Source organism: Zingiber officinale, chromosome 2B (assembly GCF_018446385.1).
Source record: "Zingiber officinale cultivar Zhangliang chromosome 2B, Zo_v1.1, whole genome shotgun sequence".
NCBI classification, from domain to species: Eukaryota; Viridiplantae; Streptophyta; class Magnoliopsida; order Zingiberales; family Zingiberaceae; genus Zingiber; species Zingiber officinale.
Window position 1 is genome coordinate 124,676,562 of NC_055989.1, and position 72,089 is coordinate 124,748,650.

General features: G+C 38.5%; 1 protein-coding gene across 2 annotated transcripts; it reads right to left on the reverse strand.

The window, feature by feature from the left end:
- Nucleotides 1-26,152: 26,152 nt before the first annotated feature.
- On the reverse strand, nucleotides 26,153-53,532 carry LOC122047024 (transmembrane protein 205-like). 2 transcript variants are annotated; one of them, XM_042608039.1, is made up of 3 exons: nucleotides 53,196-53,532; nucleotides 52,755-52,974; nucleotides 26,153-26,442 (listed from the first exon to the last, which is right to left on the reverse strand). In XM_042608039.1, the coding sequence occupies exons 1-3, from the start codon at nucleotides 53,528-53,530 to the stop codon at nucleotides 26,368-26,370; spliced, it is 630 nt and encodes a 209-aa protein (XP_042463973.1). In that variant the 5' UTR covers nucleotides 53,531-53,532; the 3' UTR covers nucleotides 26,153-26,367. The 2 variants fall into 2 exon arrangements, with proteins under 2 accessions (XP_042463973.1, XP_042463972.1); XM_042608038.1 differs by lacking the exon at nucleotides 26,153-26,442 and adding an exon at nucleotides 50,431-50,766.
- Between the last annotated feature and the right edge of the window lie 18,557 nt (nucleotides 53,533-72,089).

Genomic DNA, 72,089 nt, shown 5'->3' on the forward strand with positions numbered 1-72,089 from the left:
TAGGTTCTGTGGTGTTTTAACCATGTGTCTAAGTGTACAGGAGCTTAGGAGCACAAGAAGTCAAGCAAAAGGTGCAGCTAGCGAGAAGGACGGCACGGGGGAGAACCGACGGGCTCGGTGTGTCCGAGGGATGAGGTGCTGTGAAAGAGTACGCGGGCGGACGAGAAGGAAGCGCGTGGCGTTTCTGAGGGACAAGAAGTTGGAGTGGAAGGTTGCTCGAGAAGGCTGAAATTGGATTCGGGTGAGTCTTATTTCGGTTGGCTAAAATCACCCAAGCGAGCGGAGCCGGAGCGGAAGACCGGGACCGAGCCGAGCAACACCGGAGTAGAGGGCCTAGACCAAAAGTCAATTAAGTTGACTTTAGTGGTTCGGGCGCCCGGACCCATTCTAGGTGCCTGGACCAGTCCGAGCGCCTGGAATGATTCCGAGCGCCCGAAACCTGATTTTGACCGGATCGCTTTTGACCACGATCTATTACGAAGGGAATAAAACTTTATCCTCTTCCAGGCGTCTGGAACCCTCCAGACACCCCGACTAAGGCTATAAATATAGCCTTGGTCCAAAAGCTAGAACAAAACAAGCAATTGCATATCACTTGTGCTCTTCTCTTGTCTAGTTTAGCTTCTCATTTTTTATACGTCATTGCTATAAGAGGTTTCTCCGCCTGAAGGAGATCTTTAGTGTGTGATTCATTTCTTGGATTAACAACCTCCCCGGTTGAAACCAAGTCAAATCCGTAAGCCTCTTCATTCTAGTTTATTGCTTTTAATTATTTATGCAAGTGTTATTTTAAAAGTCTGAGAAGGGTTTTGTTTTTATATTTGGGCAGGGCTATTCAACCCCTCCGACAGCCAGCCACCAACGGTCTCCAACAGCCAGCCACCAACGGTCTCCAACAGATACATTAGTAAACATCACAATGAAAACGAACTCCTAGAGCATCTTCCCAAACCAAGACCTTCCACTTTCTCTCTTACTCTTTCTTTTCTCTTTCAAGTCTAGTTCTTCTTTCTTAGCACTCAACTTGCAACGATTGATTGTTTAGCTAATTCAACGTGAGAGATCGCTATTGCTTGTAACCAGTCTCTGTGGGTTCGATATCTTTTATATTACTGATGACGTAACCGTACACTTGCAGGACGTAACACTCCCAAAAAATTAGATTTGTTAAAAATAATCCTCAAAATAATTTTAAATTTTAAATAACATTTTTTATAAAAAAAATCATAAACACAGATAATTATTGAAAAATCTCAAAAAGTTTTATTTTATTAGAGAACATGATTTATTATTATAGAAAAATTAAGGTTTTCAAAAAATAATTTTTGAAACATTTTTAATGGTTAAAATTCATTTTTCAAAAGAAGAATGTCAAAAAATAATATAATAAACAAAAAATTTTAAAAATATTTATGTGAATAGATAAAATCTTTATTTTGTAAAAAAATAATTTCAATACAAAATCTGAATAGTAGACATACAAAATAATTATTTTGATAATGTTAATAATTAAAGTAAATTTGAAGTATGCATAATAGGAAAATTAGGTGGTATTTGGTTTAAGGGTTTCAGAATGAGGGAATAGATTCATTCCCAAACCTTGTGTTTATTTGATGGGAATGAAATCAAGATTTTGGAATTAAACCCAAAAACTTGGATATTGATGAAACCCACCTCTTCCCCTGGGTTTTGATAGGAATAGGAATGAAAATTAAGTTTTGTACAAAAATACCCTTAATATATTTGTTCAATTTTCCTTTCATTTCACTTTCTCTATCCTTATTCTCTCTCCTCATTCTCTCATCATACTTTCTCTTAATATACTTTCTCACTCATCACACATTTTATACCATTTTTTCCCTGTATTCTCTCCCATCACACTCTCCTTCCTCATTTTTCTCTCTCCATTCTCTTCCATCACACTTTCTATTTCATCACACTTTCTCTCCCATTACACAATCTCTCCTTATTTTTTTCATTACACTTTCTCTCTCATCAATCTCTCCTACGATAATCTCTCTTCTTATTTTCTCTCATCACACTTTCCTTCTCTTCATTTTTCTCAACACACTTTCTCTCTTAACACACTTTCTCTCTCATCATCCTTTCTCTCTCCTCAATCTTTCCTCATTTTCTCTCATCACACTTTTCTTCTCTTTATTTTTTCCCATCACACTTTCCTTCTCTCTCATTATACTTTTCTCTCCTCAATCTCTCCTATCATGTTCTCTCTTCTTATTTTCTCTCATAACACTTTCCTTCTCTTCATTTTTTTCCATAATACTTTCTCTCTCATCATTCTCTCTCATCATATTTTCCTCTTACATTCGACTTTCTCTCACATATATTTTTTTTCTTATTTTCCCCTAAGAGTAAAAAAGAAAATTTAGGTTCATTCCGATTGAAAATATTCAACTAACCAAACATTATTTTTAATAATGATACTCAAGTTCATACCTATTCTCATTCCATAATACTATGATACTCATTCTCATTCCGATTCCTATGAGTGAACCAAACGTCACCTTAATCTAATCAGATTAAACATGATTTCAGAACCCAAAATAAATCTTTACCTACTGGATTTACTAAAAAATTTTATGAAATAAATTTTCTATCTACTTTTTTAATTCGGCCCCTATGTTTATAATATAATAATTAAGCCCTTTATAATTTCTTAAATTTGGAATAGAAGAATTTTTAAAAATTCCTATTTATTCTTTCAAATCCATATTATCTCTTTTCAATTTAATATTCTTAGATCTAAGTTTATATAAAAATTTAGACATGAGTTTAATACCTTCGTATAATTGGTGAGGATGTAAAAGATATACCTCACTTACCATGTATGATCTAAGGTTGGATTCTCCTTCTTCATTGTTGATATCTTCTGACAAAGCTCCCCCTTCATCGATGCTTTCTTCCGAAGCGGCTTCGTCGTCATCTTCCTGATAGCTAGCCATTAGTGTTAGTCAAACATACTCTTAAAGCTCGAACCCTTTCGATGACGTCTCATCCAACGTCGCTTTTAGATTCTTGTGTTTGGATTTGGTAACTCCTTTGTCTTTTGCCATGCTCTTCAATTTTAGGTAGTTCTCTTTGATGTACCATTCTTCTTGACAGTTGTAGCATCGAACCTTCCTTTTTCTTAAAAGTAGTTTCGTTATCTGTATCTTATCAAAGTATTAGTCTTAAAGAATTTACTAAACTTCCTTACCATAAAGAATGTTTCATCTTCGTCAAGTGATGTGTCAGAATCTGATTCCAGTTCATTCTTCTTGACATTTATGATAAGTTCTGACTCGGCTCTTTTTCTTTTCTTATACCCACACATCTAGACTCATGTAATTCTAATATAGAAAATAAATCTTCTAAAGTGCTTACTGTTGGTGCGGTTAGCACTAACGGTCGAACCCAGGTTTTGATGAATGACAAAATAGGTTAAGTCAGTTTTGTTGTTGATCTAACACTCTAGCCGAGTGTGAAGGAGAAGTCCAGACAGGTCGACGAGTTGACCGGATGTCTGGCACGAAGTTCAACGAGGTCAACGGGTCGACCGGATAGCTGCACGAAGTCCAGACAGGTCGACAGGCTGACCGGATGTCTGGCACGAAGTCCAGCTAGGTCAACGGGTCGACCGGATAGTTGGCACGAAGTCCAAACAGGTCGACGGGCTGACCGGACATTTGGCATGAAGTCCAGCTAGGTCGACGGGTTGACCGGATAGCTGGCGCGAAGTCCAAACAGGTCGAAGGGCTGACCGGACGTCTGGCAGGTAAGTGAAGGTAAGTCACTGGAGGGGAGTGACTGTGAGAACGCGTTCCCGGGAAGGGAACTTAGGCGCCGATCCGACTTAGAACCATTTCGGAACTCTAAGTCGAGATCTTGACTAGATTCCGGTCTCAGAGAGACGAAATCTAATTAATACTTTTTCTGTTTATTATAACTATGCTAATAATCTGTTTTGCAGGAGATATAAGTGTCTCGGACTAACGTTTTTCTTACAGGAAGGAAGCTGTTGGAAATCAAGGTCTGGGTGCCCGGGAGGTACCCAGGCGCCAGGAGGTCCGAGCGCCCAGGAGGTACCCGGGCGCCCTAAGGCGAAACTTTATCCCCAGCGTCGCTGTGCCACATGGAGTTCACTAGTTGGCTCAGCCACGTCATGGTCGAGGCACCCTGAAGGTTCCAGGCGCCCCAAACCTCCTATATAAGGAGGGTCAAGGCTGAAGCTCCAACAACAACTCAGAATTCGCTCTCCTGTGCTCCTGCGACGTTGCGAAGCTCGGACAAACGCGCTACTCTTTTAGTTTCTTACTTTATCGGTATTGCTTTAATTTTTCATTGACATTCCTGTACTTAGTTTGTAATAATTTCCGAATTGCTAGTGAATTGCCCATCGAAAGCACCCTTGTGTGCGGGCCTTGGAGTAGGAGTCGTCAAAGGCTCCGAACCAAGTAAAAAGAACTTGTGTTAGCCTTGCTATTCTTTTCCTTATTCTTTTTCCACTGCTTAACTCTTTACGAAAGTTTTTTGCTATCGATATTCAATCCCCCCTCTATCGAACGATCACGATCCAACAAGTGGTATCAGAGCAAGCACCGCTCTGATTTGGTGCAACCGCCAATCAGGCAAAGGGGGTGTTTTTTAAGAAAAATTTAGATATCGTTGATCTTTAATCAGGCAAAGGGGGTGTTCAACAAGTGGTATTCCAACAAGTTCTCTTTACGCCTTTCATTTTTTTCCCTCCAAAACTATTTTTGAAAAATACATCATCATCTTTTCACCATTGTTCAGTATTGACAAAATATTATATTTTCAAAATTTTGAAATAATATTTTTTTAATATTTTAATAATATTTTATTATTTTTTTCAAAAATAGTGAAATACTATATTTTTTTCTCCCACACTGCTAATCCAAGACCAAGTCTTGGGACTTTTTCTCTGTTTCCTTGTGTGCAAGACCAATGTCTCTTCAAGAAGGACGAAACCCCCACGAATCACCACCATACGATCAAGATTTCAACTACTAGACGCGATTAATAGAATGTTTCTTAGGAAACTTAGATTTCGATAATGTGCTAATATTGAGAAAACCTTCTCAGGACTCGGAACTGAACAAAAATGTAAGTAAAATTATTTGTGATGTTTTACCTAACAATGTTTTATGCAGACTAGAAAAGTACAAGAATGCATATGAGCTTTGGACCCAGTTGATCAAACTTCACGATGAGCCATTGGAGTTAGACGATCAAGTCGAAATCGAATCCAAACTTGAGTCAGATCCAACAGAAAAGTCTACTGAATTAGGGGTTGCGCTCGAGGTTAGTTAATTTTGATATTTCTGAAAATATCTGTGCAAATAGTGTAGCTGACAATACTTGCAAAAATACCCCTAGGATATTTTCTGATAAAACAAATCTAATTAATTTAGAAAATTTAAAAAATCTGAAAATAATTAATAACCCTAAAAATTCAAATTTAAACCTAAGCAAATCTGAAAATTCAAATAATAATGATGATAAGGTCAATATTGATCTGGATAAAATTAATAAATTGTTTAATAATCTAGACAATATCAATTTGAAAAATCCTATCCAAACCCAAGATAATTTAATTAACAAAAAATTAAGTTTTAAAAATAAGATTTATCTAATAAATTCAACTAATCATATCAACTTAAAAGGAAAAGAAAATATAAGGATAAAATCAAACATTTTGATAAAATCAAAGCTAAATTTAACAGACTTAAAACAAAATGTTAAAGATAACATATTAAACGAAGATAATCTAGAAAATTCAAAATTAACAATTAATGAAAGGATAAAAGATAAACCTTTAAGGAAATATAATTCAAATAATTTAATTAATTCAAATTTAAAAATTAATAAAAACTTAAACATTAACAATAATCTATTAAAGAAAGATAATTCAATTAACTTAATAAAATTAAAATTGAAAGAAAATTTAAATATTAAATATACTCGTTTAAAGAAAGATAATTTGACCAATTTAATTAATTCAAAATTAAAACCTTAAATTTAAATTACAAATTAAACATTAAATCTTAACAAAAACTAACTTGAATCATACAAAAATCTTAAAATTAAAGACAATAATTCAGGGGAGGCTCCAGAATAGTTGGCACCTCCAAAACTAACCTACCCGACAGGGTAATCCAAACAAACCTACCCGGCAGGGTAATTAGGACTAGTTAAAAAGGATACCGAGTTTAACTTGACCCACGGTATTGGTGAAGTTTTGGATGATAGTACGTTAGGGAAGCTTAGTCTATGCAAGTCTAGGAAGATATGACTTCGACCTGGTACATTTGGCTAAGTGGAACTAGCCGAAGCTACCCCTTACGAATCCTAACTAGTTAGACCAAGGTTTTGTATTAAGTTCAGTGGATAGGACTATTTGGAAAAACCTCGAAGGCATGGTTACTTTAATGATGTCCAAATGACTCACCATAGCCCAGAACTTTATCCAAAGAATGCCTATTTATTGAGTCCAAAGCTAAACCTGAATCTAACACAAAATTAAACCAAACCCTAAAATTGAACCTAATTCATCTTACAAAATTATAGAATTCCCAGATTGAAAACCAAGATCGGGTGAGATGACTAAGGACTTCAAATAGAATCGAACCAAATCAAATCGAATCGAATCAAACCAAATTAAATTAAGTCTAATTAAAATTAAATTAGATCTAATTAAAATTAAGCTAAACCATATCAAATTAAATGCAATTGAAAATTTAAATTCAAATTATTTTAAATTTGTTTTAAAATCTTTTAAAAATTATTTAAAAAAAAATCTTTAAAAAAAATTATTTTAAAAAAAAAATCCTTTTAAAAATTACTTTAACTATCTTAAAAATTCTAGGAAAATTTTTTTAAAAAATTATTTAAAAAAAACTATTTTAAAAATTCTTTAAAAATTACTTTAAAATCATTTTAAAATTAATTAAAAATTCTTTTAAAAATTATTTTTAAAAAATCTTTTAAAAATCATTTTAAAAACACTATTAAAAATTCTTTTAAAAAATTTTAAAAATCATTTTAAAAATCCTTCGAAAAATTCTTTTAAATATCATTTATAAATAATTTTAAAAATGCTTTTAAAAATTCTTTTAAAAAATTATTTAAAATCATTTTAAAAAATCCTTTTAAAAATAATTTTAAAAATCCTTCTAAAAATTTTTTAAAAATCATTTTAGAAACATTAAAAATTATTTTTAAAACTCTTTAAAAATTATTTTAAAAAATTCTTTTAAAAATCATTTTAAAAAACATTAAAAAATTATTTTTCAAATCATTTTAAAAACTTTATAAATCATTTTAAAAAACTTTAAAAATCATTTTAAAAACTTTAAAAGTCATTTTAAAAATTCTTTTAAAAATTTTAAAAATTCTTTTAAAAAAAACTTTACAAAATCATTTTAAAAATTCCTTTAAAAAAAATTCAAAATCATTTTCAAATTATTTTTAAAAGTTTTAAACTCATTTTAAAAAATATTTTTAAAATTATTTTAAAACTTTTAAAAATCATTATCAAAATTCTTTTAAAAATTATTTTAAAAACTTTTAAAAATTATTTTAAAACTTTTAAAAATCATTTTATTCTTTCAAAAATTAATTTAAAATTTTTTAAAAATTAATTTAAAAAAATCTTTTAAAAATAATTTTAAAAGTTTAAAAACTACTTTAAAATTTATTCTTTTAAAAATCATTTATAAAAAAAACTATGCATTTTAAGTAAAAAAACTTTAAAACTTAACATTAAAATTTTAAAGTTAATTTAAGTTTATCACTTAAAATTTAAACTTAATTTAAAATTTACAATTAAAATTAAACTTAAATCCTCTTCAAAAATTATATTAAAAATCCTTTTTAGCTTAAAAAAATTATTTTTACTTAAATGATTTTTTTAAAAAAAATTAATTTAAAAAACATTTCAAGTAAACATAAAGTTTAATAAAATAAAATTAAATAATTTAATTAAATTACATTAGAATATGTTAAACTAAACCTTAATGATGTTATTAACAAATAATTAAAATTTGATTAACTTAAGATTATAAACTTAATTAAATACTTAATAAGTGAAAAATTGAAGTAAGAACTTCAAAAATTAACTTTAACCTACACTAAACAGTTAATTAATTCTTAACCTTAATTTAACTCAATAAATCTTAATTTTAACGTTAATCAAAATATGATTAAATCATAATTTATCATTATTGACGATTGATTCAAATTGAACCTTAGCTATGTTTAATACCTTTAATAAATTCAACTTCAAATTAATGCTAACTTTAAACTAAGTTAATCCTACTTAAATGGAAATAATGAATAGCTAAAATTATAACTAGCACTTTCATTAAATCAACTCAATCAATTAATTCGAAATTTAAATTGTTTTAATAAGTATTAAATTATTGAATCAAGTAAAATTTAATCGATAAATTATTGATAATGATTAATTATTATTGAATTAATAACAAGTTATCTTATTTAACCTTAAACTATAGTTTAAGGACCTGAATCTAAAATTAATTAATTTTAGAATAATTGATTAATTAAACTTAAATAATCAATTATACCAAGTATATAGAGATACTTATGTAAATAAAAAGATGATAAGGCTTTGAACATTAATATACCCAAACCTTAGTGTTAACTTAAGGGGGAAAAATAAATTAAGGAGAGTAATAAAGTCAAGGGAAGTATCAAATTCAGGGGGAGGAATTAATTAAATATCTATTTTTACTTTATTAAAAATAACTTAATTTGTTGAAGAAGTGCTTCAAGTTCAAACCTAGTTTGAAATTTAAATACAAATTAATTTTGAAATTTGACTTGAAAATTTTACGTTTGCCTTTATAAAACTTATAATGTTTTAAACTTGCAAAAAAACTTCTTTCTGGAAATTTGATCAATTCTACAAAGCTTATCTTTAATTTTTTTTTCAAAACTACTTTTCAAAATTATCTTACTAAAGTTGGATTTACTTAAAAAATTATGTCAAGTTCAGGGGTAGAATTAACTGATTTCATACTTATTTTTCCTTTATTCTGAAATTAGTTTTGTGAAAATATTTTCAATGTGTTTGAAAAATCTAACTTATTTTTGCAAATATAATTTGGTAAACCTATATTTGAAAACTAACTCTTATAAAAACTAAGTTATTTTTAAAAGACTTAGATCTTAAAAAGTTATTGAAAATTTTACAAAATTAGTTTTGAAAATTACATCTAACTTAGTGTTGAAAATTAGATCTAAATTAGTTTTAAAAATTGACTTTGAAAATTAGATCTTACTTAGTTTTGAAAAGTTAATTTGAAAGTTGAACTCTACCAACTCAATTTTTAAAGAGTTATCTCTGAAAAACTATCTTTCATAAAACTAAGTTTTTACAAGATTTGGATCTTAAAAACTTTTTACATGGCTTTAAAAGTTAAACTTAAACAATGGGTCTAACTTAGAGTTAAAAATTGATCATTAGATTCAAAACTTAATTTGATAATTAGATTTTTACTTAAACTTTGAAAAGTTAAAAGCTAAATTTTCTAAAATCAGTTTTGAAAATTGGATTCAGCTTAAAGTTTTACTTAACTTTACTATCAATCTGGATTTTTGCAAAATGAGTTTTATAAAATTATCTTTATAACACTTATGTTTGAGAAGTATGTTTCAAAACTTAGCTATTTTACAAAATTAACTAGTTTTTCATAACTCAGCTATTTTGAAAAGGTTCAGAGATATTTTTAAAGCAAAATCTTTAATTATTTAAACTCCCCCAAGTTAATCTGACTTATGCTTGTATTTTTTTTTATTTATGATTACTTGATCCATGCTTGTATTTGATGAATGCCAAAGGGGGAGGGTTAGGTGATTAAGTTAGCTAAAACAAATTAAAAATAAAAACTAACTTAAAAACCTGTTAATGCTTATTTTACTTGCATTTTACACTAACTTAACCAAGTTGTCAATCCATAAAAAAGGGGGAGAATGTTGGTGCGGTTAGCACTAACAGTCGAACCCAGGTTTTGATGAATGACAAAATAAGTTAAGTTAGTTTTGTTGTTGATCTAACACTCTGACCGAGTGTGCAGGAGAAGTCCAGACAGGTCGACGGACTGACCGGATGTCTGGCACGAAGTTCAGCTAGGTCAACGGGTCGATCGAATAGCTGGCACGAAGTCCAGACAGGTCGACGGGCTGACCGGATGTCTGGCAGGAAGTCCAGCTAGGTCAACGGGTCGACCGGATAGCTTGCATTAAGTCCAAACGGGTCGACAGACTGACTGGACGTTTGGCACGAAGTCCAGCTAGGTTAACGGGCTGACCGGATAGCTGGCGCGAATACCCCACCCTCCTCACTACTAGTCTGTGAGGGTGGAGCGCTACTGGTCTACTAACTTATCTTTGTTGGAACCCCAAGGTGTTTTGATGTGATCAAACAAGCTAAGTTAGGTCCTGCGTTTGTTTAACCCTTGTGTCTAAGTGTGCAGGAGCTTAGGAACACAGGAAGTCGAGCGGAAGACGCGGCTAGCGAGAAGGACGGCACGGGAGAGAGCTGACGGGCTCGGTACGTCCGAGGGACGAGGTGACCGCGGAAGAGTACACCGGTGGACGAGAAGAACGTGTGCGGCGTTCGAGGGACGAGATACCGGGAAGGAAGGCTGCTCGAGGAGAAGGCCGGAACATGGGTTCGGGTGAGCCCTATTCCGGATGGCCGAGATCACCCAAGCTAGTAGAGCCGGAACAGAAGACCCGGACCGAGATGAGCTGAACCGAAGCGGAGCGACCGGACAGAAAAAGTCAACCAGAGTTGACTTTTGGGGTCCGGGGTGCCCGGAACCATCCGGGGTGCCCGGAACCATCCGGGGCGCCCGGAACCCTCCGGGGTGCTCGGAACGAGGTTTTTGACCAGATCGAGTCAATCTCGATCTGAACGTTGGGGGATAAAGTTTTATCCCCCAGGGCGCCCGGAACCCCTTCGGGGCGCCCCGACCAGTGCTATAAATATAGCACTGGTTTGCACAGATCAGTAGAACTCACCTGTAATCAATTCCTTCTGTGCTTTCAATTCTGTTCTTTTCATTTGTGCTGTCAACGTTGTAAAGAGGTTACTCCGCCCAGAGGAGAATCAGATAGTGCACTTACATTCCTTGGATTAGCAATCCCCTGATTGCAAACCAAGTAAAACTCTGGTGTCTGCTTTTCTTTACTTAGTCTCTTTTATTTATTTATTACAAGTGTTCATTATATAGCTGAAATCCGAGAAAGGTTCGAGTTTTATTTTGTAGGGAAATTCACCCCTCCCCTCTTGCCGGCCTTCAAAGGGACCAACAAATGGTATCAGAGCAAGGTTCGCTTCAGGAGGACTAACCGTCGATCGAAGCAACAAGATGGCCGGACCAAGCATCGTCCCACCAAAATTCGAGGGGAACTTCGCAGACTGGAAGCGTCGTATGGAGGTATTCCTAAAAACAGATTTTGAAATTCGGTTTATTATGAAATATGGTTTTTTAGCTCCAATAGATAAAGATGGAAAAGAAAAAGAAGAGAGCGATTGGACAAAGAAGGAGCAGAATGAGTCGATAGCAAACAGCCGTGTGGAACATCACCTGCTGAGCGTGTTACCGCCTCAAGAGGTCAACCGCATCAGAAACTATTTATCTGCTAAAGAACTTTGGGAGAAGTTCTTGGAACTCCACGAAGGCACGTCCGAAGCAAAGCTCGCTAGAAGGGACATCCTCCGCAACAAACTGATGAATATCCGTCTGGAGAAAGGTGAGAAAGTAGCCGGTCTACATGCAAAGGTAAAAGAACTAGCTACTGGTCTCAAAAACCTTAGTGAAACGGTAACAAACCGAGACACTATACGCTACGCGCTCAACGCGTTTCCAAGAACTCCGGAGTGGACATCAATCGTCGATGCTTACTACATCTCAAAAGACCTGGAGGTAAGTACTTTAGAAGAGTTATTTTCTACCCTTGAATTACACGAAACTAAATATGCAGAGATATCAAAGGACACAACCCAGACTATGGCGCTGAACGCAACCAATACGGATGAACCCGAGTCAGACTCCGAAGATGATCAAGAAGCGTACATGGTAAGAAACTTTAAAAAGTTTTTAGATCTAATAAATTTAAAATGCAGAATAAAAAGAATCAAAAAGGTAGAAGAAAGGTACGGTGCAACCAGTGTCAGAAGGAGGGACACCTAAGAGAAGACTGCCCAGAACTCAAGAAGGTCAAAATGAAGACACCCAAGAAACACAACCTAATAGCAACTTGGGATGACACTTCTTCATCTGAATCAGAAGCTCAAGAATATGCGGGGATTGCACTGATGGCAAGCCACGAAGGACAAAGTACATCAGAACCCAGCATCGATGAAGGGGGAGCGACCTCAGATGGAAGTAGCGAAGCAGGAGGAGATTCAGGCTTCAAGTCTGATATGGTAAGTGAGGTATGCCTCTTACCCCCTGATGAACTTTACTTTGGTATCAAATCTATGACTAAATCCATGTATAAATTAGAAAATAAAAATGCCAAATTAGAAAATGAAATTTTAGAAACAAAGAGAATTTTGGCAAAATCATGTCTTATAGAGGATTTTGAAAAATTGAAAATTGAAAATGAAAAACTAAAAGAAGAAATAGAAATATTGAAAAAATCTAATTGTTCAAATATTTCTACTTTTAGAAATTATAAATGTTTAAATTGGTATTATAGATTTCATCAAAGTCAAATTAGAAATATATCAAAAATCTATATACCTAGGAAATACTTGGTCAATCCTGTAGGTAGGAACCTCTATTGGGTTACAAAAACCTATTTAATTTAAAATTAAAATTAGACTTAGCATTTTCAGCAAGGAAATTAAACAACTAATTTCTTTATGAGGCTTTGTCTAAGGAAGTGGTTGTTGCTCCAATAACCAAGAAGGCCTAGTGCCTCGCCACGACCTGGAAACCAAGTATCGAAATGAAAAGTTTAATTGATTAACTGAAAAAGTATTAATTTAAATTACTTAATGCTTTAAAAGAGTTATTCAATTTGTGTTAGAAAATATTTTTAAAAAAAATTTAACTTAACTTAGAAATTTTTTATTATCTTAGAAATTTTTATGAAAATTGACTTAGATTTTTTATAAAAGTAAACTTAGAGTTTTTTTATAATATTGCCTTATCATTTTTTTTAAAAAAAAAATTGACTTAGAATTGTTTCTTATGAATATTCACTTAGAATTTTTTTTTTTGGGAAATGCTGAGATAAGTTTTAAAACTTCAATTTTTTAACACTTATGACTGTTCTTATCTGAAAAATATTTTTTTTCGAACAAAAAATTCTGAAGAGTGTATTTACTTAGACATTATTTTACACTTGAAAGTTCATGTTTGAATTGACCTTAGACTTGTTTATAACCCCAAATTTTATGTGATCAAAGGGGGAGAAGTATGTTAAGTCTAGGGGGAGGTACTATAATTTTTCAATTGAAAAATATTTGGACTTATTTGAATAAAAATTGTTTTTATTGCATATGGTTACCCTAACTTAACTTGGGTTGCTCACATCAAAAAGGGGGAGATTGTTGGAACCCCAAGGTGTTTTGATGTGATCAAACAAGCTAAGTTAGGTCCTGCGTTTGTTTAACCCTTGTGTCTAACTGTGCAGGAGCTTAGGAACACAGGAAGTCGAGCGGAAGACGCGGCTAGTGAGAAGGACGGCACGGGAGAGAGCCGACGGGCTCGGTGCGTCCGAGGGACGAGGTGACCGCGGAAGAGTACACCGGTGGACGAGAAGAACGTGCGCAGCGTTCGAGGGACGAGAAACCCGGAAGGAAGGCTGCTCGAGGAGAAGGCCGGAACATGGGTTCGGGTGAGCCCTATTCCGGATGGCCGAGATCACCCAAGCTAGTGGAGCCGGAACAGAAGACCCGGACCTAGACGAGCTGAACCGAAGCGGAGCGACCGGACGGAAAAAGTCAACCAGAGTTGACTTTTGGGGTCCTGGGCGCCCGGAACCATCCGGGGCGCCCGGAACGAGGTTTTTGACTAGATCGAGTCAAACTCGATCTGAACGTTAGGGGATAAAGTTTTATCCCCCCAGGGCGCCCCGACCAGTGCTATAAATATAGCACTGGTTTGCACAGATCATTAGAACTCACCTGTAATCAATTCCTTCTGTGCTTTCAATTCTGTTCTTTTCATTTGTGCTATCAACGTTGTAAAGAGGCTACTCCGCCCAGAGGAGAATCAGATAGTGCGCTTACATTCCTTGGATTAGCAATCCCCTGATTGCAACCCAAGTAAAACTCTGGTGTCTGCTTTTCTTTACTTAGTCTCTTTTATTTATTTATTACAAGTGTTCATTATATAATTGAAATCCGAGGTTCGAGTTTTATTTTGTAGGACAATTCACCCCTCCCCTCTTGCCGGCCTCCAAAGGGACCAACAATCTTAACTAATGTTGCTCACATGAAAATATCTATACTTAAAACTCTCTAAACACTCAAAACATGCAATTAACTGGCAGCGGAAGACTAAATGACTCATCTATACATACTACTCAAACTTATGTTCACAACTAAATATATACATCAATCTGAACATGCTAAACAAAATATACATAAACCTGATCATGCGTGCAACAATCATACCACTCAAATAATGAAACTAATGTTCATAATAATTAAAAGGAAGTGTTCTAAAACATAAAATCTTCATGAACTTTAAACTAATTCTCAAGGCTTCTATAGTCCAGGCATCACATATCCATCCGCACCTCCTTGTCGCCTTCCTTTGCTATAGCTTTTCCTTTCCTTTATCTATAGTAAGAGGAAAAATGCAACTATAAGCAAAATTGCTTAGTAAGCGCTATCTAACTCACAAAACTCGAATATGCATGTGACTGGAAGAAATCTAGAAACTGAATGCTCAAAAGAAGATACTACTCATGCTCATCTAACAACAAAAGAAACATAGCATACTGAAATACTAAACATGTAAGCAAATCTAAACAACATGTCAGCATACAAGAAAACTAAACTTGCTGAATTTTAAACTTATGTGAAGCTTATTTTACTTGTTTAAAAACTTATACTTTAATACTTCAAAATAATAATCAAACTCTTCTTGGGCCCAGGCTTAGTACCAAAGCGCGCTCCCTAATAGAAATTGGGGTAGCGACCCACCAGTCCTACGAGGGTAAAGACCTCGGTCTTACCAGGGCAAAGACCTCGGAATTGGTCACATGGATTTGTTTAACGACAACCTCGGAAGTCGGGTACTAGCCTTTCAAAGTAAAATATCTTAATTACTTCTTCTTTAAATGCCTTGCCATTTTAACAAGCACCTTGTGTGCCAAAATCCCTAAAGTCTTGACTTTGGGATCTACTTAAGGCCTTGGCCTTTTTCTTTCTTTCCTTTATCTTTCTTATACTTTTCTTAAACTCAAAATACTGATAGGGAACTCAAAATCTGGAACTGAAATGCTTAATGAAAAATCTGCACTGCAATGCATATTAAAAATTTGCAATGCATATTAAAAATCTGCACCAATGCTTAACATAAATCTGCACTAATGCTTAACAGAAATCTGCACTAATGCTTAACAAAATCTGCACTAAAGCTTAACAGAAATCTGCACTAAAGCTTAATAGAAATCTGCACTAATGTTTAACAAAATCTGAACTACATACTAAAGAGAAACTGTACATGCTTATCAATTCAGCAAAAGAATAACTCTACACTTCTACTACGAGTTGTTCATGCCTAATTACTGCTAACAAAACAAAGGAGATTCTGATTGCATACTAAAAAACTTGATCTTACCCCTATCAGAGCACAACCTACACTGCACGTCAGCTTTAAAGAACTATTCATCCACCCCTAAAGAGTTTAATAGGGTACCTATATTCCACATATAAGCGAACTCTAGGTTTCTTTATTATAGGGCACAGAATTCCTTCAACTAACTACTGCAGAAATGAAAAGAGATGACAAATCTCAGAATTTCCCTTAGCCCACAACAAATCTCTATTCTTTACAACATATTTCGAAGCCAAGAGGAAAACTAAATCGAAATCTGCAAATTCCAGTCCATAACAGCATATTCCGAAATCTGAACTTGCATTGTACCGAAAAGAACTAAATCTGCAACCATGCTAAAAAAAACTATTCTTAAACTAACTGTTCATACTATTAAACCACACGGTTGAATCCTCTTTAAGCATGCTACAACAGAACACAAAGGTGTTAGGACCAAAAGTAGCTAGAGGGGGGGGGTGAATAGCTCGTCGCGTTCGCTCGTTGCTCGGCGTTGCTTGTTTCTTCAAAGATGTGCAGCGGAAATACAAAGAAACAATCACACAACGCTAACACGGTTGGTTTACTTGGTATCCACCTCACAAGAGGTGACTAGTCCAAGGATCAACACCAACGCACACACCCTCCACTAATGAAACTCTCCTTTATGGTAACTACCAAGGGCGGAGAAGCCCTACAAGACTCTCAATACAAGAAGAAGAAAGGGTAGTAAAGAAATACAAGCTTACAAGCTTACAATGAAAGCACAAACCCTAACCCTAGTTTCTTCTTCTTGCTTTGATCCGCCTCTTGACTTGGAAGAGCCTCCAAGAACCTTCAAGAACCGCGATCTTGAGCTTGAGAGGCCGGAGGAGTCGCGAGGATCCGAGTGAATCGAGAAGAGATACCAAGGAATCGTGCGCATGCCTTTATCGACGCTAACGGCGGATCCCGATCGATTCGAATGTTCCCAATCGATCGGAGGCTTTGGATCGATCCACGGATCGATCCAGCGCCTGCTCAGAAACTCGGATCGATCCATGGATCGATCCGAGCCGAAATAGCAGCGTCCCAATCGATCCACCGATCGATTGGGACATCCGAATCGATCCACGGATCGATCCGCAGGAGAGCACAGAAGGCTTGGATCGATCCATCGATCGATCCAAAGTTGGTTTTGCCCAAACCAAGTCCCAAGCCTACCAAACCAACACCCATCAACCTTGACCTGTTGGTACACCATGCCTAGCATCCGGTCACCCTTGACCTGCTAGGACTTCCCACCAAGTGTCCGGTCAACCTTTGACCCACTTGGACTTTTCTATTCATGCCAAGTATCCGGTCACTCCTTGACCTACTTGGACTTCCATCGGATGTCGGTCAATCCCTTTGACCATCTGGATTTCCTCGTGCCAAGTATCCATCAATCCTTTGACCTACTGGACCGGATGTCCGATCATCCTCGATCCATCTGATTTTTCCTGCCCGGCTTCACTCACTGGGCTTTCACCTAGCTTCACTCACTAGGGTTTTCCATCTACCTAGCTTCACTCACTAGGGCTTTCACCGGCTCACTCACCGGGACTTTCACCTAGCTTCACTCACTAGGGTTTTCAATCCGCCTAGCTTCACTCACTAGGACTTTCACCTGGCTTCACTCACCAGGACTTCCATTCTACCTAACATCCCAGTTAGGACTTCCCAGTCAAGTATCCGGTCAACCTTGACCTACTTGACTCTTCTTCAATCAATTTCTTATTGTCAAACATCTAAACTCAAACCAAGACTCAGCTTGGTCAACCAGGTCAACCTTGACCTGAGGGATGTTGCACCAACAATCTCCCCCTTTTTGATGTTTGACAATACCACAATAACACTTACAATACCACATGTAAGTTAGGCTAATCCTATAGCCTCAATCTTCATGCCACTAGGTAATGAACACATAAATTAAGCTCTTCATTCTCCCCCTAAGAGGGCACACTCCCTCTAGGTAATGAAAGCCTAACTTACACCCATTCACAGGTCCTTTCATTCTCCCCCTATTGGCACACATCAACCCATCTTTGGGCACACATCAACCCATGCCCCAAGTTTGTGTACACATCAACAAATCCATTTGTTGACGACTCTCCCCCTGAAGGGTTGCTCATCGTTGTTCACAACATCATTCGTCGTGATCAACACGATAATGAAGGTCCCATACCCTTCATTTATCCTTAACTTCTCCCTCAATGTAGACAAATACCCAACCTTGAGCATTTTCTAACCACTTGAGTTCCCACTTGAAATAATGAGGATATCCACTCCCCATTTCAAGTTCAAAAGCTCATACATGAGCATTTTCTTTAAAGAAGGTTAACCACCTTCCAAGGTTCATGAAAAATAATTTTTCATGTCTTTAAAGAGTCCCTCCCCCTAAAGACATGGTTGTAACTTCTGTCATTGCACCAACAATGACTTGGAATCCCTAAACCTTTAGGAAACCCAAATTTAGAAGTTTTGAGGTTCAAATACTCAAAATTTGAAACAAACCTCAACATAAACTTCAATGAAGCCTTCCTTAACCAATCCATCCTTGTTTTCACATGAAAACATCCTTGAGGTTCAAATACATACATTTGTATGTATACAAATGTATTTTAGGAGTTTGGAATGGTTACCTAGACTCAAAGAGGTTCAAAGATGCTGAAATCAGGCCTTCCCAGCCAAAAATCAGCAACTTGGATCGATTGGAGTTGGGTTCCAATCGATTGAACCTTTCTGAATCGATCCACTGATCGATTCAGACTCCCTGGATCGATCGGCTGATCGATCCAGCGAGCTTCTGCTCGCGGGAGACATGCCTTCCGAATCGATCCACGGATCGATTCAGGCACTCCAATCGATCCATGGATCGATCGGAGCTCTGATAGTTGCTGAAATTCCATTTCAGTCAACTTCAGAAACCCCTAGAAAATTCTACAAAAATCCAAAAATCGTGAAATTTCGTGTAGACATTATTTAGGGCATACTTAATCATGGAAAAATAGTTTTCTATGAAAATACATTATATTTTCAAAGATTGACACAAGCTTGAAAACTTGCTAAAACTTTAGCGTTTTCTTCAAGTTTGTGTCTAACTATTTAATGGTGATTACTATCAAAAGATAGCCTTCACCAAGGTTTTCCAAAATCATTTTTGAAAACATTTTCAAAACCAATATCCCATCATGTTCCTTGGGCATAATGCACATGTCTTGTACATTAGCTTTCCCAATGATGGGAAAACACATAACTATGTGTTTTGATGAACCTAAAAACTCAAAAGAATACACTGAATCAACATCTTGAGCTTTGTTCATCATCCAAACATCTCACTTGTATCTAATATGCACTAAAACACATACAAGTCACCTTATAGTCTTTGCGAGATGTAGATTTTGGTTTTGCCCTAAACTAGGGATCATGCATATCTATCTAGGCATTTTAGAGATATTAGACATCCACCTAAGATGTCACTCGTTAATACGTGCTGTTAAATGTCATTTGTCCTTAATTACAAGGAATTAAACTAATGCATGATAATGTTATGGCATACATCAAAATAAAATAACTTTCAAAAGAAAGATTCCTATAACTACATGATGTATGAATGTCATGACATGGTATTTTTTGGATTTTGCATAATAAAACATGAATGCAAAAATAGACATGATGTCATGGCATATGATAGGCAAACAATCATGGCAAGATTTAGCCTAAATAAAATATACCTAGATTAACTATCTAAGTATCCTTAAAATCTTAGCTTAACTTACAACTTAAACCTAGATTGCCCTAAAGTGCTTCAAGAAAGTGCCAAAGCCTAAATTGGCATTTCTAATTCCCTTGATTAATGTATGCCAAATGAAAATAAGCATATCCTCAAATGTTGGCATATTTCATTTTTCCACAAGAGTAGCACCTTTAAATTAAGGCCTGGATTGCCTTAAATTTCCTAAGAACATGCCAAAATCCCAACTTGGTAGTTCTTATGAATTTCCCAATATGTGCCATTTAAGATTAAAATCAATTCTTCCATCATTAGGCACATTTTACTCGTTCAAGGAGTAAATAATAATTCCATTTCATTTTCAAAGGTTAACAAAACCTTGAAAATGCTCCTTGAGTGTCAATTTCCTCAAAGTTGGGTTAACTACCCTACTAATCGGAGTTGACACTCTCTAACCCATTTATGGGGTAGAGAAAATGCTCCTAGGAACCCAACACCTATTGGTGCTCCTTGGATGCTCTAGGTACTCACTAGGGATAACTTCCCTAGATACCTTCCTAGTGACCTTGTTGGGCTTCTTAGAAGCCTTGGTCACATTTTCTAGGTCAACTCTAGGGATAGCCTCCCTTGTGACCTTGTTAGTGACTTTCTTAGACTTCTTAGAAGTCTTAGTCACTTTGGTTGCAAAGATACTTCTAGGGATATCTTCCCTTGTATCTTTGACTTGACCTCTAGACTTAGGGTTTGTTCCATAGCTATATGGAACCCTATGATAACTAGGCACATCCCTTTTTGCTTTGAGTTTGTATCCCAAACCTCTATGGCCATTTGATGGCTTTTGTACCCCTAAACCTAGGTTATGCTCATTTTGCCCTTTTAGGATATTTTCCATCCTTTTTAGGGTCTTTTCCATTTTATCAAGTCTTGATCTCAAGACTTGATTTTCTATCATTAAATCCTTAGATTTTGATTTTTCATTACACCCATGAGCATTTTTGTTTTTGGGCTTGTATCTATTATCCTTAGTGTTCTTGCCCAAGTGTCCATCTACCTTCCTAACCTTAGGTTGGATAGTTTTGGCATGTAGGGCCACATGCTTTTCCTTAAAGCCCTCATGCTTCCTATTCTTATGGTAAATTGCATTAAAATGATAAAAAACTAGAACTATCATGCTTTTTACCATAATGTAAAGGGGTAGGCTCAATAAAAGATACCTTCCTCTTTACCTTGGAGGCTCCCCCTTGACTAGTGCCTCCTTGAGCCTTGACCACCTTCTTCCCCTTGGGGCATTGACTTCGGTAATGCCCCTTTTGATTGCAAGAGAAGCATATAATATGCTCCTTGCTCTTCTTTGTGTTGGGGATGATCTCCTTGGGCTTCACCTTGCCTTTTTGTGCCACTTGGCCCTTCTTCTTGGCCAATTTAGGGCACTTGCTCTTGTAGTGCCCGTGTTCCCTACACTCAAAGCATATAATATGATTTTTATTATTAATTGAAATATTTATACCTTTGCTTGTAGGGGTGGCATCTTTTCCTTTGGATCCGGAGGTAGAAGCTTCCTCTTGATCGGACCTTGATTCTCCTCCAATTGATTTTTCTTGACTTGTGGAGGTAGAATCTTCTTCCTCCTCTTCGTCTCTTGACCCGGATGTAGAAGTTTCTCCTTCTTTTTGATCCGGCGTCACCAAGGATTGCTCCCCCTCAATCCTAGAGGTGGAGGCTTCATCTTCTTGAATATGAAACAAGGAGTATGCTCCCTCCTTGTTCCCTTCGTTACATTCCCTTGAGGATGAAGCTTCTTGGATTTCCTCTTCTTCGGAGGTTGAACATCTCTCAACCTCGAAGTCCTCCTCTTGGTCTTCTCCAAAGAGTCACCCTCTATGGATACTTCTTGCTCTTGTACAGTGGAGGGGATCTCTTCATGAAGCTTGGCCAATTTGCTCCATAATTCCTTTGCATCTTCAAATTCTCCAATTTTGCAAAGGATGGTGCTTGGCAATAAATTGACCAAAAGCTTGGTCACTTTGTCATTGGCCTCGCACCTTTGGACTTGCTCTTGGCTCCACTTGCTCCTCTTGAGAACTTTGCCCTTTGAATTTCTTGGAGCCTTGAAGCCTTCCATTAGAGCAAACCATTGCTCTATCTCCATCATAAGAAAATTTTCGATTCTTGATTTCCAAGAATCGAAGCTTGTGGAAGTGTACGGTGGAGCCACCCTTGTGTCAAATCCAAGTCCATCTTGGAGTTGCATCTTGAAGTTGAGCTTCTTGAAATCTTTGACTTTTGATGAATTTGCTTCAACTTCTTCACCCTCTAGCTTTTCTTGTTATGCTTGACCCTTCCGGTGATGATTCCGGTGAAGAGCGGCCTTGCTCTGATACCACGTGTTAGGACCAAAAGTAGCTAGAGGGGGGGTGAATACTGAATAGCTCGTCGCGTTCGCTCGTTGCTCGGCGTTGCTTGTTTCTTCAAAGATGTGCAGCGGAAATACAAAGAAACAATCACACAACGCTAACACGGTTGGTTTACTTGGTATCCACCTCACAAGAGGTGACTAGTCCAAGGATCCACACCAACGCACACACCCTCCACTAATGAAACTCTCCTTTATGGTAACTACCAAGGGCGGAGAAGCCCTACAAGACTCTCAATACAAGAAGAAGAAAGGGTAGTAAAGAAATACAAGCTTACAAGCTTACAATGAAAGCACAAACCCTAACCCTAGTTTCTTCTTCTTGCTTTGATCCGCCTCTTGACTTGGAAGAGCCTCCAAGAACCTTCAAGAACTGGCGATCTTGAGCTTGAGAGTGCTGTGGAGGAGCTGGCGAGGATCCGGTGAATCGGAGAAGAGATACCGAAGGAAATGTGCGCCTGCGGCCTTTATCGACGCCAACGGTCGGATCCCGATCGATTCGAATGTTCCCAATCGATCGGGAGGCTTTGGATCGATCCGGATCGATCCAGAGCGCCTCTGCTCTCGGGAATCTCCTGGATCGATCCATGGATCGATCCAGCGCTTATCGCGCAACATCGCCGTCTCCCAATCGATCCACCGATCGATTGGGATATCTGAATCGATCCACGGATTGATCCGGAGGGCTCTGTTCGCTAGAGAGGCTTTCGATCGATCCAGTGATCGATTGGGAGAAGCTTTAGTCACCAAACCAACACCCGGTCAACCTTGACCTGTTGGTACACCATGCCTAGCATCCGTCACCCTTGACCTGCTAGGACTTCCCACCAAGTGTCCGGTCAATCCCTTTGACCCACTTGGACTTTTCTATTCATGCCAAGTATCCGGTCACTCCCTTGACCTACTTGGACTTCCATCGATGTCCGTCAATCCTTTGACCTATCTGTATTTCCTCGTGCCAAGTATCCAACAATCCTTTGACCTACTTGGACAGACCGGATGTCCGATCATCCTTGATCCATCCCGGCTTCACTCACGTGGCTTTCACCTAGCTTCACTCACTAGGGTTTTCCATCTGCCTAGCTTCACTCACTAGGGCTTTCACCTGGCTTCACTCACCAGGACTTTCACCTAGCTTCACTCACTAGGGTTTTCTATCCGCCTAGCTTCACTCACTAGGACTTTCCTTCTGCCTGGCTTCACTCACCAGGACTTCCATTCTACCTAACATCCCAGTTAGGACTTCCCAGTCAAGTATTCGGTCAACCTTGACCTACTTGACTCTTCTTCAATCAATTTCTTATTGTCAAACATCTAAACTCAAACCAAGACTCAGCTTGGTCAAACAGGTCAACCTTGACCTGAGGGATGTTGCACCAACAAAAGGAGCAAGCGAATCCTTTTTAAGCATGCTACAACATAACTACAAAGCAACAAGTAAATCTCGGAACTACTCTTAACGCTCTAGCACCCTAAATTCTACACAACATGATCCGAAACAAGAAGGAACTAAATCCCTAGCAAGCATAAATTCGGCACAAACACAATCCGAAACAAAAGAGCATACTGTGGATGGTAAGGAGTGAAACAAAGCTCCAAAACTACTCTTACTGCAGGTGAGAAGCAACTTACCTTGCTTCTTGGACTCACAACCGAACAAGAAGGACTTCTATGGTTTCGGAAGGCTTGAGATCTCGGCCCCTTCTTCGTGCTCACGAGTCCTCCTCGACGAGAAGGTCTCAAATTGGTGACAAACCCACGAAAACTCCCCTTGACCGGCCGCCGGAGACGAAGCCCTAGCCTTGGCTTCGTTTCCGCCCAAACTGAGACGCCGTGTGCGAGAGGAGGAAGAGGAACTTTAGGTCACGAAAATAAAACCCTCTCCTAACTTATCCCTTTTTATAACTTAGTATTTCTGTTATGGCTTAAGACCAATTCGTTATTAATTTGTTCACGAAACACCTGGTGAACGCTTCGCTAGCCGAAACCGCTTAAGACTTGGAACGGTCGGAAGTCGCGGCTTCGAATCCTCAGCCGAACCTTTTTATACCCAATTATTTTCTGTTTAACTACTACTACTTAAAATATTTCTGCTCCTTCTTTAATCAACACGGCCCTGCTGGGTTCCTGGTCAGCCGAGACAACTAAAGGCTTTGCTTAACCGGAGGTCTCAGGTTCGAACCTCGGCTTAATTTCTTTATTTTTTTGCAACTTGTTTCTTTTGGTAAAAATACCAAACGAACTCCAAAAATTGCATAAAAATACTCTAAAAATTTCTAAAAATCTCTAGAATATTTCTAAAGCATTTTTAAATATTTTTAATTACCATTAGGACTTGAAATGAGGAAATTTGAGTTGTTACAATTCCCCGTACCTTATAAAAAGTTCGTCCTCGAACTTAGAATAATTCTGGGCTGTGGGTACTTGTTAAGTTTGGGCAAAAGAAATTGACACAAAAGAGTGAGTAGCCTCAGTGTCAAATAAGATGGTAGCTAAATGCTAAAGGATAGTTATTTGACCTGTGACTACCGTGGGGGCACCGGCAGCTTCTTCCTTAGTGAGAGAAAATACTCTGGCATCGATTGGAACGGGTGGGGCTTCCAACCTTCCTTGATTGAGATAGGGTCTCTCTAGTGATGTTGTCATGTGGTATAACTGTGCAGGCTTGCCTCCATATTGCACTGACTGTTGCTGAGGTGTCTTAAACTTGTTAGGACATGCTTTAGCTAGATGTCCTTCTTGGCCACATGAATAACATCTGATCGTACCCAAAAGACAGGCTCCTGGATGTGCTCTCCCACACTTAGGACAGGGAGGAAAATTGGTCTGCTTGTTTGTTGGACCTCCCTCTTGGCTACCTCCTGAATTCCATTGTTCCCTTTTGTTACCCTTGACCTTCCAATTCTGATCACTTGACTAGGGTCTCTGTTTCCTCACTGTCTTATCTTCTATCTTAACTGGCTTGCGTTGCGCTTGTTGTGCCTTGATGCTGTTCAGATAGTGCTCAGCGACTAGTGCCCTGCTGACCAGCTCTTCACCAGTTTGTGGCCGGTGAGTTCCACTACTCACATTAAGTGTTATTTCTGGTCTCAACATTCAGAGCATCAGTCTGACTCATTCTTTCTCTGTACTTACTAGCTCTGGGCAGAGACGAGCTAGCCTATTGAACCTTTTGACTGCTTCTTCTACTGGCAGTTCGCCTTGTCTGAATTCTAAAAATTCCTCATAATGTTTATTGGTGATCCGTTGACGGAAGAATTCTTCGTGAAACTTGTCTCGAAGTCAGCCCAGCTCATCTGATTGATTGCTCTCTTGCTCTTAACTCTCTCCCACCACATACGAGCATCTCCAGATAGGCAGAAGGAGGCACACTTGACCTTCTCGACTTCTGGCCAATCAAGAAACTCCATTATGCTCTCTAGTGTCTTGAACCAAGCCTGGGCATCCCAGGGCTCAGTCGTGCCTAAGAAGCTTTCTGGCTTCAGCTTTAGCCACTCAGATATGCTTCTTATCTTTTAGGTACTGTGGTGACTTCCAGGGCAGCTGGTGGAACTTCAGTCACCACTGGGGTCTCCACATTAATAGTTGGGGGAGTGGGAGGGATTGGCTGCCGATTCGCCATCAGATTGACGATCACTTGTTGCTGCTCTGCCACTTGTCTCTGGAATTGAGCAACAACTTCAAAGAGATTTGGTTGAGTTGTTCTGGGCTCTTCGTTCTCCTGTGCTCGGTCCTCAGTACGAGCTGTACGGGGACGTCCCCTCCTTGACATCTAGTTATGTAGAAAGAGGAAAAATTGAAATCGTCTTTATTCTTCCTAGGCATATATACAAAAACATAGAAGAAATTTCACTTTTGCACTTATAAGCAAATATTTCTAGGATTTCTCTATACTATCAATAATAAGGAAAAGCGTACTAAATAAAAGAATTCTTAAATACTTTCTTACTTGAAGACGGCAAGGCTGGTGCTGATGTATGATACTGGAGAATAAAAACTGCTCTGATACCAACTTGTAATGCCCCACCCTCCTCCCTACTAGTCTGTGAGGGTGGAGCGCTACTGGACTACTAACTTTACTTAACTAATATTGCTCACATGAAAATATCTATACTTAAAACTCTCTAAACACTCAAAACATGCAATTAACTGGCAGCGGAAGACTAAATGACTCATCTATATATACTACTCAAACCTATGTTCACAACTAAATCTATACATCAATCTGAACATGCTAAACAAAATATACATAAACTTGATCATGCGTGCAACAATCATACCACTCAAATAATGAAACTAATGTTCATAACAATTAAAAGGAAGTGTTCTAAAACATAAAATCTTCATGAACTTTAAACTAATTCCCAAGGCTTCTATAGTCCAGGCATCACACATCCATCCGCACCTCCTTGTCGTCTTCCTTTGCTATAGCTTTTCCTTTCATTTATCTGCAGTAAGAGGAAAAATGCAACTATAAGCAAAATTGCTTAGTAAGCGCTATCTAACTCACAAAACTCGAATATGTATGTGACTGGAAGAAATCTAGAAACTGAATGCTCAAAAGAAGATACTACTCATGCTCATCTAACAGCAAAAGAATCATAGCATACTGAAATACTAAACATGTAAGCAAATCTAAACAACATGTCAGCATACAAGAAAACTAAACTTGCTGAATTTTAAACTTATGTGAAGCTTATTTTACTTGTTTAAAAACTTATACTTTAATACTTCAAAATAATAATCAATCTCTTCTTGGGCCCAGGCTTAGTACCAAAGCGCGCTCCCTAATAGAAACTGGGGTAGCGACCCACCAGTCCAACGAGAGTAAAGACCTCGGTCTTACTAGGGCCAAGACCTCGGAATGGGTCATATGGATTTGTTTAACGACAACCTCGGAAGTCGGGTACTAGCCTTTCAAAGTAAAATATCTTAATTACTTCTTCTTTAAATATCTTGCCATTTTAACAAGCACCTAGTGTGCCAAAATCCCTAAAGTCTTGACTTTGGGATCTACATAAGGTCTTGGCCTTTTTCTTTCTTTCCTTTATCTTTCTTATATTTTTCTTAAACTCAAAATACTGATAGGGAACTCAAAATATGGAACTAAAATGCTTAATGAAAAATCTGCACTGAATGCATATTAAAAATCTGCACTAATGCTTAACAGAAATCTGCACTAATGCTTAACAAAATTTGCACTAAAGCTTAACAGAAATCTGCACTAAAGCTTAACAGAAATCTGCACTAATGCTTAACAAAATCTGAACTACATACTAAAGAGAAACAGTACATGCTTATCAATTCGGCAAAAGAATAACTCTGCACTTCTACTACGAGTTGTTCATGCCTACTACTGAGGCCTCGGTGGAAGTTGAACTGGAACCACAAAGAGTTGTGGATGATGTTGTTCCACAAAGAGTTGAGGAACAACAACCAGTTCAAGTAGGCATACCTCTTTGCAGGTCTGATAGGGCACGTCGTCAGCTTGAGAGATACTCATTTCTCTTGTCTGACCATGATGATGTTGTACTCATAGAGGATGAGCCTACCACCTATCAGGAAGCTGTGATGAGACCAAATTCTGATAAATGGCTAGAGGTCATGAGATCCGAAATGGAATCCATGTACACCAACCAAGTATGGACTTTGGTTGATCCACCTGAAGGGGTAAAACCCATAGGGTGTAAGTGGGTCTTTAAGAGAAAGACTGACATGGATGGACTTATCTATAAGGGTCGCTTGGTAGCTAAAGGTTTCAAGCAGATTCATGGTATTGACTATGATGAAACCTTTTCTCCAGTAGCGATGTTTAAGTCCATTCGGATCATGCTTGCTATTGCAGCATACCATGACTATGAGATATGGCAGATGGATGTCAAAACCGCGTTTATGAATTGAAACATGCTCGAGGATGTGTACATGACATAACCTGAGGGTTTTGTAGATCCACAGCATACTGGCAGAGTATGTAAGCTGCATAGGTCCATTTATGGACTAAAGCAAGCTTCTCGGAGCTGGAATCTTCGATTCGATGATGCAATCAAACAGTTTAGTTTCATCAAAAATGAAGATGAACCTTGTGTCTACAAGAAGGTTGTAGGGGATATAGTTGTCTTCCTCATATTGTATGTGGATGACATACTACTCATTGGCAAGGATATCCCTTTGCTTCAGTCTGTCAAAACCTGGCTAGGGAGTTGCTTCTCAATGAAGGACTTAGGTGAAGCATCTCGCATTCTAGACATACAGATCTATAGAGATAGATCTAAAAGGATGCTTGGTCTAAGTCAGAGTACATATATTGACAAGGTACTCCTTCGGTTTGCCATGCAGAACTCCAAGAAGGGATTTCTGCCGATGTCACATGGCGTGAGTCTTTCGAAGACTCAAGGTCCCTCTTCTAGAGAGGAGAGAGACCGCATGGATCAGATCCCTTATGCCTCAGCCATAGGATCTATCATGTACGCCATGTTATGTACTCGTCCTGATGTCTCGTATGCTTTGAGCATGATGAGCAGATACCAGTCTGATCCAGGTGAAAGTCATTGGATAGCGGTCAAGAATATTCTTAAGTACTTAAGAAGGACTAAAGAATATTTCTTTATATATGGAGGCAATGACGAGCTAGCTGTAAAGGGTTACAGTGATGCTATCTTCCAGACCGACCAAGATGATTACCGATCGCAGTCAGGGTTTATGTTTTACATTAATGGTGGTGTTGTGAGCTGGAAGAGTTCGAAGCAGGACACAGTAGTTGATTCTACGACAGATACCGAGTACATTGCTGCATCAGAGGTAGCAAAGGAGGCAGTTTGGATCCTAGCATCGCTGACCCCATTGAGCTCTATTGTGACAACAATGGAGCTATAGCACGGGCGAAGGAACCTCGCTCACACCAGCGGACCAAACACATACTACGGCGCTTCCATCTCATTCGAGAGATTATCGAGAGAGGAGATGTGAAGATTTGCAGAGTACCCACAGAGGCTAACATCGTAGATCCGTTGACCAAGGCTTTAGCACAGACAAAGCATGATGGTCACACTAGGTCATTAGGGCTTAGAGCCTACACTGATTGACACTAATGCTAGTGGGAGATTGTTAGTTAAAGCCCTAGAGTCAATCATTTGATGATTGTATTATGGACTTGTTGTATCATATTCTTATATAAATAAAGGCATTTGTTTTGGTTGTTATACTTACTTTTATTGGTGTCAAATAAACTAAGTATAATAGCATCCTTGAGTAGAGGGTTCTTACCTATATCAATCGGTTAGTTGAACCGATAGTGAGATGATATAGGGAACACTACTCTTAATCATTCCTAGTCGAGTATTAACATTCAGGGACAATGTTAATGCGACGAGACTAGCATGTAGGTCAACTCGATGACTTGATCTCACAAGTCATGGATATAGAGATATCAAGTTGACACATGGGTATGCATTGGAGAATGTATACTGAATGACCCGCCATGAGAAAGTATCATGGATCGTTATATGAGTGTCATATACTTTCTCATGTGGCTATTAGTATGACTACTAGTCCTTTGACCTGAAGTCACCATGGGTCCCTACATAAGGAGTTATGTACTTTGGTTTCGTCAAACGTCACCCGAAACTGTGTGGATTATAAAGGTGATTACTGGGTATGTAACGAATTATACAGAGGGATGTGAGTGATGTAGATGGGATCTATCCCTCCTATATGACGGGAGAGACATCGATATTCTTGATAGAGTGAGACCACTAAGTGCATGGTCATGCCCAAATGAGTCAATATGTGATATTGAGCTCATTTGATCGAGTGAGTCTACTTGGAGTTCTAGATTTAGATTGGTCAAAGGATGACACAGTCTATGCCTCACATTGATCAATCTAGATGTCTAGGATAGAAGGACACTTGTCATATATTGTGAGGAGTCACAATTAGTAGTCACAAGGTGATGTTGGATCTCAACATTCTTGTAACTTGGGTAGTAATGATGTGTTGCTAGATACCGCTCATTACTTATGCTCCTAAATGGGTTTAGGGGCATTGCCAACGTTACAAAAACCTATAGGGTCACATACTAAGGACAATTAGATGGAGATTAGGTTCATATGATGAACCAAGAGGATTAGATTCATGTGATGAATCAAATTGGATTAAGAGTAATCCTAATTGGGCTAATTGAGTTGGACTCAAGTTGATTCATGTTTTTAATGAGTCTAATTTAGATTATGACTCATTGAATCAATTTAATTAAATAAATTAGATTCATTATATTAAATTAGCTTGAATTAAATGGTTGGTTTAGATCAACCATGAGAGAGATTAAGTCAAGTTTGACTTGACTTGAGAGGAAGAGGAAGAGTCAAGTTTGACTTGACTTTATGCCACATCATTTGTGACTTGACATTAAGTGGCCAATAATGGTGTTACACATCATCATGTTTAGCACATGTGTGTGCCACCTCATGGAGGTTACAAATCTCTTTAATGGCCACATTAAATGAGAATGGGGGTTTCAATTCCCATTGTGGCCGACCACTTATGTTGTTGAATGAGATTGATTTTTCATTCAAGGATTATTCATTCCATCTTCTTCCTTGCTCTCCTTCTCCTCCTCTTGTCGTGACTGATCAAGGGTGCTAGCACACCTTTGTTTAGTTTTTCTCCACCCATTTATTCATGTGGATACTTCTAGAGGATCGTACGCTTGACGATCTCGAGATCCGGCACTTCCTTGGACGAGCGGGATTCGTAAAGGGCACGCATCAAGGGTAAAAGGTTTTCTCCTTGTAAATCTAGTTTAGAACTAAGTCTAATAAACTCATACTCGTAAATTTTGTTTTTATTTTACTTCGCACGGATCCAGTGACGGGGGGTTTCGGGGTTTTTGCGATGCAAAAAAGCGATTTTCGCGGCCTGAAAAACCCAATAGGTCCAGGTTAGGTCCATTTTGGATCCCTAATTTGAGACCTTGATTAGTTCTTGGTCTTGGAAGGACAGTAGCTAATTACTACTTCTTATTTTCACTGTGCTAATCTTGTTTTACAGGTTAGATGTTTTAGTTTTGGACTAACACAACTTACAGGGTAAAAGAAGCAGAAAAACCTTCAGATGAACATACCCAAAGGCGCCTTCAAGCAGTGGAAGGTGCCTTCGCACTATTCATGAAAGGCGCCTTCCAAGGGATAAAATTTAAACATCATCGCAGATAAGACGCAATGACTTCGGGATCAAATTTAACCCATTGGAGGCGCCTTCAATGCCTATGGAATACACCTTCCATTACCTTTATAAGCCAGTCTCGACCAAGCTTCATACAACAACTAATATACGAGTTGCTATGCGTCTATTTAAAGTTCCGGCTGCTCCGGCATCCTGCTGCGACTCTGCTACAAAGGTGCTACGCCCAGCTACTACTTCGAGGACTTTCAATTGTGGTCGGCACATCGACACTGACACTCAAGTGCTCTCACTTCGATTCATACGTGTTAGTAACGAAAGTTTTTTTTGTAATTAATTATTACAAAAAGAACAAGTGCAGGGTGTTGCACTTGTTCTAACTTTCTTTGTACTTGATTCTCTCTTCTAGAGGTATCGAAAGAGGCATTTTAGTGAATTATCCATCGATATGTCTACGAGGCCTGGGTCTTGGAGTCGGAGTCACCGAAGGCTCCGAACCAAGTAAACTGACTATGTTTTCTTGTGTTATTTTTTTCCTTAATTTTCCATTGCGTACTTATCTTTTAAATTTCAAAAAGAAACAAATTTTTAAAACCACGTGATTCACCCCCCTCTCACGTGCGACTCGATCCAACAAGAAAGTCCTAGTGAGTGAAGCCAGGCATGCATGTGGAAATCCAGGTGGGTCAAGATTGACCAGACACTTGGTGATTGGAAGCCTAAATAGGTCAAAGAATTAACTGGGTACTTGGCACAAGAAGAAAAGTCCAAGTGGGCTAAAAGATTGATCGAACACTTGGTAAAGAAGTCCTAGTAGGTCAAGGTTGACCAGAAGCTAGGCAATGAGGAGTCCCAACAGGTCAAGGTTGACTGGATGTTCGGTAAAGAACCCTAGACTTCGGTTAGGGAAGTTAAGGTTTAGTAATCAACTAGGTTAGTCGATTACCATAGCTTAATCGATCAGGGTGATCGATTAAGGCTGCTTCCGCGAAATTCACAGAGAGTGTGGTAAGCGATTAAGCAGGAAGGTATAATTTCTTACAAGATTTATCGCACGAGCAAAAAGCTTCCTAATTGATTAGGAAGGCATAATCGATTAAGCTCGAAAATTAGTCGTTGTCAGCCTAATAAAAGGTGTTTGCGTGGATTGTCTTTGTATCTATCTTTTCCTCTTCTCATGATTCTCTCAGATGATCAACGCCAGTTCTTAAGACTTCTTGGAGATAAATGTTGTTGCACTTCCAAGGTCAAGAGGTGCTTCAAACAAGAAGAAGGAGCGAGCTAGGATTTCATTAATTGCAATCTTGTAAGATTTCATTTTGTATTAGTTTATATCTTCCTCCTCTTGTATTTCTTTGTGAGAGAACTTGTACGAGGTTTCTCCACCTTCGATTGTTGCCGAAAAGGAGTTTATTTGATAGTGGATGTGTGAGAAAGGGCTAGATCCTTGGATTAGTTACCTCGTGCGAGCTGGATACCAAGTAAATCATTGGTGTTAGCATTGGAAGCTTGTTTCGAGTCTATTCCACTGCAAATCATCATCATCGAAGCGCGACGAGCTATTCACCCCTAGCTCCGAAGTATCCCAACAAGTGGTATCAGAGCGAGGCCACTCTTCACCGGACTCATCCCTGGAAGGGCACCGAGTTAGAGGAAGAAGTAGAAGACCCAATTTCAACAAGTCAAAGATTTCAAAAGCTCAACTTCAAGATAGATTTTTGAGATGGACTCATATATGATACAAGGATGCATCCACCATTCACATCAATGAGCTTCAATTCTTGGAAATCAAGAATTGAAAATTTCTTTATGATGGAGATAGAGCAATGGTTTCCTCTAATGGAAGGTTTTCAAACTCCAACAAATGATAAAGGCAAGCTCATCAAGAAGAGCAAATAGAGTCAAGAGCAAATCCAAATATGTGAGGCCAATGATAAAGTGACCAAGCTATTGGTCAATTTATTGCCTAGCAACATCTTGAGCAAGATAGGAAAATTTGAAGATGCCAAGGAGCTTTGGAGCAAATTGGCAAAGATTCATGAAGAACCCTCCACTATACCAAATCAAGACAAATCCAAAGAGAGTAATTCATTGGATCAAGAAGAAAAGGAGTCTGAAGTTGAGAGATGCTCAACATCAGAAGAAGAAGATCAAAAAGCTTCATCCTCAATGGAGTGCAACGAAAAAGGCAAAGAGGGAGTGTACTCTTTGTTTCATGTGCAAGAGGATGAAGATGAAGAGGCCTCCACCTCTAGGATTGAGGGGAGCATCATTCATTGACACCGGAGCAAGAAGAAGCTTCTACTTCTAGGTCAAATGGAGAGGAAGATGATGCCACCTCCACAAGTCAAGAAAAATCGAATGGAAGATCATGTGTCACCCCTATAAGCGAAGGTATAGAAATTTCAATTAGTAATAATAAAAATCATATTATTTGCTTTAAGTGTAGGGAGAAAGGGCATTACAAAAGCAAGTGTCCTAAGTTGACCAAGGAAAAAGGTCAACTGGCACCAAAGGCTAAGGAGAAGCTAAAGAAGGTCGATCCCGTGGTATGTAAAGGCAAGGAGTACATTGTGTGCTTCTCTTGCAAACAAAATGGACATTACCAGAGCTAATGTCCAAAGGGGAAGAATCTGGCCAAAGTCAAACGAGGAAGCTCGAGTCAAGGGGGAGCTTCTAAGGGGAAACTCAATGTATCATTTATTGAATCAATTCCTTTGACATGTGATAAAAAGCATGCTAGATCTAGTTTATATCACTTTAATGTTATTTATCATGAAAATAGGAAGCATGATAGAGTTAAAGAAAAATATGTAACTTATCATACGAAAAATATCGTACCTAAGGCTAGGAAGGTAGATAACTTAGGCAATAACTCTAAGGATTTTAGATATATGCCTAAAAATAAAAATGCTCATAAAAATCAAGGAAAATCTAAATCAAAAGATTTGAGATTGGAAAATCAAGTCTTGAGGTCAAGGCTTGAAAAATCAGAAAAGACCTTTAAAAAATAGAAAATATCTTTAAGGGGAAAAATAAGCATAACCTAGGTTTAGGAATGTGAGAGTCATCCAATGGCTATAAAGGTTTGGGATATAAATCCAAAGCCAAGAAAGATGTCTCTTCTTATCATAGGGTTCCATATACCTATGAAACTAACCCTAGGTCTAAAGGTCAAGCCAATGTTACAAGGGAGGTCACCCCTCAAACTAACCTTGAAAAGACAAATGTGACTAAGGCTTTTAAGAGGCCTAAGAAAGTCACTAAGAAGGTCACAAGGGAAGTTATCCCTAAAGTTGACTTAGAAAATATGAGTGTGACCAAAGCTTCTAAGAAACTTAGGAAGGTCATTAGGAAGGTATCAAGGGAAGTTATCCCTAATGAATACCTAGAACATCTAAGGAGCACCAATCGATTTTGGTTCCTAAGAATATTTTCTCTACACGCTAGATGGGTTTAGAGAGTGCTAACTTTAATTGAAAGAGTAGTTAACCCAACTTTTATGAAGTTGACACTTGGAAGACATTTTCAAGGTAGTTGTACCTCTTGAAAATGAAAATATTTAAATGGTTATTCTTTTGAAGAGTAAAATATGCCAAAATTTGAGAAATTGTACTTAATATAAATTGGCATAAATAAGAAAAAGGTAAAAGAAATGTCAAGTTGGGTTTTGACATTTTCTTAGAAGGAAAAGGAGGGCAATCTAGAATTAATCTTAAGTTAGTAAATTTTTAGAGATACTTAGATAGATAATCTAGGTATATTTATTTATGCTAAATTGTCATGATTGTTTGCTCATCCTATAACATGACATCATACTTTGAATTCATTCTTGTTATGAAAAATATAAAAATATCATGTTATGTCATATATACATCATGTAACTAAAAGAGTTTTTCTTTTGAAAAATATTCATTTTGATGTATGCCATAAATTTTCATGCATTATTTTAAATTCCTTATAATTAAGGACAATGACATTTACTAACAAGTGTGGTAAAGGAATTTATCAACAAGTAACATCCTAAGTGAATGATCATATTTTAAAATGTCTAGATAGATATGCATGATCCCTTATATTAGGACAAAACCAAAATCTACATCTCACAAAGACCATAAGGTAATTTATATGCGTTTTAGTATACATTAGATATAAGTGAGATATTAGAATGATGAAAAAGACTCAAGATGTTAATCTAGTGCATCTATTTGAGTTTTAACTTCATCAAAACACATAGTTATGTGTTATCCAATCATTGGGAAAGCTAATGTACAAGTCATGTGAACTTAGCCCAAGGAACATGGCTGGAAATTGATTTTGAAAATGATTTCAAATTGCTTTTGGAAAACCTTGGTGAAGACTATTTGTTGATAGTAATCACCATTGGAAAGTTAGACAAAAAATTAGAAGAAATATTGAAGTTTTAAAGAGTTCCCAATTTTGTGTCAATCTTTGAAAATAAGATGTATTGTCTTAGAAAATTATTTTCCCATAAAAGTATATGCCTTAAATAATATCTACAAGAATTTTCATGATTTTTAGAATTTTGTAGAATTTTTAGGGCATTTCTGAAATTCGAACAGAATTTCATTTCAGAAATTAGAAATGGTAATCGATTAGCGCAATCAATTACCCATCTAAATTGATTAAGGTAATTGATTAGGGTGAGTTCCCGTGAGAATAGTAGCTCACAGAATCGATTAGAATAATCGATTAAAGGTCTTAATTGATTACATCAATTGATTAACACCTGGGAATCGATTGAATCCTAACTTTAGTCGATTATGGCTGATCTTAAGCGATTACAAGCTTTGTTTAGGTGCTTAAGATCCTAATTTCAGCCTAAATAAGTTCATTTAAGTTGAATAAGTCATATTAAGTCATTTCAATCATCCTTAACCCTATGAAACTCAACTTTAAACATTTTAGGGTAGTTTTCATGATAAAAACACAAATGAATGGTTAGGAAGGACTAAGTTGGAGTTTAGGATGAGGTTTGTATTCAATATTGATATTTAAACCTCAAAACTTTAAATTTTTGGTTTCCTAAAGGTTTAAAAGCTCCAAGTCATTGTTGGTGCAATAACAGAAGTTTAGAGCATGTTCTGAGGGGGGGCTACTCCTTAGAGATATGTATTTATTTTTCTCGAAACCATGGAAAGCTGGAAGCCTTCATTGTGATGAATGCTCAAGATTGAGCATTAGAAAACAATAAAAGATTGGATAGCTTCATTGTTGGAATGATGATTGCTTTAGGATGAGCATTGAATGATGAGTTAGTGCTCAAGGGTGAGCACTTGGGAACAATGAAGGATATGAGACCTTCATTGTGATGTTGTGGCCAACAAGTGAGGTTGTGAACAACATGTAGGTAACTCTTCAAGGGGAGAGTTTTTTATGTGTACCAAAAGGGGAGAATGTAGGATTTAAGTTAGGAAACCTTCATTACCCAAAAGGAGAGGCTACCCTCTTGGAAAGAGGGAAAATAAAGGAACCCCTCATTCATGCTTTGGCATGACAAAGAAGTTGAGGCTAAGGGATTAGCCTAACTTTAACGTATTGTCAAACATCAAAAATGAGGAGATTGTTGGTGCAATTTTCCTAGGTCAAGGTTGACCAGCTTGACTAAGCTTGAGTTGGCTTAGGTTTGAGTCTTGATATTTGAGTTTCGATGTTTGACAATATATGGATATTGTAGTTGCAATTGTCCGTGTGTGGAGATTGGTCAAATAGGTCGTGGTTGATCGGATACTTGATTGAAAAATCCTAACTAGAGGTTAGGCAAGGGCAAATCCAATGAGAAGGTTGGCAGAAGATGAAAATCCAGGTGCGTCAATGTTGATCAAACACTTGGTGCTAAAAGTCCTGGTGAGTAAAGCCAGGCAGATGAAAAATCCTAGTGAGTGAAACTAGGCAGATGAAAAAATCTACTGCGTGAAACCAGGTGAAAGCCTTGGTGAGTGAAGCCAAGCAGAGTGAAAGTCTTTGTGAGTTAAGCTAGGCAGATAGAAAAATCCTAGTGAGTAAAGCCAAGTGAACGCCCTAGTGAGTGAAGCTAGGCAGAAGAAAAATCATAGTGAGTGAAGCCAGGTAAAAGTCCTAGTGAGTGAAACTAGGCAGTGAGAAAGTCTTGATGAGTGAAGCTAGGCATGCATGTTGCATGTGAAAATCTAGGTGGGTCAAGGTTGACCAGACACTTGGTGATTGGAAGTCCAAGTAGGTCAAAGAATTGACCGGATACTTGGCACAAGGAGAACAGTCTAAGTGGGTCAAAGGATTGATTGGATATTTGGTAAAGAAGTCCTAGTAGGTCAAGGTTGACCAGAAGTTAGGCAATGAGGAGTCCCAATAGGTCAAGGTTGACCAGATGTTGGGTAAAGAACCCTAGACTTCGGTTAGGGAAGTTAGAGTTTGGTAATCGACTAGGTTAGTCGATTACCGTAACTTAACCGATCAGGGTGATTGATTAAGGCTGTTTTATGAAATGCACAGAGAGTGTGGTAAGCGATTAAGCAGGAAGGCTTAATCGCTTACGGGGGTTATCACGCGAATAAAAAGCTTCCTAATCGATTACGATAATCAATTAGAAAGGTATAATAGATTACGGTAATCGATTAAGCTCGAAAAACTAGCCGTTATCAGCCCGATAAAAGACATTCGCATGGAGTATCTTTGTATCTATCTTTTCCTCCTCTCACGATTCTCTCAGGTGATCAACGCCAGTTCTTGAGATTTTTTGGAGACAAGTGTTGCTACACTTCTAAGGTTAAGAAGCGCTTCAAGCAAGAAGAAGGAGCAAGTTAGGGTTTCATTGATTGCAATCTTGTAAGATTTCATTTTGTATTAGCTTGTATCTTCCTCCTCTTGTATTTCTTTGTGAGAGAACTTGTACAAGGTTTCCCCACCTTCTGTTGTTGCCAAAAATGAGTTTATTTGATAGTGGATATGTGAGAGAGGGTCAGATCCTTGGATTAGTTACCTCGTGCGAGGTGGATACCAAGTAAATCATTGGTGTTAGCATTGGAGGCTTGTTTCGAGTCTATTCCGCTGCAAATCATCATCATCGAAGCACGACAAGCTATTCACCCCTAGCTTTGAAGTGTCCCAACAGTTTCTATCTATTGTTCTATCCATAATATTATTTGTTTGTGATATATGAATTGTTACAATTGTGTTAGTTTGTTTGTATAGATTGTTATGATGTGTAAAATGTGATTGTATGTATAGATTATTATTGATCCGGCAGTAGACCAAGGGTAGGCTGATTAAGCGAGCCGAGCATCTGGGTATGTCCGAGCGAAGCTAGAGGTAACCCATTCATGGGTTCAAGTTTCCGACGCCAGGGCAAGGAGATTGAAGAGCCGAGCGGGAGTACGCTCGGCAGAAATATGGGCGAGGGTGAAAAGGTGGCCGATCGGCTCATGCGCTCGGCCCAGGATCTGGGATATTAGCAGGAGCATGTCTGATGATTAGGCCGTACACAAATTCGCGAGATGGAGGATCTTAATGTCACATCAACGTCACATCAGGGGGAGGTGGGCGCAGTAGCAGTATGGTCTCAGGACGTTCCCCTGACAGATCCATATTCGGGCATGATCCTTCTGATAAACCCATACTTGAACATGGTCAAAGGTATGTGGTTGATTTGACCGGAGCATTCAGGTCTCCTCCAGAGGTCTATATAAGGCCTCCATTTCTTCACCGGAGGTATGCAAAATCTTAATTGGAGAACCACCTCTTTGTTATCCCTCGCCTAACTTGAGCGTCGGAGGGCCGTCGCCGGGACACCCCTCCCGGCTCGGTTCTGTTGCAGGTTCACCGGAGCATTCGAGGATTCCACAGGAAGCACCACGTGACTCCTGATTCGGACAGGATCAAATTGGCGCCGTCTGTGGGAACGCTCCTGCATCCGATCGGAAACAATGGATGAGGCTGGACGACAACACGTGGTGACGCTTTCAACCGAACTACTCAAAGCTCTGGTCGAGATAAGGGCTGCCAAACTAGTGGAGCAAAGACAAAAAGCAACAGCCGAGCGGCCGGAACAACAAGCGACATCTGCGTCTGGTGGCCGAGCGGAAGCACCTCAAGCCACCGTCGCATTCCATCGGGCCCTATTTCGCACCCCTGAAGCAGCACCAGCTCGAAGAGATAGAGGCTCCTCTTCAGACGAAATGCCAAGGCGGGATGACAGAAAAGGGAAAGCCCCCCGGACGGACTCATCTCCCGAGCGAACCAACCGCCAATTTTCGGAAGCCATTCTGCGAGATCCTCTGCCCAAGCACTACGCGCCCCCTACGATCGGCGAGTATAATGGAACAACGGACCCGGATGATCATTTGGGTAAGTTTGATAATACCGCCACGCTCCACCAATACACTGATGGAGTGAAGTGCCGAGTCTTCCTTACCACGCTCTCGGGATCGGCTCAGCGGTGGTTCCGTAGGCTGCCGAACGGATCCATCACAAGCTTCAAGGACTTCCGAACGGCCTTCCTCCACCACTTCGCCAGCAGTCGGCGTTATCAGAAAACAAGCGTTAGCTTGTTCGCCATCAAACAAGAGCCAAAGGAATCGCTTCGAACTTACATCCAGCGATTCAACCAAGTGGCGATGGATATCCCAACAGCCACATCGGAAACGATGATGAACGCCTTCACACAAGGCCTTGTTGATGGGGACTTCTTCAGGTCGCTCATCCGAAAGCCGCCCCGAGACTATGATCACATGCTACATCGGGCCAACGAAGCGCAAGCCGCTCGGAAAAAAGAAGCTCCAACCGAGCGTGCACTTGTTCATGCCGAGCGGAAGCAGCACTCCGCTCAGCAACCACCTAGAGGACCAAGGGCTGAAGCAATTCGATCTCCCCACACCAGATCACACGTACAAGAAGTGGCTGCCGCTCGGCCCAAGCCAAAGAAGAGGTGGACTCCTATGTTCTGCTCCTTCCACCAGTCAGATACGCACAACACGAGAGATTGCCGGAATCTTCCTTTCGTGACTAATCCCGTTCCCAGGAGGGTTGAACGCCGGTCTCCTCCCCGTGACAGGAGGCAAAGGGCTCAGGAAGCCGACCGGACCCGCATGGAGAGGCAACATCACCAGACGCCTGATCGACACCGATCACCCAGACAAGAGAATCGTCGGGCGTCCAGGGAACGGTCCCGACCATCTACTCGGGAGGAAGAAAACAGGAGCAATACTTCCCGGGGCGAAATCAACATTATTGCTGGTGGGCCGACCGGAGGAGACTCCAACCGAGCAAGAAAGGCGGGCGTCCGGCAGCTGCAGATCCACGCGGTCGGCTGTAGCCAAGAGCGGGCGACCGAACCAGAAATCACTTTCGGGCCCGGGGATTTAGAAGGAGTAGAAGTGCCCCATGACGACGCGTTGCTCATTAAAGCGGTAATAGCGAATTACACCATTCACCGCATATTTGTTGACACCGGGAGCTCGGTCAACATCATATTCAAGAAGGCGTTCGACCAGTTGCAAATTGATCGAGCCGAGCTGCTCCCCATGATAACCCCGCTCTACGGGTTTACGGGCAACGAAGTTCAACCGGTCGGACAAATCCGGCTGGCCACCTCACTGGGAGAGGAACCGCTCCGGAGAACCAGGACAATAAACTTCGTGGTGGTCGACTCTCCATCATCCTACAATGTCATTCTGGGACGACCGGCGCTCGGCGAATTCCGAGCGGTTGTTTCAACCTTCCACCAGAAGATAAAGTTCCCCGTGGAAGACAAAGTAGGAGAAGTGCGTGGAGATCAGCTAGCAGCTCGGCGATGCTATATAGAGATGATCCGAGCAGAAGCTTCTTCCGCTCGGAAGGCCCCCCGAATCGAGGTACACGCCATAACAGAGAAACCTCCCGCTTTAATTTATGACGAAAAGGAGGAAGTTCAGATCCATCCGACCCGATCGGAGGCCACCACTTTCATCGCCTCGGATCTGGAGGAAAAACAGAAGGAGAGGCTGATCCAATGCCTCCAGCAAAATCATGATGTCTTTGTCTGGTCGACGCATGAGTTGCCCGGAATTTCGCCAGGCCTGATGCTGCATGAATTGCATGTCCGACCGGACGCTCGGCCAGTGAAACAGAGAAAAAGGGACTTCAGCGCCGAGCAGAATACCATTATCCGGGCGGAAGTAGAAAAACTTCTAAGGGCCGGCCACATACGCGAGGTACAGTTCCCGAGCTGGCTGGCCAACGTAGTCTTGGTCTCCGAGACCTGAACAAAGCATGCCCCAAGGATTTTTATCCTCTGCCTTGGATAGACTCTATGGCCGGCTGCGAATTAATTTGCATGCTTGATGCCTACCAAGGGTATCATCAAGTGCCGCTCGCCCGGGAAGATCAAGAAAAAGTAAGCTTTATAACGGCTGACGGCACATATTGCTACAATGTGATGCCGTTCGGATTGAAGAATGCCGGGGCCACCTATCAACGCTTGATGAACAAGGTGTTCAAGGAGCAAATCGGGCGGAATCTAGAAGTTTATGTGGACGACATCCTTATCAAATCCGTCCGGGCGGCTGATCTTTTCAAAGATATGGAAGAAACCTTCCGAACACTGCGCAAATATGGAGTCAAGCTAAATCCACAGAAATGCCTGTTCGGAGCTAAAGGAGGGCGTTTCTTGGGGTATATAGTGACTGAGCGGGGAATCGAAGCAAATCCCAACAAGGTGAAAGCCCTGCAAGACATGCCGCCCCCAAGAAATACAAGAGAAGTGCAAAGGTTGACCGGTCGGATAATTGCGTTATCCAGATTCATCTCTAGAACCGCCGATCGGAGCCTGCCCTTCTTCAAGATCCTGCGAAAAGCTACTAAGTTCCAGTGGGATGAGGAGTGTGACCAAGCATTTGAAGAGTTGAAGACATACCTAAATTCCCTGCCTATACTTGCCAAGCCGATAGGCGGGGAATCACTGTATATGTATCTGTCATCAACTGAGCATGCTGTAGGTTCAGCACTTGTGAGGGCAAGTGACGAAGAGCAGCCGGTGTATTTTCTGAGCCATATTTTGAAAGATGCTGAATCTCGCTACACCGGGCTCGAGAAGTTGGCCTTTGCTCTGGTTCTAGCCGCTCGGCGCCTTCGACCGTATTTCTTAGCCCACACAATCATTGTCCGGACGAACATCCACTCGGAAGAGTCCTGTTGAATCATCAAGTGGACAACAGAGTTAAGCGAATTTGATATCCAGTACCAGCCCCGCCCGGCGATTAAAGCCCAATCCTTGGCTGATTTTGTGACCGAGGTACAGAGGCCAGAACTGGAAGCTCTATGGAGGATATATGTGGATGGGTCTTCCACTCGGCTCGGAAGTGGGATTGGGATATTGCTCATCTCACCGCAAGAAGAAAAGATGCACCTATCAGTCCGGCTGGACTACAAGGCCACCAACAATGAAGCAGAGTATGAGGCTATTATAGCCGGATTACAGGCAGCACGGCATGTGGGAGCCGGTCGGGTGATTCTCTATTCCGATTCACAGTTGGCCGCTCAACAACTTTCTGGCACCTTTGAAATCAATAGCGTTCGGCTTAAGCTCTACGCTGAAGCCTTTGAAAAACTCAAAGCTACTTTTCGAGAAGTGCTTATTCAGAAGATTCCCCGAACGGAGAACCAGGCGGCCGATGAATTAGCCAAACTTGCGAGCTCAATAACGCCGATCGCCATTCAACAGCCAATTGAAAAAACGCTGCTGGTGGCGCACGTCGATCGGATGGAAGGGCTCTCATTTCCAGACGACTGGAGGACATCCATCATGGAGTTCCTCCGTTCGGGAAAAACACCTGCCGATCGGGATGAAGCCCGACTTCTCGGAGGAGGGCCGGTCGGTTTACACTCATCGGAGATCATCTGTACAAGAAAGCTTTCTCGCGCCCTTTGTTGAAATGTGTGAGCTCAGAAGACTCGGCGTACATCCTTCAGGAAGTACACCAAGGATCATGCGGCGGTCATCCGGGCGGGCGCTCGTTAGCCAAGAAGATCCTCTTGGCCGGGTACTTTTGGCCAACATTACAAGCAGACGCCGCTCGGACAGTATCCTGCCGAAGTATCACAACTTCTCCCACCGACCGGCAGAGGAGATGAAGGCATCAACCATCTCATGTCCGTTCGATCAGTGGGGAATGGATATTGTAGGTCCATTTCCAATGGCGACCGGGCAGAGGAAATTTTTACTAGTGGCGGTAGATTACTTCTCCAAGTGGGTGGAGGCCGAACCGCTCGCAAAGATTACGGAACAAATGGTGAAAAAATTCATCTGGCGACACATCATTTGTCGGTTCGGCATCCCTCGCCGACTAGTGTCTGACAACGGGCGGCAGTTCACAGGGAAAATGTTAGAAGATTGGTGCAATAGCTACGGCATTGAGCAACATTTCACATCCGTGGCCTATCCTCAGAGCAATGGTCAAGCTGAAGTCGCCAACCGGGAAATCCTTCGTATTCTGCGCGCTCGGCTCGATCATTTGGGAGGAAGTTGGCCAGATGAAGTGCCGAGCGTCTTGTGGGCCATCCGGACGACGCCAAAAGAAGGGACGGGAGTCACACCGTTCCATTTGGTAAATGGCGGTGAGGCCGTCATCCCGGTTGAAGTCGGCGTTGAATCCGCTCGAATCCAATGCTATGATGAGGGCAACGCCGAGCGGAGAAACATGGAGCTGGATTTGGTCGAAGAGGAAAGGGCAAAGGCGTCAGTTCGGCTGATGGCATATCGTCAGCGGATGAAACAAAACTACAACCGACGCGTCATTCCCAGATCATTCCAAGTCGGCGATCTTGTCTGGAAAAAGGTCAAGCCGGTCGGCGACGTCGGTAAGCTAGAGGCTCCATGGGCAGGTCCTTTCAAAATCATCGAAAAGCTCCGCTCAGGCGCGTATTATCTGGAGGATGAGGGCGGTCGACAACTAGATAGGCCGTGGAGCGCGAACCATCTCCAGCCTTACCGGGCGGGGTGAAAGGGGTATCACTGTAAACCACCACGTGTACATTTTTCGACTGATTATTGAAAATGCAGAAATGAAAAGTCAGAGCAAAAATAAGACCAGATCATCAAGACTCGAAGACCCCGAGCCGTTTGGCCGGGCTGCGTATGGGAGACGAGCTACACGCTTGAAATCTGAGACCTCAACCATTCGGTTAGGTCAAGATTATCGTAAATATCCTCGAGCCGTTCGGCCGGGGAGGGTATCACGAAGACCCCGAGCCGTTCGGACGGGCTGCATACTATTATGGCAGGATGAGAAACCAAAACCCTGCGCTGTTCAGGATGATAGAGGGAGGTTATTGCCTAGGAGCAAAGGCCTGAGCCGCTCGGCCAGGTACATTATAGCCGAGACTACCTCGGGGAGGATTATATCCGAGCCCAGCGCTCGATGTGAAGGCCCGAGCCGTTCGGCCGGGTATATGGTATCCGAGCCCAACGCTCGATGTGAAGGCCCGAGCCGTTCGGCCGGGTATATGGTATCCGAGCCCAGCGCTCGATGTGAAGGCCCGAGCCGTTCGGCCGGGTATATATCTCACTTGGAGACCGACGAGCACCGTCGTTAAAAATCGAGAGTCGGACCGGCGACTATAAACCTCCGGGCGATCGACCAAGAGTCGGGACGCAGTCGGACCGGCGACTATAAACCTCCGGGCGATCGACCAAGAGTCGGGACGCAGTCGGACCGGCGACTATAAACCTCCGGGCGATCGACCAAGAGTCGGGACGCAGTCGGACCGGCGACTATAAACCTCCCGAGCTGAAGATCTCTGCACGGACCAACCTAATATGTCCTATCTCCCCCGTTCGGGGTCGAGTAATCACCAAAAGCCCCCGAGCCGATCGGCCGGGTTTGAATTAGTCCTCAGGGTCATCTAGCCCAGACGTTAAACCGTAGAGTCGAACCTGCGACAATAAAAACTCCAGCTGGAAGATCGTCTAGCCCAGACGTTAAACCGCCGAGCCGCGCCGAACGGCTATAAAAACCGCGCCGACGAGCACCGTCGTTAAAAATCGAGAGCTGCGCCGACCGGCTAAAAAAAAAAAAAACCGAGCTGACGATGGGAAGACCCCGTGCCGCTCGACCGGGAGTATGTGGACCGAGCCAAACGCTCGATGGGAAGACCCCGTGCCGTCGGGAGTGTAGTCTCACTTGAGACCGACAAACTGTCGTTAAAACATCGAGAGCCGCTCCGACCGGCCATCAGTTTGCCAACACTTGGCATTCGCTGAATGCGAGCAGTATGAATCCTCTAAGCGATTTAAACGAGTAGAGCTTAACTGATTCTACGAACAAGCACCAAAAATACAAAGGCAATAAAGGGTAAACAATTTTAACAAAGGCAGTTGCGCCGAGCGGCAATTACAAAAATTTTACATCCGCCAAGCGGATGAAATACAAAGAGTGCTTGAATGAAGCACATCACTCCGGATCCTCAAAATTAAAGAAAGCATCGGGGATATCATCAAGCATGGCCGTCAGGTCGGAGGCGGGAATATGCATGCCTTCAGGAAGGTGGCCGCTCTTCTTCAGATACGCCACGGTGACCTTGACCGCCTCGGCAAAAGTAGAAGAGACGTGGCCACCAAACTTTACGCCAAACCTCTCCGACTGAAGGTATTCTTGGCGCGCTGCAGCCAGGCGACTCGGTTCTTCCTCCTTATATTTTTTGAGGACCGCCCGGGAGCCAGTTAAAGAATCTTGGAGGGCCTTCAAGTTTGCCTCAGCCTTTGTGCGTTCGGCCGAACGGACCTCCTGTTCGGCGTTCAGCTGGGCCTCCAGATCCTTGGATTGCTGACCTAGCGCACGGACATCCACTTTCATTTTGTCCAGGTCAGCGATCGCCTGCCTCTTCCGGCTACCAGCGCGCTTCACCTCTTTGTCGCGCTTCTTCACCAAGGCCTCTAGCCTGACCACCTCATTAGCCAGGTCGGCAGCCTTTTTCTGTTCGGCCTCGAGGATTTGTTTCTCCCGCTCGGTCGTGGAACCTTCCGACACTTGAAGTTTTTCCAGAAGGCCCTCTAACTCGGCTAGCCGTCGGCGGGTCATGTGGCCGATCGGTCGGGTCGGCTATGATTATTTCGTGGTCATCAGGAAGCTCATATGTCCGAACGAGGCGCCGGGCGTGCTCCTCATCAAATCGGCTCTCCATGGTCAAGTACCAAGGGCCCAGAACTCTACCAGCGGGTTCGGAGGAGCTTGCCATCTCAGAAAGGCGAAAGAATGGCGAGAAATTGAAGAAAGGGGAAGGAAAGGGGCGAAAAGAGCAGGAAAAACCTAATAAGTGAAGGTAGAGGACTCACGGGGAAGGAAAGAGGTCGGAAGAATCGCCGATGAGGGGATCGCCGCCTAAACCCGGACACTAGATCGCCGGAGGTCGCAGCAAGGGAATGGAACAGGAGGCAACACGCGAGCCAGCGTGCGGCAAAGGAAGGAGAAGGAGGCTTTATACTGCCAAGGCAAGTCAGCCTCCACCGTCCGATCCAGGTCACGAGAAACGGGGACGCCATCGGGCCGTCCATTTCAAACGGGCGCATCCCATCGTGAGTGACGTCGCCGCCACACAAGGATCGACACGTGGCGCTCTGTCACCAAGTGCAATTAATGCGCGTCATACCGCGCATGCTGTGACTTAATGAGAAAGATTTGCGCGATTTTCGGGAGATTCAGGCGAATAGACATTTATCTGGAACGACAAAGCATCTCAATTGAATAGCCGAACGGCCTAACCTGGCACAAGGACCGAACGGCTCAAAGAATATTATAGGCGACGAACGCCCGCTCGGACATGCAGTCCAGTCAGTCGGACTTACTGCCTCCTTCGACTAGACTTGAAGGGAAGGCAAGTGATCCGGCAGTAGACCAAGGGTAGGCTGATTAAGCGAGCCGAGCATCTGGGTATGTCCGAGCGAAGCTAGAGGTAACCCATTCATGGGTTCAAGTTTCCGACGCCAGGGCAAGGAGATTGAAGAGCCGAGCGGGAGTACGCTCGGCAGAAATATGGGCGAGGGTGAAAAGGTGGCCGATCGGCTCATGCGCTCGGCCCAGGATCTGGGATATTAGCAGGAGCATGTCTGATGATTAGGCCGTACACAAATTCGCGAGATGGAGGATCTTAATGTCACATCAACGTCACATCAGGGGGAGGTGGGCGCAGTAGCAGTATGGTCTCAGGACGTTCCCCTGACAGATCCATATTCGGGCATGATCCTTCTGATAAACTCATACTTGAACATGGTCAAAGGTATGTGGTTGATTTGACCGGAGCATTCAGGTCTCCTCCAGAGGTCTATATAAGGCCTCCATTTCTTCACCGGAGGTATGCAAAATCTTAATTGGAGAACCACCTCTTTGTTATCCCTCGCCTAACTTGAGCGTCGGAGGGCCGTCGCCGGGACACCCCTCCCGGCTCGGTTCTGTTGCAGGTTCACCGGAGCATTCGAGGATTCCACAGGAAGCACCACGTGCCCAGCGTCCCTTGACTCCTGATTCGGACAGGATCAATTATGATGTGTAAAATGTGATTGTATATATTGTTAGGATGTGTAAAATGTGATTGTATGTATGGATTATAAAATGTGATGTTTATATGTATGAAATGTCATTACCTGTGATGGTCTTATATAGATATGCAAATTGTAAACAACGTAGATCCCGAATGTAAACTGTTCCATTTTATTTTTTTACGGACGGAATACCTACAGGAACAAAGTTTCCGTCGGTAAATGATTTCGATAATCACCAACAAAATATTATTTCCGTCAGTACCCAATAGCCAAATTTACCAATAGAAACAGTATTTTTGTCGATAATTACCGATGGGAATACTGTTTCCGTAGGTAAATCTAGTTGCGAGGAACAATGTTCACGGCGATGTTTACTGACAAAATATTTATTTAGTCTATTCCGTCAGAAAAATTACTGATGAAATTTTGATTTCCATCGAAAAATCCTGCTTCGACGAATGGTATCTCAACAAACGCTTTTTCGTTGGAGTGTCGTCAATAAGCGAATATTCCAACGAATTTTCAACAAAATTTTCCATCTGTAAACCCATCGGTATTGGACTATTAGATTAGGGGAAAGCCTAATCGATTAGAGACATTGAGTGAACTATAGAAAAAGGTTTTCATTAAGATTGGAAGGTATCACTCACACACATTTTGGTCACCGGTTCTTGGGCGTTTGTGACAACAAGTGATGTTGTAACACCAATGTTTCACTCAACTGAGAGAGTCTCTCTCCGTGCATTTATTCACATTCTCAATGCATGTAAATCAATATAAACTAACCTATTTGCCTTGAAGCTCCCAATGTGGGACTAAAGTCTCATTCACAATGGAGCTTCATGTCTCTTCTACCTCTTCTCCATTCACAAATCTCTAACACATAGTGGAATGTGTGCACTTTGTAGATCCTTAGGTTAGTCACTAGGTTGACACCAATTAACATCTAAGTGTTAATATTGATAAATCTTCACTTTAAGATTTACTATAAATTATCATTAACAAAACGATCGAAGCTATTTATCTCCTTCAGTTTTCAAAGTGCCCTAACATGGAGGTTCGAAAAAATAAATAAATAAATTAAACAACAGTATAAATTTAAAGAAACAAGTTAAATCTTAATATATACTCAGGTAACAAAAAACAGATAATGATAAGCATCCATAGAAATATATGATAATATGACATGAGTAAAAGAGAGAATGTAAAAAATTAATTAATCCATTAAATGTAAACATAATAATTTTCACGCGAGAATGATATTGCCAATTGATGTGAGCCTCTTTTACCAAGTAAGATGATTATCGCTAGGTTGATGCGAGCCTCTTAACCAAGTAGAATGTCGATGTGTGGTGCATGGAGGCAGATCCAGCCGTAGGAGTTCGTTAGCGGTGAAAAGAGGGCATGAGAAAACCGAAACACTACGGCAACAGTTGTTTATCTATCCTGTTAGGCAATGAGATTTGATTTCCTCCTCTAATATTTATATTTAAATAATTTTTATTTTATTTTATCATTACTATTGTTTTAATTTTATCATTATCATTTATTTTATCATTGATCTATATATTTATTATGATCTCACACTACTTAATTATGTATTTATTGACCATCATCTCTCATACAAATGACCCAATCTGCTTAGATAAATATCGCTATGATTTATCCTCAGAGTGTAGAGTCCTTTGAGGAACTTCATCTTTTTCTAATATTAGAAAATATTTCAATTAATTATTATTTTTATTATATTTTCATAAATAATTTTAATTATTTCAATATAAATTAACTAGCATCTTTTTTCCAAAATTCAACATAATTTTTTAGGCTTTTCAATCCATTATCAGTAGAAATATTGTATGAATCCAAATAAATTTTTAATCCCTTCGATCTTCTTTATTAATTTTTCTCTATATCTGTTTTCTAAAATTTTATAGTATAATTTGTTAACTTAATATTCCTATAATTTTCATAATTTTATACATTTAGGAGTAAACTATTTACCATTTACTTACTAAATATTTTCTATATTTTCAATTTTAGGATAAATAACTTCAAATTATTCAGTAACTTACTTTCCTACTACACTTTAATAACTCTATTGGAATACCCTACGTTCAATACAGATATTTTCCTATTTTCATCTCATTTATGATTTAACATAAATTATACTTTTTGAAATTAAAATTCAAGATAAAAATAAATAAATTTCTATATTATTCTAATCTACTAAAATTTTCAAAATTAAGTTGATATTATTTAAAAAGTTGTAATTAGAAAGTTGATGAAAACTCCTATAATTCCCTCACTCTTTTACTTCATTTTTTTTCAATATTACCTTATCAATGCATCTTGTTTAAATTAAGATCCTTTATGTTTTCTCACTCTTACTTTACCGTCCACTGTTATATATATATATAAACAATAACTCATAGGTCGTCCTTTTTTTCGTTTAGTTTCTTCTCTACGTTCTTATTCCATTGTCAAACGCTTATCTCATTACACCGGGTTGCCTATTTTTTATTTTTTATTTTTGCGTTCATCCTCTTCACTCGCACCCTCAGGAGAGGAAACAACAATAGGGACCTATAAGGGTGAAAATAAAGGCGTGCGTACAAGGCGAAGCAAGTGGTAGAGGGGAAACCATCAGAGGTACCTATCATAGCATCTGATCTTAATGCATAGTGGATCAATAGCATATTGCTTTGTTAGAAAGGCTAACCAATAAAATTTTAAAGGTAGCTACTTCAGGTTATTATTCATTGGAAAGTCTTTTTTTTTCTATATGCTGTTTATCTCAATGTCTAACAATTAAAATATACTTCAAGAAAAAATATGAATATAATAAAAAGGATTCTGATGTTTCTCTAGCTTCTCATAAGTGAATATTGCCGGCTAAGTGCCAGGAGTGAATGGCAAGGCTGCCAAATGCCATGATGTTGGCAAGTGAAGACAAACCATGAATCATTCCAAATTTCCTGTTCATGGCTGCAAGTTGTGGATTAGTTTTCGCTACTTGCACGTTTTTTGACCACCCTACTTCCTCACCGATGCTTAGATCTCTCTCTATTTTATGCCTCTGTTTCATCATCTGGTTAAGAAAGAAAATGTCAACTGGTGCAAGTAATATAATTGAAGATGTAAGAGTGAATGGAAAAGGAGCAATCAATGAACATAAAACAAGCATAATGTAAACCTAGTATTGAAATAAAAGCAATCTCCCTGAGAGAAGTCGAGATAAATTGGTAGTCATGTGAAGCTCAGTACAAAACTGTAAATTAACAGTGTAGCACTTCTTGAATCTATAGAAGAAACTGACAAGGAGTGTGAAGGGAGGAGACAGAGGAAGAGCATGAGAAGAGGAGAAACAATGCATTCTTATTCCAGTATTGTCCTTGACTCATGAGTTTGTAGTGAATCCTGTGTTTCCCAGTGTTTGACTCCTCTTGTTGAATTGATTTCATCAAGTCATATCTCAAATAAGATTTATCCAAATTTGGAATGCATCCAGAATTCAGGGTTCCTAAAATTTAAACTTATTTCAGTGTTTCTCTTTTCATAGGCAACTCTGATCTATATAGAGTTTGATTTATTGTAGGTAGACTCAGGTGTTTCCCTCCCTTGAATCCTAAACTGAGTTTTAAGCTTCATTTGGTGTCCAAAACTAAGTATGAGAAAACCCTGAGATTCTGGTTGTTGCCACTTGAGAGTCCTATGCAAATTCTTGGTAACAAGTGAGAGGAAGGTGAGGATGGTTATCGTGCTTGTTATACTTGGGTCACATGTGCAACCAACCGAGGACAAAGGGTCTCAATCCATCAACGTGAACTACAACACTATAAATAAAATAATTGAGAAGATTAAGTAGATTATTAAATTTGTACATGATTATAACTCCAGTTCAAAGGGCTTCCAAGTGCATTGAATATAGATGTCTAATGCAAGTTTGTCATGCAAAGGGTAGGCATGACTACTTAGGATAAAGGCCAAATAAGAAAAGCCAAGCACTATGCTTTCATCATATCCCAAATGAAAAATAAAAAGAAATGACACAATGACAGCGTTCGAAAATACAGACCAGTAATATGAGTCTACAGAGTTAAAATAGAAAGAATTTTGATGGTTCAGCCCACACTTTTTTTATGTTAAAAAAAAACTTTTTTTTATTCAGCATTCTTTTAGTAAATCTTACTATTTTATTAAAAATCTCCCCCCTTTACTAACTAACTTTGGTGAAGCCTAAAATGCATTTACGTTAATGTCCTTTTTTCTATTTACACTAAAAATAATTCTAAGGTTTATTAGTAATTCCACAAGCGAAACAATCAGTGATCTAGAGTTCGAGACTCAGCTACAGCATATTATTATGAATTTTTCTCATCATTAATTTTCTCTGGTTGTTTTATATAAAAAAATATAGTTATCTTTAGTCACATATCTTAGAATTAACAACACTATGATCAAAGAAGCTTCTATAAATATTTTAGACAAAAAATATACTTTAATTCTTGGTTTATAAGGGTACACTAGAAAATCCAAACAATTCGGATTTTCAAAGACCCAAATAATTTGCGTGTGCACGATCACACTAGTTCTTAATTGAACTTAAAGAGAGACCAAAAAAGAATCTCATTTTCCAGACCCAATGACAATGATAATAGTTGTCTTCTACGACTAATGATAAAATTCACAATCCTAAGCAAATACGATGTCAGAATCACTAGATATGTCAAGTTACATATCATCATGCAAGGAATGGACTCTAGGAAGAGTTACAAACTAATTTTTAGATCTCCCACGTTACAGTCCCTAAGCTAGAGTTTTGGGAACCATCATGGACGTCATTAAGAATATACATGATTGACTCTATCATTAACATATAGATTTTGTTACCGCCATCAAAGTATTGATACTAGATGCATAAATTATTATTAAATATAGATCTAGTTGACATCAATAATATGTATATTTCTATAATCTCTATCTAAAACCCCAAGCTCAGCCAGTAGCAAGGTAATAACAAGTATTACCTAAAAATAAATGGCAATTTTTTTGTTTTGACAAAGATGATCATATTACCTCGATTGTCATTGGGGTGAAGATAATCAAGTTGGAAAGGTTGAATCCAAGCGCACAAAGGAGGAAAACAAGCTGATACCTCTCGATCAATGAGGCCGACCTCCACGGGTGGATATAGGCAAATGCTACAACCGAAACTACTGAGCAGACAGACACCAATGTGAAATACGCAGGGAACATTTTGCTCTGTAGGTTTCCGAACTGATGCCTCGGCAAGTTTCTGCAATATTCACAGGGTTTTATCACAATCTAACCAGCTGCCGCACAGATTAAGCAAAAATAAAAAAATAAAAAAATAGTGACTGAGATGAGTTTCTACGATAGGTAAACCAAGCCAAAAATATTTGTCTATGGAATAGAAGATTGGAACTTTTTAAGGGGAGCGATGGAATTTCTAAAAAAATAGCCGAAATTATCCATCAGGGAAGACGATGGGGTTACTTGAACATGATGATCCCGCCGATGAAGGTGACCCAGAGGGCGGCGCCCCAGTCGGTGGCGAAGGCGAGGAGATGGAGGATCCTTGCGGCGGTTACGGCGATGGCTGGAGATTCCGGCCCCGAGCCGAATACATCCGGCGCAAAGACAAAGCCCAATGCAAAGAACGCCATCCCCATCAAGAAGCGAGACGACCACGCCATCTCAACGCTGCGATAGAGCCTGGATCTAGGGTTTTGTGGACGATTTGGAGGATTGGGTAGTAGAATCGGTTCGCCTGACTTTGAAGCTCCCTGGAGGACGACGGAGAGGGCGATGGATTTCTTTTTTTTCTTCATTTCTATATAAATAATAAATAAAAGAAATATGCTATTTTGAATTAGGTTTAAATTTGATTTGAGCTTTATTTGTTTAAATTTTATGGAATTTCTAATTTGAGTTTATTTGACTGTTTTTTTATATTTTTAAATTAAATATTAACAATTTCATATTTATAAACTTATTATTCAATTTTAAATTTTATTTATTTATTTATAAATTTAATAATAATTTTATAGATAAACATAGTTTATAACTTTTGTTCATATACATTATTCATATTTAATAATTTATTTTTATAATATTAACCAACTGTACATGAATAGATTATTTAAGCCTATTTATTTAATTAACTTGGTGAATATCGAAACTTAAACATTTGTAAACATTTGTTCTTACGAGTTCTAATTAAAAAGAAATATAGAATCGTCACATTAACGACCCCCTAAAATCGGTCCTGTGGATATGAAGGGAGGTAAATACAGGTACATAGCTGAAAGCGCATAGCCGGGACCATAGTTTACAAAATCGCGATCCGGATTGTAGGATCGTACGATCCTACGATCCGGAAACCCAAAATCGATCCAGGATCGTGCAGAATCATTTTTGCAGTAGGATCGCAGCAGGATCGGTAGGATCGGTAGGATCGGAACAGGATCGGTAGAATCGGAGCAGGATCGGAGCAGAATCGGAGCAGGATTGGTGGAAGCTTTGAGAGGTCATAACTTTTGACTCGGATTGAACCACGAGGCCTATAATATATCAAATTAAAGTTCGTTCAGAGATCTTTAATAAATTTCAAAGTTTATCCTTAACCATTATCTTTTTTTCATCTTATTAGAGTTTTAAATTATTTAAATATATGTTTATTTATTTTTGAGCTAGTTTTTTATCAATAACATTCTGTCATTTATTTTTTTCAAAATAATAAGTTTTTGGATGCCTATTGTCTAGTATTGTGTGACATCAACCAGTCATTAGAAGATTATTTTCAGTATTCATATTTGCATCAAAGGATTCAATAGCTTCTGTTATATACGTTAGATTTTGTTGACATTTAAATTGAATTATCTTATAAATCAAGGAAATATTTTTGACATTGTATGTGTTATTATTATTGTGTTAATAGATATTTTATATTCTTTTATTTTATGATATGAAAATATAAATATTATTACTGTGCGAGAATGATAGTTGAATTACAAGTTAATTTAAATTTGTACATGTAATAATGTAATTTGATGTGTTGAGAGTAAATAATTGTATATATATACAAAATTAGTTATTTATTTATATGTAAATGAGTTTTTTAAATATTTTTTCTAATTATTAATCATGTATCATAAAATTTTAAGGATTTTTGGTAGGATCGTACGATTCTACGATCCGATCCTGACCGATCCGATCCTGACCCTAAATCGATCCTGCGTAGAATCGCGATTCTACAAACTATGGCCGGGACGTTAACCCAGACAATGACACCCCAAATTCTAATTTTATACAAGACATATTATATCTTAGGATAAGTTTGGTTCAAGTTATCATATATAATCTTGGTTATATGATTATTTAGTTATAGGGAATAAAATATAATTAAATATTGTTTGGTTCAACTTTAATAATGTAACAAAAACTTATTTATTTGAAAGTTTTGATGAATAACCTACTTTTAATATTTTATTATATTACCCTCATTTACAAAAACTAACCCTACATAATAATAATAATAATAATAATAATAATAATAATAATAATAATATTATTATTATTATTATTATTATTTAAATTCTACAATTTTTTACTTTTCCTTTTTCTTCTTTTTCTTCCATTCTTATGTGTTTTTTTATTTTTTTTACACTTTTTTATTTTTTTTCATTTTTTATTTTTTTACATTTTTTCAATTTTTTTGTTTTTTATTTTTTAATGGGTTTTTTATTTTTTTTACTTTTTCTATTATTTTATTTCTTTTCTATTATTTTATTTCTTTTCTATTTTTTATGTTTTTTAATTTTTTTAAACCTTTTTTAATATTTTTAACATTTTAAAAAATTTTAAAATTTTTTAAGTTCATTCTATTTTTATTTTTTTTATGTTTTTTTATTTTTTACATTTTTATTATTTTTTAAAAAAATTACATTTTTTCTATTTTTTTTATGTTTTTTATATTTTACATTTTTTATTATTTTTTTTGTTTATTCTATTTTTTATGTTTTTTATGTCTTTTCTTTTTTTTAAGTTTTTTTATTTTATTTTCCATTTTTTTTTACGTTTTTCTATTTTTTTTCTCATTTTTCTCTTATCGGAGGGTATTTTGGATTAAAAAAATTATTAACCTCGGAATAAAGAAAAATCTTAGTTTTCTGAGGTTACCCGATTTCAGATTGCATGTCCCTTTTGCTGACATGTCGGGCATGGAACATTACTCGAGAATCATCTATTATCTAAACCAAACAGGGTTTTCGTTGATAACCTCAGATGGATAACTTTTAACTAAATACACCCTAAGAATTTGAATTACTTATAACATTAGGTCATTCGTAAGATTTATGAGTACTTAGTAATTTATCTTTGTGGAATAGAATCCAACCGTCCATTAGTTGGATCTTAAAATCTAAATATTCTAATTATAAAAAAATAAACACTATCATTAAAAAAATTAAAATTTGTATTATAGTTTATGATTTGATATACATCATGTGTTTGCACAAGTTATATTAATAATAAAAATAAGTTATATCATAAACTTTTGAGAAGAATTATATATATAACAAAAGGTGAAATGGTCATTTCACTCAACAACAACAGTACAAGTAATTGGGATATTTTATATTTACTGGATATTTATCTTAGACCTATTGACAGTAATATTATTTTGTGTGTGTATATATATATATATATATATATATATATATATATATATATATATACGTCTGTGGTGTTTTGGTACGGTTTGGTACGGTGAGAATGACTTGGACACCACGTCAAGCACGCTAAAGCGCGGAGGAAACTAGCCGCGTCAAAAACGTAGCACACCGCAACACTCAACTCTCCCAAAAAAATCCTAGTGCTCACCTCTCCTGTCGAACAAATTTTCTCTCGCCGCGATCTCCTCGCCGCACCTCTCTCTCTCGCCTACAAACACTGCAGTGCCCTCCCTCCCTCCCTCGCTTGACTCTCTCGCCACGATCAGCCCGTAGAACACTGAGGCGGCCTCCCTCCCTTGCTCACTCGCCTCTCTCGCCGTGATCAACCCGCAGCACCTCCCTTCCTCGCTGTCGCCTACCTCTCAACCAACGAGAGCCCTAGCTTCTCTCTCCCCGCACCTGGGTTCCTCGCTGCCACGAAGCCTCACAGGCACCCTTCCATCCCTACTCGATAAGATTTTTGCAAGACTGTTATAATAAATTTACTGATCTTTTACTCTGATGCTTACAACTATGGTTTCATTAGCATTAATTGATCGAGGTTAACTTCATTTTTCGTTAAGGAGATTTATAATATTGTTCTTTTTGCATAATTCGGTCCTGTTTGCAGAATATGCCTCTGCAAGGTATATGTAAAACAAACATATATAGATGTTGAGATCATGATCATGCAACTTAAGTTTGTTGGAAACAATATTAAGTTTAGAGTTTAGTGTCTCTATCAAGTTAATTGAAAAACTTAAGGGTGCGTTTAGTATGTGCGTTTTTCATTTTCATTTTCTGGAAAACACGCGTTTTCTAGAAAACAGAAAATGACTTTTTGTCATTTTTTGTTTTTATAGAAAACGCTAGCTATTTTTTTAGAAAACAAGCACAAAAACGCAAACCAAACATCATTTTTCAGAAAACGCGTATTTTCCAGAAAATGAAAATGGAAAACACGCGTACCAAACACACCCTAAGTTTGTTGTTTATTCTGAAATAAGATATAGTGTTTATTCATTTATTTATTTATCTATTGTCTCATATAATGAGAGGGGGCACAGAAATGGAAGAAAATAGAGTTGATGATCAAGACTTCATTCCCCAAGTTGCAGATGATCGAAAGCCAAAAATTGGAATGGAATTCTCATCACTGGAAGATGTATATTTTTTCTATAATCAATATGCACGAGAAGTCGGATTTAGTTCAAGGAATAGTACGAGCAGGAAAAATAAGATGACAAATGAAGTAAAATGGAAACAAATTGTCTGCTTTAAAGAAGGGCATACAGATCTAATGTGAAACAATAAACATCTAAACTCTAATCAACTAATAAGGGAAAGAGCACGTGATGCAGTTAGAATGGGTTGTAAGTCAAATATTGCATTTGTCAAGAAACAGACGGGGTCTAATTGGGTTGTGTGTAACTTTGTAGAAACTCATAATCGTCCGCTCTCGACTCCATCAAAGGTGCATTTGCTACGCTCACATCGTATTGTTTCGATAGCTAAGAAAGGATTGACAAAACAATTTTCATAAGCCGATGTACCAACTTGTCAACAAATGCATTTATTAGAGATAGAGTATGGAGGCCCTGAGTGGGTAGGTTGCACAGAAAAAGATATTAGAAACTTTGAGAGAAATATTAGGGATGAACAAAAGGGTATTGATGCTGAAACAGTGATTGAGTTTTTTATACCTGAGCATGAAAAGAATTCAGTTTTTTCCTTTGATTACGAGACTGATTTAGATAAAAAAATTAGTAGGTGTTTTTCGGCTGATTATGTATCAAGAAGGGCATATAGTGTATTTGGTGATGCAGTTATATTTGATACTATACATAACACCAACAGATATGGCTTGATTTTGACACCATTTGTAGAAGTTAACCATCATCATCAGACAATTCTTTTTGGTTGTGGGTTTCTTAGTGATGAAGAAACTGAATCTTTTGTTTGGTTGCTTACAAAGTTCTTAAAAGTCATGCCTAAAAGTATACCAAACATTATCATCACTGATCAAGATCCTGCTATGATAAAAGTTATTGCATAGGTTTTTCCTCAAATAGTGTATCGATATTATTTGTGGCGCATATTGAACAAATTCGTAGATAAATTAGACCCTTTAAATTTTCGAAACTACTATCACGATATAAAGAATGTCATTACAAATTCTACAACACCTGATGATTTTAAGAAATCATGGGAAGAGACTATCAAATGTGCTAACTTAGAGAAAAATGATTGGTTATCCTTGATGTATGAATTGCGACACAATTGGGTTTCAGTATATTTTAGTCATGTATTTTCAGCAGGAATGTCAAGTAGTCAAAGATCTGAAGGCTCACATGTATTTTTCAAGAAATATATCTCAAGTAAGAACTCATTAATGGATTTTATCACTCATTTTAATAGAGCACTGAGACACCAAAGACACAATGAGTTAGTTGCAGATCATATTGATATGAATGAGCATCCCAAGGTTAAGACAACCTAGCCAATGGAAACTTAAATGATTAAGATATACACAAAAAAGAAATGGCTGGAGTTTCAAAGCGAAATGACTGAGAATTATAGTTATTATGTGCAATAGATATTTACAAGAGTTGCCTCAGCAGTTTACCATGTGATGAAATTTCAAAGTTCTTCTTCCTCAAAATCAAGAGTGCTCATACATGACAAGTAAAGAGACTGCATATCATATAGCTGTTGGAATGTATACTAAAAGCCTAGCTTTTTGTATAAACATTTACTTAGAAATAAGAATCATATTGGTCAAATATCTATATTTATAAGTTAAGTGTAGTTGTTCGATTAATTTATATTGTAGATAACATGGTGTGTGATGTCACACACAGAAGATCATGCTATCAATTCCTTATAAATTATAAACAGTAGCTCACGACTGAGATGGAAAGAAATAAACCATTGGAATAGTCATAGTGTAATTAGGTATTAGTTTATCTTGACTGATAAATTACACTAGTACACTCTGAGTGTATTGAGCAGGACCATTTAAGGTAAGTTCTTTTTATACCGACTTAATAAAAAAATAAGGCCCTAGTTATTATAGAAGTGTGTGTTCTTAATCCTAATATAATAACAAGCACATATATTTAGTATTTATTTCTTTGACTTATCAAAGGGTGAGATTTAGCTCGATAAATCAATAGGCCCAATAAGTTGAGAAATGATATTACTTATAGTGTGTTGTTGATTATAGAAGAAAACTCTGTCCTAGTAATTTAGGTTGATAATGTCCCCAAGAGGAGCTCATAAGGATTGTCATGTTAAACCCTGCAGGTGGACTTAGTTTGACACGACAATAAGGTTGAGTGGTACTACTCTTGGACTAAGATATTAATTAAAGTGAATTGTCAGTAACTCAATTAATTAGTGGGCATCCGACATCTTAAACACAGGGAGATTAACACACTCATGATAAGAATGAGCCCAAAATGTAATTTGGGATTGGTGCGGTAGTTCAATAATAATTCTTTACTGGAATGAGCTATTATTGATGAAATTAAGTTGGGTGTTCAGGGCGAACACAGGAAGCTTAATTTCATCGGGACACCAAAACCAATTCTTTCTCTCGGTCTCTATCGTAGCCTCTTATTTATAAAGTATTATACCCACCCTTATCCACCTTCTTACCCATCCTAATGGGGTTGGCCAAGCAAACTTGGAACCCAAGCTTGGGCCGGCCAAGTAAATAGGATGAACCAAGATTGTGTGGTCGGCCCTAGCTTGAATCCAAGCTTGGTGTGGTCGGCCACACCACATTAAAAAGGGTTTTATTTTTATTTAAAATCTTTTCTTAATGTGGATATCATGGTTTTAAAAAAGAGTTTAAAATTTAAATCTTTCCTTTTATAGCTTTCTACAAAAGATTAAGAAAAGATTTGATATCTTTCCTTATTTGTAGATTGAAAGTAAAATTTTAATTTTGATAAAACTTTTCTTTTTGTAACCATGTATATGATTTAAAAATAGATTTTTTAAAATTAAATATTTCCTTTTATAAGTTTCTACAAAAGATTAAGAAAAGATTTGATATCTTTCCTTATTTGTAGATTGAAAGTAAAATTTTAATTTTGATAAAACTTTTCTTTTTGTAACCATGTACATGATTTAAAAAGAGATTTTTTAAAATTAAATATTTTCTTTTATAAGTTTCTACAAAAGATTAAGAAAAGATTTGATATCTTTCCTCATTTGTAGATTGAAAGGAAGATTTTAATTTTAGAGAAAACTTTCCTTTTTGGAAATCATCCACATGTTTTAATAGAGAGATTTTAATTTATAAAATTCCTTTTATAAACAACCATGAAGGGAAAAATTATTAGAGAAATTTTATAAAATTTCTGGAAACAAATTAGGAAGTTTTAATTCTTGTGTTATTAAAACTTTCCATGTTTGGGGCTTGAAGGTGGTCGGCCACTTGATTCATGAAAAGGAAATTATTTTTAATCAATTAAATTTTCTTTTTCATGGAAAAGAAATTAAGGAAGGTTTTATTTAAATTTTCCTTATTTTCCAAGACCAGGGAATATAAAAGAGGGGATAGGGGTGCCTTCATGAGATACCACTCTATTATATTTTTCCTATCTCTCTTCCTTGGTGGTGGTCGACCATTGTTTCTAGCTCTTCTCCTTTTCTCTTCCTCCTTTGTGGTCGGCGGCATCAACACAAGAAGGAGTTCTTGGTGGTCGGTTCTAGCTAGGAGAAGAAGGAGAGAAAGGAGGCTTTCTTTCTTGCATCCCTTGGAACTTGGTGGTGGTGGCTGAACCTCTACATCATTGGAGGAGTTTTGGTGATCGAAACTTGGTGAGGAAGAAGAAGGGCTTGGGTGATTCTCATCTCGGTAGATCGTTGCCCACACAACGTCCGAGATAAGAAGAGAAATACGGTAGAAGATCAAGAGGTCGTTGCATACAATGAAAGGTATAACTAGTAATTATTTTTTGCATCATGCTAGTTTTTCTTTGTATGAATTCCAAACACAAGAGGCATATGATTCTAGAGTTTCAAATTTGTGATTTGAGTTTGTTCTCTTTTTTTTCAAATTTGTTATTTGATTGTTCCTTTTGGTTAAACCTAGAGTTATATAAGGAAATTAAATATTAGATTTCTTTAAAAGGTTTTGTATAAGCGGTGGTAGATGATCCATACCCAAGAAGGACTAGTGCCTCGCCATGCAGTCCTGGAAGCCAATTTTGAAAATTAATATTTAATTAAATTTATAACATAGGTGGATTTGGATCAATAATATTAAGCATCGTTTGCGATTCAAATCTAAACCATTAAAAACAGATAAGTTAAATTTGGAATCAATAATGTTAAGTTTTGTTTGTGATTCCTAATTTAATTTCTAAAGAACACAATGGGTTGTTTAAGAAAGGTTCGACACTTGTACAAAATTTTTGTATAGTGGAACCGGTACGATCTTCCTAGGACCAACCAATAGTAGCCGCACAAAATTTGAGTTTGAGGGCATTCCATGTAGACATATATTAGTTTTTTTTTCGTATCGACCAAGTGTTTCTTTTGCCTGATACGTATATACTCAAACGATGGACACGAGATGCAAAAGTTGGAGCAATATATGCTTTAGGGGAGCAAAATATCATTGATGATCCAAATTCAGAAAGGTATTTGATGTAGAGGCACTCGAGGTTATCCTATAAAGCTTCAGTATTAGTTGATGATGCATCTTTGAGTAATGAGAGGATAACCTTCTTGGATGAACAATTCGATTATATCTACAACAAAATTCAAGAGATGTCCATTAGTACACTATGCAGTGATAGAAGTAAAAGAAAGAAATCCATTGATGAGGACCTTGGTATTATTGATCCTTCTACATTAAGAACTAAGGGATGTGGGAAGAGATTAAAATCATCAAAGGAGAAATCAACCTCAAATTCCAGGTTTTGTCATAGATGCAGACATCGAGGAATGTCACATGACAAACATAACCGTCTCAATTTTCAACAAGGATATGTGTCGATTAATTTTACATTTTTATTATATTTTTTATATTTTGTATATGACAATGTAAATTATCATATCAATTGAAGATAATAATCATATCAGTCTTGACGACATATATGAACCTGATTTGGGATCTATAGCTAGTACTATCAAAGTTTTAATTTGTTAAATTATAGTGGTTTTTTGTTTATTGAATAAATGAAATTAATAAATTGTCTTTATTATTACAGACTCTAACAACATGCTCTAGAATATTGACAGCTGCATCATTAGCTTATTGATGTTTTAGGTAACTTATTGATGAAACATCTATTATCATGCCACTTGCTTCTTACTGATGAAACATTTAAGAAGAATCATCGTTAGCTTCTTACTGATTTCAGGTCACTTGCTTCAACTTAGTGGATGAGCTCTCTTTTGGTAAAGTCTTAATGACACATCTATTATTAGAGCACTCTGAATTTGGTTAACAATTCTATCCTGTTTGTTTGTATTTAACTTGATGTGTGTTTTCTTTCAATGAATCCAATGTTAAAGATTTGCCTTGGCTTTGGTTTCGATGTGATATATTCCCTTTGTGCAGTGTTAAAGAAGCTTTCAGTCAATAAGAATTAGCCATCAAAAACTTTTTTTTGTTTGATTATATTGTAATTGAAGAAGTGTGTTTTGATGCTAAAGATTGATTTAATTTCTTATTTTTAGTTAACCGAGACTGAAATAGAGTATCTGGAAATAACACTGGTCTAATTTCTTGTGTTTTGATGCCACAAGAGGTTAACTTACACATAAGTTCTTTTTCAACAGGATTCGTAGCATTTAATTAACAGAGGCAGCACCAAGGATGACGCAACTGTCAAAGGTATACACAACTATTAATCCTTTCTAGAACTCAAGGACTCAAGCCTATTGATTTAGAATGGATAGTAAGGGATCGATAGCTGTTCATGTATTTTCAGTTCGATGCGTGAAGAGAAAGATAATTGTTTTCTATTATATTACTCAGAAGTGCGTTAAAGTAACTCAACTGGTCCTGCCCTTTGCTTTTGCTATCATTTTTTTCTCATCGAACAATTTCAATTTGGTACCTGTTGTATTTTTCCCAATTATCCACTCTTAAGTTGTTAGTCTATGGGTTCGCATATAAGGGTTGATTTAGAGGGGCAGAAATAAAAAGGGTGCCTTAGTTATTCATATCATCAAAAAGGCGACAGGCGTACTTCTTTTAAAATTTATCAAAACAATACTTCATCTATAATTTGCAAATGCATCCTCTCTACGTCATTCGTAACAATGTTCATAGATTGTTGCAACTCCTTAACTTTCACCTCAGCACTAGATAGCAAAGACTAAAAAAGTAATTTGGCATCAGAACTTTAGGCCAAAGCATTAAAAAAAACTTACACACTGTGTGCATCAAATAATTTTATCTTTTGCTTATCACACATTGCACAAATCAAATTATAGACAAGTTATGAACAACCTCTAGAATTCAAGTTGAATACATTAAAGATATGTTTGATATTAAGTCGGTATAAGGTATGAATTGTGTAGTTTCTAACACTAGATCATATGGTAGCTGAATATGAATTGACTAAACTTTTTGTATAAGGTATGAATATGAATTTGCATGGTTGCTCCATTCTTCATTTTACCCCCTCAACTCAACAACAAAGGAAAGACATTAGTTAAATTGCCCAAGGATGCAAAGAGTAAAAGATATAAGTTAAAATAAATTCTTCACATCATTTTTTCAAATATGAATACTACAACATATCCTTAATCAAAGTTATAGTAATAATACAAGTTTTGTTTGCCATGAATTACATAGTACATAGTGAAAAAAATCTTAAATGGGACAGGATTCACTTAAACACCAACAATTTCATTTCCTTCAACATGCATCAAGAATTTCACTAAATAGCATAACAATAATCAAGAACTTCAACTCAGATAAATTTTATCTTTAACACAAAGAACACCATTACTATACCACAATTATAACACCAACATTATGCAACAATGTTTAATGTTTCGAACACCCACTAACAAACCAATTTTGCGTATAGAATTACAAACATTTAGCCAGTTACATTACAACATGAATATTACTTAACACTAACTAACAAGATGAACTAACAACACAATCAAGATTATGGCTAAGAGAATTAAGTTCACCATCACTGATATCCAAATGAATTTCAATATTTGGATTATTCCTAGATTATGTCCATGGGAAGCATTGTGATCACTTTCAATATTGCTAGATGAACTAGTATCGGTCATCACCCACTTTTGTCATCCATATTGCCTACAGCTGTAATACTGTCTTCCAGGATTCTTGGTTGATCTATAAACACACATAAATGTTCTTTGTCCGCAGTCTCTACATGTTATAGGTTGAAATCTTGTATTTTCGATGTTGCTAAACTTGATGATGCCATAAAATAACAATCTAATAATCAAATTTTCATTACTTAAATTAAAAAAAATTATAACATTCTGTATAAAACATTGTAGCTTAAAACATGGTGGCAAAATACGAATACGCTCACCCCTAGTGCCCCCGTCAACCCGTCCTAGGGCCAACACAGAGGAGGTAAATCACGGGCGGCTACTATCCTTTGGAATAGTGACTAACACATAAGGGAGACATTTACCTTGACTTTACCGAGATTCGAACCCCAGACCTCATGGTGGCAACACCTCATGTGCTAACCACTAGACCATCTCGAGAGGACATTGTAACTTAAAACATGAACTATATTCAAGTAATCATAAAACCAAAGAAGCATGTAAATCACCAAGTACATCAATGGATGGATCATCCAATAGTTGTTCATTATAACCTCTAAACTCTAAACTTGATATTGTTTCCAACAAATTTAAGTTGCATGATCATGATCTCAACATCTATATATGTTTGTTTTACATAAAGAAGTTAACCATGATCAATTAATATATGAATTGTAATGAAATAAAGAACAGATGACTTGGAAAATGAGAATGACAAATCAGAAAATATCAAGTTAATTCTCGTAAATTTACAAGTGTATGAGCATTTTTTTCACAATTATGATTAAGTTAATTTCCCCAAATTAACAGATTTTCTGGTGATACTTGTGCAACAATTGAGGAATATCAACAAAATCCTTAAAATACCACCTTAAGCTCAATCCTATAATACAGTGAGCAACTGTCAACTAATATTTTTCAATTTTGTATATCCGACAAGGAATTCATGATACCATTAACCCATCACCAAACTCTAATATTGTTTAAAATTCCATAAGGATAACAGGTAACAAGCAATTGTAGCAAATTAACAAGGGTTATCAAGAAAAGATCAGTTAATGAAACCATAGTTGTAAGCATTAGAGTAAAAGATATTGTCACTTCTTTATTGTTTCACAACATAAGTAAAAAAGAACAAATTAAGGAAAGCTTCAGCAAGACTAGTGAGTAATAAATTTTGGGAAATTTATTATAACAGTTTTGCAAAAATCTTATCGAGCAGGGATGGAAGGGCGTCTGTGAGGCTTCGTGGCTGCGAGGAACCCAGGCGGGGGGAGAGAGAAGCTAGGGCTCGTCGGTTGAGAGGTAGGCGACGGCGAGGAAAGGAGGTGTTGCGGGCTGATCGCGGTGAGAGAGGCGAGCAAGCGAGGGAGAGATGCCGCCGCAGTGTTATGTGGGCTGATCGCGGGCGAGTGAGCGAGGAAGGGAGGGCACCGTAGTGTTCATAGGCGAGAGAGAGAGGTGCAGTGGGGAGATCGCGGCGAGAGAAAATTTGTTCGACAGGAGAGGCGAGCGCTAGGGTTTTTTGGGAGAGTTAAGTGTTGCGGCGTGTGGTGTTTTTTATGCGAGTAGTTTCCTCCGTGTTTTAATGCGGCGTCCAGGTCATCCTCGCCGCATCAAACCATACCAAAACACCATAGGCGAGTGTTTTCGTATATGGATGTTTTGTACCACACTTTATGTTGCACACCCCATGATCATCTAATGCAAATATTTTTTAAAAAAAATTCTTTATCTTAAATACTATATACCCTAAATCATAAACTCTAAAAAAATTAAACTAGGTACTCACGAGGTGTGTGGCATAAGGTGAGCAGCATTACAAATTTCTATATAGAAGTAGGGTATCATAACTCTCTCTATTTATATATGCACACTATTATTATTCATAATTATTGTTTACTATTATTATTCACAATTAAAACACATAAAAACACTCAATGAGAGTCCCTTAAAAAATCAACATCCAACTTCAATACAAAGCAAACATCCAACTTCACTAAAAAGAAATTAAAAATTGGTGTGTATATATATATATAATGGTGATATGTGGGGCGCCTAGCATGGCCGGTTGAGAGCCCGCGATACATGCAAGATGCTCGGAACAAATCTATATATATATATATATAGTCTTGATGCCCTACTTATCTTATGATACTCACAAGGTGAGCACAATGTATAATTTTTTTGTTTTAATTTCTTTAGATTTAATACTATAACCTAAATCATAAAAACTCAATCCTAATTTTTGACCCCTAAGATTTTGAAAAATAAAGAAAAAAATATATTTGATGCTCACAAGCTAAGCATCATAAAGTAAGGTATCAAGACTATATATACACATACAAGAATATTATCCTACTTATCTTATGATACTCACCTTATTAGCACTATTTGTATTTTTTAAAAAATTTATTTAACTTTAATACTTGATGTGGTGATGAGAGGCCCACCCGGTGGAGGGTCATTGCCACGATGAAGGTCAGAGTCAGGGCGGTCAACACCCCTGTACTATCGGTCGGTCGGGCGGTCCACTCACCCGACCGGGATAGAGAAGTTCTGACCCAACATCATCATAGCTCGGCCACATACCGAGCTTCTGACGCTCAAAAAAATGTCTAGGGAGCACACGCCGAGAGGCCAGCCCTATTCGGATGTATCTCAGAACTAGCCTAGCGGAGCCACGACCGAGCAGATTACATTCAAAGCAGAGCTCGGATAGTGGGTAGTTGGCCGAGCGGCCATCCTTCTCGACTCGAGAACGATAGTGTCCGGACGACTGATGGTTGGCCGAACGGCTTACCTGCTCAACCTAGTAACAGACAAGAGGAGGATCTGTGATATCCTTTTGGGAGCTCGTGCCACCGATAGACGACATGATCAGCGACATGGTCAGATAGTGGATCGTACGGCGGAAGCTTCCACTGTCACGTCAGAGATATACTTGGGTCATTAAGGTATGTTGTCAGGAACATTTTCTTGACATATCTTTTCAAGAGAAGCTTTGAGAAGCGTGCATGTCTCGAGTATCGTGCGTGCACCACCCCCCTGGAGCCCTATATAAAGGGTCATAAGCTTCAACGGAGGTATGCTAATATTTACTGTAGCCACGCTGTTACTTTGTTACTCCACTTCCTTGCTTCACATCACAGAGACTAACTTGAGCGTTGGAGGGCCTTCGGCGGGAAACCCCTCCCTGGCTTGGCATTGCCGCTGCTGTGGTTGCAGGTTCCTCTAGTGCGGAGTCCACACAAGGTTAACATGAGCGCCACGTCCCTAGCACCCATCGCCTCGACTCTCGGACAGGATCAAATTTGGCGCCGTATATGGAAAGTTTACCTGCATCCGAGCTGAGAAAATGAAAGACGCTGGACGACTTCACTCTGTGACGCTCACCCAAGAGGAGCTCGACATACTCATACAGGCCCGAGCCCAGAAGATAGTCGAGCAGCAATAACAAAAGGTGCTAGCCGATCGACTAGCGGAACAGGCAACATCGGCATCAGGGGGTCGAGCGGTGCATGAAGACCGGTCGGAATAACTCTCCATCTGGGGACAAAACAAAGGATCAACCAGTACCCATAGGGAGGCACCGCCTGCCCCGATACCATTCCACCGGGCTCTGTTCCAAACGCTCTCAGAGATCACTTATGCAAATCAAGAGCGGGGGCCCTCTTCAGATAAAGCACCCGTTCGGGATGCACAGAGAGGTAAGGCGCCTCAAGGTGACATGTCACCTGAATGGATCAACCGGCAGTTCTCCGAAGTAATATTGCATGACCCATTGCCAAGACACTACGCTCCTCTAGTGATCGGAGAGTACAATGGATCAACAGACTCGGATGATCATTTGGGCAAGTTTGACAACGCGGCTACACTTCACCAATACACGGATGGGGTGAAGTGTCGGGTCTTCCTCACCACACTCTCCGGATCAACACAACACTGGTTCAAGAGACTGCCGGACGAATCGATAAGAAGTTTCAAGGATTTTTGAACGACCTTCCTACACCATTTCACCATCGACAGGCATTACTAGAAGACGAGCGTCAGTTTGTTTTCCTTGAAGCAAGGGCCAAGAGAAACCCTCCGAGCGTACATCTAGTGCTTCAACTAGGTAGCTATGGATATCCCCTCGGTCTTATCCGAGACCATGATGAATGCCTTTACACAGGGGCTCATCGTGCGGGATTTCTTTCGATAGCTTATCAGAAAGTCACCCCACGACTATGACTACATGCTCAAGAAGGCTAATGAGTATATAAATGTGGAGGAGGCCCAGGTAGCAAGAAGTAAGGAGGCACCAGATGAACCCCCGGTGCCGACCGAACGGTGATCGTCGAGCTGTTAGAGTGTATACTAAAAGTCTAGCCATTTGTAAATATTTATTTTGAAATAAAAAATCACATTGATCAAATAACTACATTTATATGCTAAGTGTAATTGTTCAATTAATTTATATTGTAGATAACATGGTGCGTGGTGTCACACACAGAATATCATGTTATCAATTCCTTATAAATTATAAACAGTAGCTCACGACTAAGATAGAAAGGAACAAACCATTGAAATAGTCGTAGTGTAATTTGGTATTAGTTTATCTTAACTATAAAATTACACTAGTACACTCTAAGTGTATTAAGCATGACCAATTAAGGTAAGTTTTTTTATGCTGACTGAATAAAAGAACAAGACTTTTGTTATTATGGAAGTATGTGCTCTTAATCCTGATATAATAACAAACACATATATCTAGTATTGATTTCTTTGACTTATCAATGAGTGAGATTTAGTTCGATAAATCAAGATGCCCGATAAGTTGGGAAATGATATTATTTATAGTGTGTGTTGTTAATTATAGAAGGAAACTGTATCCTAATAATCTAGGTTGATAATGTCCTCAAGAGGAGCTCATAAGGATTGTCATGTAAATCCTGCAGGTGGACTTAGTCTGATATGACGATAAGGTTGAGTGGTACTACTCTTGGGCTAAGATATTAATTAAAGTGAGTTGTCAGTAACTCATTTAATTAGTAGACATTCGATATCTTAAATACAGGGAGATTAACACACTCATGATAAGAAGGAGCCCAAAATGTAATTTGGCATTGGTGCGGTAGTTCAATAATAATTCTTCAGTGGTATGAATTATTATTGATGAAATTAAGTTGGGTGTTCGGGGCGAACACGGGAAGCTTAATTTCATCGGGAGATCAAAATCAATTCCTCCTCTCGGTCCCTATCGTAGTCTCTTATTTATAGAAAATTATGTCCACCAAATACTCACTTCCTATCCACCCTTAGGTGGTCGGCCAAGCAAGCTTGGAGCCCAAGCTTGGGTCGGCCAAGCCAAAGGCTTGAGCTAAGTAAGAGTGGCCGACCATAGCTTGGAGCCCAAGCTTGGTGTGGCCGGCCATATAAAATAAAAGGATTTTAGTTTTTTAAAATTTTTTCTTGTGTGCAAGCTATGGTTTTAAAAAAGAGTTTAATAATTTAAATCTTTCCTTTTATAGTTTTCTACAAAAAATTAAGAGAAAGGTTTGATATATTTCCTTATTTGTAGTTAAAAGGAATATTTTAATTTTTTAGAAAACTTTCCTTTTATGTAACCATCCTCGTGATTTTAAAAGAGAGTTTTAAAATTAAATATTTCCTTTTATAGTTTCTACAAAAGATTAAGAGAAAAGATTTGATATCTTTCCTTATTTGTAAATTGAAAAGTAGATTTTAATTTTGAGAAAACTTTCCTTTTTGTAATCATCCACATGTTTTAATAGAGAGATTTTAATTTATAAAAGTTTCCTTTTATAACCAACCATGAAGAAAATTTTTAAAGATAAATTTTATTTTTAAAATTTCTGGAAACAAATAAGGAAGTTTTAATTTTGTGTTTAAAACTTGCCTTATTTGGAGCACATGTAGTGGTCGGCCATGAGAAGGGTTAAAAGGAATTTTTAATTAAATTTTCTTTATTAACCAAAGACAAGGAAAATAAGGGAATTTTAATAATAATTAAATTTTCTTATTTGCCAAGACCAAGGAATATAAAAGAGAGGGTAGAGGTACCTCACCTCATAACATCTCTTCTATTATTTTCTCCCTTCTCTTCCTTGGTGTGTGGTCGGCCTTATTCTCTTCTCCTTTTCTCTTCTTCTTTAGTGGCTGATGCATCCCTCTCTTGGAGTTCTTGTGGTGGCCAGTTCTTGCTAGGAGAAGAAGGAGAGAAATGAGACTTTGCTCTTGAATCCCTTGGAGCTTGAAGGTTAGTGGTCGAAACTTGCAAGAAGGAAGTTGTCTTGGTGGTTCTCATCTCGGTAGATCGTTGCCCACACGGGTGGACTTGCAAGAAGGAAGCCAATTTTAGAAATAAATATTTAATCAACTTTGTAACATGGGTAGACTTGGATTAATAATGTTAAGCATCATTTGTGATCCAAGTCTAAACCTCTAAGAACAGATAAGTTAAATTTAGAATCAATAATGTTAAGTTTCGCTTGCGATTCTAAATTTAATTTCTAAAGAACACAATAGGTTGTTAGGAATGGTTCATGACTTGTACAAAATTTTTATACAAGAGAACCGATACGATATTCCGAGTATCAACCAACAATTGGTATCAGAGCTAGGGTTTGCCTCTATATGTTTGGTTTTTAGTTTAATTATGCACATGTCATACTGCAGGATCGAAAAGAATTTAGATATCTCCATAATGGTATGATATTATCCACTTTGGGCCTAGGCCTTCATGGCTTTGCTCTTGGGCTCTCCCCCAAAAGGTCTCATGTCAATGGAGATATCTTTCTCTTTATAAACCCATGATCTTTCCCATATGTTTTCAATGTGGGACTATATTTGCAACCTTGCAACACCAACAATCTCCCCCTCAAACAAAGGACCACAGGCTTCTCATGCCCGATCCTCGACCCACCAAGTCTTCCTGCCCCTCGGTCCACCCAACCTACTAGGACTTCCTTGCCTAGCCGCAACTAGGACTTCTTACCTAGTGTCTGGTCCTCTTGATCCGAACATAGGAGCCCCCACTTTCTTTGTTCGATGTCAATATTATACTCACATGGTTCAATCATATCATAGCTCTTGTGCACAGACGGCGGTTAAACCTTCTGGCAGTCCGGGCTCTGATATCAATTGTAGGATCGAAAAGAATTTAGATATCTCCACAGTGGTATAATATTATCCACTTTGGGCCTAGGCCCTCATGGCTTTGCTCTTGGGTTCTCTCCAAAAGGCCTCATGTCAATGGAGATATCTTTCTCTTTATAAACCTATGATATTTCCCATGTGTTTTCAATATGGGACTATGTTTGCAACCTTGCAACACCAACACATACATAATTTAGGCAGGATAATAGTAGGATGTGCTAAC

Coding starts and splice junctions, on each gene's coding strand:
- LOC122047024 (XM_042608038.1), bottom strand. CDS start 53,530: ATGAAGAAAAAAAAGAAATCCATCGCCCTCTCCGTCGTCCTCCAGGGA. Junction 52,975..53,195: donor GGCGGGATCATCATGTTCAA/GTAACCCCATCG, acceptor TGAATATTGCAG/AAACTTGCCGAGGCATCAGT. Junction 50,767..52,754: donor TCACCCCAATGACAATCGAG/GTAATATGATCA, acceptor TTTCTTAACCAG/ATGATGAAACAGAGGCATAA.